Genomic DNA, 72,089 nt, shown 5'->3' with positions numbered 1-72,089 from the left:
CCCTGACAGATACAATAATATTTGCATCCGTCTCCCACACTACCCACTGCCCGATTTGAGAACAACGAGTGGACATCCCACACTCAAAAGTCCTTCGTTGTAGTTAGCGTGCGTGAAATGGCCTTCACACGTACTACCACCACAACCCTGCCCTGCACCCATTGCACACAGACCCGGCTCATTGCACCAAGCTGTGCCAGTTCATCCACAAGACTGGCACACCGCAAGACACTGCAGCTACAAGCAGAACCACTGACGCATAGCAGGGCATCCCGAACACATGGTTGACTGCATTCACGTCCACCTATACCTTGCACGTCTGCCTTTGCAAGTGCTGCAGATCACTTACCAGCACCATATACAAGTTACCGTGTTCCAAACAAAATGTCCTCCTACTACGTATAAAATATTGCTGACACTAGTTGGACAGGTATTGCACAGCACCCAGAGCACATGACTTCACAGCATAGGACACACAGTTTGGGCTCACGGTTTCATCCCCGAGTCCAGCAGCAGCTCAATTTAGCAGCATAACACTCTAGGCAATACCTTACTTAATTTCCGTACCCCGCACTTTCAGACCAGTAGGAGTCAGTAGTTCAGTGCCTTTATCTCCGAGTCCGGAAGCAGCTCAGCTTACGCCCCCAGCGCCATCAGACCCGTACAAGTGAGTAGTTTGTACTTTCCAAATAACAAATTGATTTGATACATGCGAATTTACCTTCGCACTCACTGTATAACACTCCCTAAACAACATACACAACGTACAATATTCGAAACAAATGTTCCTCCGAGTGGGTATAACTACATGCTGACACTACTTAAACAGATGTGGCACAGGGGCCAGAGCACATGACTTCACAGCATATGACACTCAGTTTGGACTCAGGCTTCCATCCCCGAGTCCGGCAGCAGCTCAGCTTAGCAGCATGAGACTCTAGACAATACCTCACATATTTTCCGTACCCCAGCATTTTCACACCAGTAGGGGTCAGTAGTTCGTCCTAGTAGGTAAAAACACATGCTGACACTACTTCCACAGGTGTGGTGCAACGGAGAGGGCACCTGACTTCACAACATAAGACACACAGTTTGGGCTCACGCTTTAATCCCCGAGTCCCGCAGCAGCTCACCTTAGCATCTTCAGACTCTAGGCAATACCTTCCTTAATTTCCATAGCCCAGCACTTTCAGCCCAGTAGGGATGAGCAGTTCGCTTTGCACCCCTGTATAGCACACCCTAAAACCGCACAGAGGTTACAGTGCTCCTACACTCCTCTTTCCTCCTTTTGTCGCCCTTTTTCCCCCTTACTCGCTTCAACAGAATCACAAAATGGCTGCCAAAACTTCCTACTTGCAATCGCTCGCACTGCTCACAGCCAATAAGCAGCAAGCTTGTGCTCGTAACGCCTCAGCCAATCAGATGGCAGAATTCCCAAATATCGATATCTGTAAATTTGGATATTTATCCAAAACTACTGAATGGATTTACATCAAATAAACAAAAGCTTGCTTTCTAGACGAAGACCCTTCTCCCTGCCAAATTTGGGGTAATTCCGTTCCCCCGTTCGACCTGTATCCTTGTCTAAAGTTTCCTATGGAAATTAGCATGAGAAAACACGTTTTGGGACCCCCTTTTTTTTCGGCCCCCTCTTGACGCATCACCCCCAAACTTTCAACATAGGAGCTGATATAAACACTGAAAAAAACATAGGTTTTAGGGAAAGTTATAGTTAGTTGGACATTTCACTCGTACGAAACCAGAGAAATTCCCCCTTATAGTTAGTTCAGTTAACTATAACTTGCGCCCCCGCAATGCACTGCTGATTACATCATATATTACATCACTCCTGACATGGTCAGTGACATCACTGATGACATCTCAAATGACATCACTGATGACATCATCCAGTGACTGTGTGTTTCTGTAAAGTTTAAATATGTTTAATATATATAGGGAAAGGCGTATTGAAGAATGATTGGGTGTATAAGTGTCTGAATGGATGATTTAGTAGGTTCATGACTGACTCTATAAGTGAGTGATTAAACATATCTTACTGAATGCATGGGTTAGTGACTAAACTGTGTGAATGTCTGTATCCATCTGTCTCTTGGTGTGTAAGTAAATGCATGGGTTTGTGAATAGCTACATGAGTGTCTATATGGGTTATTGATTGGTTGTCTGAGTATCTGTATGGGTGCCTGAGTGTTTATGTGGGTGGGGTGTGTGTGACTTGGTGCATAGATGTGTGAGTGGGTGATTCACTGGGTGCATGGTTTCAAGAGTGCATCTGTGATGGACTGTATGGGTGTATTAGTGAGTGAATGTATATCTCAGTGGTACATGTGTGAGTAACTACATATGTGAAAGGCAGTATATATGTGCGTTAAAGTATATAAATGGCTATAAGTGAGAGTGTGTGATTGTGAGAGCGGCTGTATGGATGAGTGTGTGCTTGTATCAGTGATTGTATAAGAGCATAAGAATGTGCTAGTATTTGTATGAGTAATTGAGCTTGTGTGTGTATAACTGTATAGGTGAGTAAATGGCAGTGTGATTAATTATTTGCATGACTGACAAGGTGTGTAAGTACCTCTATGGATGAGTGGTGGTGTGAGTGTCTATATAGGTGTATGAGTGCATATGATAGTCCTGTACTGAGTGACCATAAGTATGAGTGACTGTACTGGTGAGTGAGTGGATGTGTGCGTAAACCTAAGAATCAGTGAGTGTGTATGTAGTTATTGCTGTTGGAGTGTCTATGGTTTTGAGAATGGCAGTCAATCAATCAATCAGTAGTCTTTATTCGATAATTTACAACCATAAAAGACACTGTACAAACATAAAAGTGTCATAAAATATAATAAAAGAAGAACAATAGCACCCTAAAACTTAGGTTCCTTAAAAGAGAATTAAATAGAAGCTGTTACGAAATCCTGACATTAATAACGAGGTTAAAAATACAAATACATCCATAAAACGAATTCCTACACTTTATAACCGGGGGAGGCCTATATGCCAGTAAGACAATCAAATAGCTAGCACAGATACTACACCGGCCTCCAGATTTTTCCTTCTCAGTGCCCAAAGCCAGCTAAGAAATTTTGCCATCGCGATCACAATATCTGGTCTGGTATTTGTTGCCAGAATACGCAGAGCTGTCATACACAATCTGGTACCTAGGTTGGAGCACAGAGGCTTAAGCCACCTTCGGCGAGGGCCATCATAGGCCGGGCAGACAAACAATACGCGGGTTATCGACTCGACCTGGGATGGACACGAGGGGCATTTGGTATCATAGACCTTATTCCACTTTGCAGTGAATGATCTTATAGAAAGAGTGCCCACTCTGAATTGGTGATATAGTTTCCTATCACCTGATTTTGTGATCAAATTCCAGTAAGCTTCTACCTCCATTACAGGATTATGCTCCAAAAAGATACCTGTGAGTGAGCTGCTGCTCACCCCTAACAGTGTCTTTTTAGTAGTCATGGCCCAATAGAGTTATTTGTACTCGTTTTTATTGGGAAATGGATTCCCTATTGGGTCTTCCCACAAGTGGCGGAGCCCCATATCGAACAGATTATCCTTGAGTTTCTGAAGCCATGTGATTTTGGAGGACAGATCGGCGTTCCTAATATGCATTAGTGCATTGGCATAGGCAGACAGTTCAGGAGTGGTCCAAAGCCTCCTCCAATATGCTAGGGCTCTAAATCCTGCAACCTCATAGAGGAGGAACATCCCAGATCAGACAGCAGGGGCTTGATGGGAGTTGATTGGGGAAGGGCAGTCAATGTTCTCAGAAACTTATTTAGTGCAAGAACTAGGGGTGATAAATTTTCAAAACCCCAGAGTTCTGCTCCATATATTATAGAAGCTCTAATTTTTCCATTATAAATCGATAAAGCGGGCCCCACCGGTTTTGTGTTTGAGAGTCGGTGTTCTTGAAGTGGGGCACCTGCTAGCTAATTGTGCCTGAGGACTAGAACATCTAACTGAGGAGTCCAATTCATCTTCCTGCCCATAGTCACTCCTAAATAGGTAACCGTATTGGTTTGTTCCAATGGTGCTTGATTCATTTCAACTCTCCCTTTAATATGTTTATATTTATGCAGCATCATGAACTTGGTTTTATCAACATTTACTATAAGAACATGGTTGTTGCAAAACTCTATAAATCTGTCAAGGGCTCGTTGCAGACCACATTGAGTTTTTGATAAAATTAAAGTGTCATCTGCGAACATTAGAAGCAGGACCCTTGAGCCGGCAAGAGTTGGAGCATCAGTAGGAAAATTAGTATAGTACGTAATAACCTTGTTTATAAACAAGGAGAATAGGGTAGGAGCAAGGACACACCCTTGCCGCACTCCCAGTTGACTTGGAAGCGGTCAGTTAGCTCCCCCTGCTGTCCCCCCCTAACCTGTGCATAATTGGGCTCATGCAATTTAATGATAAAACCTAAAATTTCTAAGGGCATCCCGGCTTCCTTTAAGGTATCCCATAGCTTATAGCGGGGGACTAAATAAAACGCTGATTTTAAATCAACAAATGCTGCATATAAGGTTCCCCCTGCTAAAATCACTGTACTCCAATATGACATCATAAATCTAAAAACTTGATCAATAGTACTGACGTGGGAACGAAAACCCGCTTGGTAGGTAGATAGAACATTCTGATCTAATATCCATTCATTGACTCTTCCTAACACAAGTATGGCAACTATTTTCTGTAGGGTGTCAATTAGGCTTATCGGCCTATAATTCCCTGGTCTAGCACGGTCACCCTTTTTGTATATGGGAATGATTTCAGCCCCACGCCAGGTTTCTGGAATCGGCGCACCTTTAGCAATTGCATTTATGATGATAAAAATATATTCAATCCAGTCTTTCCTATCTTTTTTGTAAATATCTGCCGGGATAGAATCCGGTCCGGGTGCCCTCCCAGCTGGGACCCCATCCAGGACCCTTTCTATCTCCCCTTTATCAAAGGTTAAAACAACATTAGAATTCACCACAGGGTAGTCAATAACAATACTCGATGGGAAGGCAAATTGTGCTTCCACCCACAATTCTGGAGGTACGTTATTCATCGGTGTGGGCCCTGTCGCACCACTGCCCCTTTTGACTAGTTGCCAGAATTTTGACCAATTCTTCCTATTACAAGCATTAGTTAGGCTCGCCAATCTGTCCTCATCATAATCCTTCTTTGCCTTATTTTGTGCCTTTTTGTATTATACTCTAGCTAGCTTGACTTCTTGAGGAACCCCTTTCTTAATAGTTTCTGAGAGGTGCTTGAATGCAGCTCCACAAGCCTCATTATACCAGTTGGCTGATTTTTTTATTTAATGCCTAATAGGTTTCTTATTTTTTGTAACAGGGTCTTCAGTTTAGCGAATAGTTCCTCATGAGCCTCCTTAAAGTCTAGGAAGGGTTTTCCGGGAGAGTCTAGTGTGCGAAGCCTTAATAGGGTTCCTTACACCGCTGCCTTAATCTGCGTCAAGATACCTTCATCTTCTACAACCATGGCCCTTTTCAGCTGACGGAAGTCTAATGACATGATTACTTCACCTGTTACAGTTTCCATGCCTACCAGTGTGGGCTCCACCCCCATCCTAGCTAAAGTTAATACTAGTGGGTCGTGGTCGCTCTCTGGTCTATGGTGTACCAGCATATCCACAAGTCTAGGCCAGAGCTCTAGACTGATGAGAATATAATCTATTCTACTTCTTCTGGACCCAGTAGAGAACGTGTAGGCACCAGCTATATCCGAGGTGGATCTCCCGTTGACAGTCCTTAGCCCCCTCCCAAGGGAAAGACTTTTTAATTGTAACACCGCCTCTGTCCACTTGATTGGTGGCAATGATACTGACGGTATTCCCCAGTTCTGGTCTTCCTCCAAACTGAGGCTATGGTCATCTAGGCCCAGGGGCTCAAAGGTACAATTAAAGTCACCTGCAATCACCAGGGTATTGAGACCAGTTAAGTCATTAATGATTTCATCCAGGAGGGCAATAGTTGGTGACGCTTTTCCACCCGCAATCCCTCTTGCATATACATTAAATAAGATCAAATCTAGCTCGCCCTCAACACGGATCTTAATAGCAAGGATATCTGGGCTATCCCACTGATACTTCCACTATTTGAAACAATGTCTGTTGCTTTACCCATATAATCAATCCCCCGCTTGGTCTCCCCTTACTATTTGGGACGGCCGCTTTACCAAAAGCTAGATAGCCCGGACGGTAGATCTTGTCTACTGACCAAGTCTCTTGGAAGACAATAATATCGTATCCCTCAATAAAGCATGAGCAATCTGCTGACATTGTTTTGGATAGTAAACCGGCAATATTCCAGGATAGCAGGGAAATTGGGGAGGGAGTTGTAACGGCTGACTTTCCCCGGCATGGTGGCGATTCCGCACACACCTGGCTCTTTTCCTCTACTTTAGGGATTCCCTTTAGGGGAGACGATGGGAGGATAAGGGGGCTATCCTTGTGCTCTGCCTGAATCGGAGTTGATAGATGTAGTCAGTCAGTCACATAGGGCTAAATCAGATAGTGGAGCAAACCTATTAGTCAGTAATACCTCTGAAGGTCTATGAGCTACGCTAAGGGGTACCCAGAGTTGCTTATCCTTCCCATAGGAATTCAGCATGTTGGAAGAATATGGCACAGATTTATAAAAATACCCTAATGGTAAAATCCACACTTTATCCATTAGTCCTCCTGATAACCCTCCCAGTTTATCCAAAAGAAATCTAGTAATGTGGGCATTGTTAAAATTTATAACAGCACAGTCACCATTCCCTTCTTTCCTCAATGGGCCGATCCACGAATTTCGTCTAGCCATAATCATATACTTGTCGACTCCCTCCTCCCAAATCCCAGCATCCTTTAGGCGATTATTAAGCCAGTAACAACTGGTCAGTAGTTTCTGACTGTGCTTCCCGCAGTGGAGGAACGTTCATCAGAATGACCACTAAAGGAGCTGCTGCGGAAGGGAGGTTGTTAGAAGGCGACCTCAGAGGGGCCCGGAGGGGGCCCTGACTGGCCTGAGACCAACCCTCGAGGTATCGTAGCCGGGCACTGGCGGGAGACTCCTCAGGGGAGGAATCTCGTATCTAGGATCGTACACTCGGCACCACACGACAAAGAGACACAACACCGAGAGTTCTTAAGAGCAAATCTTTATCAGATCGGAGTGGTAAGATCTTTATGATCCGCCAGGCAATATATATACAAGTGGAGCGCGGGCTCACAAAGTCTTGGAGGAGGGTTAGGAGGTAGCGGGACAGTCTTTGGGGGGAATGGATCAAATGCAGGAGCGTATCCGGCGCACAGCTCACAATCCTCGAGCTGGGGGATACGCTTGTCGTCGTGGGGTCCGGCGGGACCAAGGGAGTCTGTGGGCACTGCGAGATACTCAGCAGGCTCGAGTACAAGTTCGGAGGTCTTACGATCTTCAGGGAGCCGCGAGTCACTCAGCAGGGCTCAAGCACAAGTTCGGAGGTCTTACGATCTTCAGGGAGCCGCGAGTCACTCAGCAGGGCTCAAGCACAAGTTCGGAGGTCTTACGATCTTCAGGGAGCCGCGAGTCACTCAGCAGGGCTCAGGTGGTTCCAAGGCGAATCTGCTGGACAGTCCCAGAGCACCCCTTGTTATAGGGCGACTCCTCTTTGATGTCCGGAGTCTGTGCAGGCAGGGGTCTTGTCACCTGGGGGTCGCTTGTTGGGGGTTTCCTGCCATTGTCCTTTGATCCTTTCAGGGTCGGGTCGGGAGGAGCCCCAGACACCCAGCAGGCGTGGAGCCAGCCCTCAGGGAGGCCGGCAGGTCGATCGAAACCCACCGTCTCAGGGAAGCGCAGAGGTGTGATGGAAACTGCTCCTTCCTCTCTCATCCCAAGGGGGGCGCGATGTCCTCCAGCCGGAGTGGCGCCTGTAGGCTAGGGTCGCGCTGGGGCCGGGCGGCCATCTTGGTGCATGCAGTGGGCACGCGGACCCGGGGTGGCCGAAGGAGGAAGGCCTATGGACGGGGGAAGTCTGGGTCGGGTGCGTGTGTTCTGGTGGGAAGGATCGGCTAGGCCAGGGGCTCGGGGCTGGTGTGAGGTGCAGGGGTCAGGTCTGACTATGTTACGAGGGCCGGGTCCAACACGCGTCCCCCCCAGCTGAAAGCCGGAGAGAACTACCCATCTTCTTGGGGGTTCTCTTCGCTGAGGCGGAAGAATCGGGAGAGGCCATCGGCATTGGCGTGGTCCGTACCAGGGCGATGTTCCACGGTGAAATCCATCCCCTGGAGGGAGATTGACCACCGCAGAAGTTTGGGGTTTTCTCCTCGCATCTGCATGAGCCATCGCAAGGGGCGAGGGTCGGTCTGGACCCTGAAATGGGTGCCGAACAGGTAAGGGCGTAGCTTCTTGAGGGCCCAGACTTCTGCGAATGCCTCGCGCTCGATGGTACTCCATCTCTGTTCCTGGGGCAACAGCCTTCGGCTGAGGAAGGCCACGGGCTGGTCCAGACCCTGGTCATTTACTTGGGAGAGGACGGCCCCGATGCCATGCTCGGAGGCATCAGTTTGTACCACAAACTCTTTGGAGTAGTCGGGGGCCTGGAGGACGGGGGCCGTACACATGGCCGTTTTCAGGGCATTGAACGCCTCTTGGCAGGCAGGGGACCACTGTATCTTCTTGGGCTGCTTCTTGGACATGAGTCCCGTGAGGGGACCGACCAGGCTGCCGTAATTCCGGATGAATCTCCGATAGTAGCCCGTGAGGCCCAGAAAGGCTCGGACCTCTGTTTGGGTGGTGGAGGGCTCCCAGGCTAGGATGGCGTCGATTTTGGGCTGTAGAGGGGCGACCTGCCCGCTTCCGACCTGGTGCCCCAGGTAGGTTACCGAACCTTGCCCAATCTGGCATTTGCTGGCTTTCACGGTGAGGCCCGCCTGGCGTAGGGCGGTTAGCACCCTCTGGAGGTGTTGGAGGTGCTCACTCCATTCGGAACTAAAAACTGCGATATCGTCGAGATATGCAGCGCTGAATTTTTCCAGCCCGGCCAGGACTCTATTTACCAGTCGCTGGAAGGTGGCCGGGGCATTTTTCATCCCGAAGGGCATTACACGAAAGCGATAGTGCCCATCCGGGGTGGAGAAGGCGGACCACTCCTTGGCTCCCTCTGTGAGCGCAATTTGCCAGTAGCCGCAGGTGAGATCGAAGGTACTGAGGAACCGTGCAGCTCCGAGCCGGTCAATTAGCTCGTCGGCTCGGGGAAAGGGTTGGGCATCGGCTCGGGTGACCTCATTGAGTCCCCAGTAGTCCACGCAAAAGCGGAGTTCCGGGGCGACCCCGGGGGCGGCTGCTTTTGGGACCAGGACCACGGGGCTGGCCCAGGGGCTGTCTGAGGGTTCGATCACGCCTAGGGTCAACATTTTCGAGACTTCGGCTTGGATACAGGACCGGACCCGATCGGGGACTCGGTAGGCTTGGTGTCTCACTGGTGGGCTGTCTCCGGTATCCACGTCATGGACACACCAGTGGGTGACCTTGGGGACCAGGGAGAAAAGGTCCGGAAACTGCCCTAGGAGCTGGCGGCAATCCTCACGTTGCTGGGGCGTGAGAGACGGGGAGAGGTTCACTCCTTCTACGGAGCCGTCCCTCTCCTTGGTGCATAGAAGATCCGGGAGAGGATCCGACTCTTCTTCGGACCCGTCGTCAGTGGCCAGTAGGAGGCTCAGCTCTGTCCGCACAAAGTGGGGCTTGAGGCGGTTCACGTGGAGGACCCGGAGGGGGTCCCGGGGTGACTGGACGTCTACCAAGTACGTGACCGGGCTCTTTCGCTCAACTACTTTGAAGGGCCTGGTCCATTTATCCTGGAGAGCGCAGGGTTTCACGGGGGCCATGACCCACACCAGCTGGCCCGGCTGAAACTCTACTAGTGCGGCGTTCTGGCCGTACCAGCGCTTCATCTCCTCCTGACTCGCCTCCAGATTGGCCTCTGCCAACTCCTGGAACCTCCTAGTCTGATTGCGGAGGGTCAGGACGTAACGGAACATGTCTCGGGGGTGCCTCGGGGCGCCGCCTCCCACTCTTCTTTGACCAGGCTGAGGGGCCCCCTGACGGGGTGCCCGTAGAGTAACTCGAAGGGGCTGAAACCCAAGGATTTCTGGGGAACTTCTCGGTATGCGAATAGGAGGCAGGGGAGCAGGAGGTCCCACTTACGCCGGAGGGGCTCTTCCAGGCCCGCGATCATTCCCTTCAGAGTCCGGTTAAACCGCTCTACCAGGCCGTTTCCTTGGGGGTGGTACGGGGTGGTGAACTTGTAGGACACCCCGCACTGTTGCCATAAGGACCTCATGTATCGGGAGATAAAGTTGGTCCCGCGATCGCTCACGACCTCGCGGGGAAAACCCATGCGGGAGAAGATCCCCATCAGCGCCCGGCCCACCACGGGGGCCGTGACGGTGCGCAGGGGAATGGCCTCAGGGTAACGAGTGGCATGGTCCACCAGGACGAGGATGAACCGGTGCCCCTGGGAAGTTGGGGGGTCCAGAGGTCCCACAATGTCGATCCCGACCCGCTCAAAAGGGGTACTGACGACAGGGAAGGGATGGAGGGGAGCCTTGTGCTTCCCTCCACTCTTCCCACTGGCCTGGCACGTGGGACAGGACTTGCAGCGGGCTTCTACATCTGCTTTCATTCTAGGCCAGTAGAAGTGAGTCACGAGGCGACTGTATGTTTTGTCCTGACCCGAGTGGCCTGCGAGGGGGACGTCGTGGGCCAAGCACAGGAGGAGGTTTCGGAAGCGTAGTGGTACCACCAGCACCCGGCCGGACCCTAGCTCCACCGACTTCTGTTCGCTGTACAGAAGGTCATTCTCCCAATAGACCCGGTGCGTCCCCGTCTGGTCGCCTGCGGCCTGGGCCTCTGCCTGTCGCCGGGGCCCGACCAGGGAGGGACAGGTAGCCTGCTCTCGTCAGAACTCCTCTCGGGAGGGGCCCCCTTCGTGGTGCCACTGTGCTAATTCAGGCAGATCGCCTAACTCGGTGTCTGAGGTGGAGTCGGAAGGCGGCGGGTCGTTACTGGCGAGAGACTCTTCCGGTGGGGGGATGTGGGGGCCCTCGGCTGGGACCATCCCATCTTCAGGGGTCGGGGCGTCCTCGACGTCCCTCAGGGGGGTCAGTCGAGCCGCCATGGATCGAGTGGTGGCGCACACCCACTCAGGGAGGCCCATCATCCCTAGGTGGGTCTTGCGCTCAACTTGCCCCCAGGGGGAACTTTCCAGGTCGTTCCCCAGGAGACAGTCAACGGGCTGGGATGTTCTCACTGTGACCTTCAGTTTACCGACCACCCCTCCCCACTCGAAGGGCACCAGGGCTACCTTACATAGGCTTTCTGTGTTGTCGGCTGAAATGACAGGGCAAAATACGTTGGGGAGGACCTGGTCCTCGTGGACTAAATGGCTGAGGACACCAGTGATGCTGGCCCCGGTGTCGCGGAGGGCTTCTAATTAGTGGCCATTGATCGTGACGAGCTGGCCATATTTCTTTGTGTTAGAGGGCAGGAGGCTCCCAGGGACCATCTCCATATCCCCTAAGGACACTAGGGCCATAGCGGCTGGTTCCCACTCCTCGGCCTCCTCAACCTCCTCCCCCAGGGCTACATTGGCTATCTGTCTAGCGGGGGGTGCTGCCTGGTTGGTGCATGGGGCCATGGGGCATTCAGGGTCGTTGGCGTAATGCCCGGGCTTCTGGCAACGGAAACAAGTGATGGTTACCCGGTGCCCCTGTCTCAGGGGGGGGCCGGATACAGCTGGTGGGGGTGCCGGGAAAGGCGGAGGTTGTGACTTCGGGGGACTAGTCTGGGGCTCTCTCTGCCCTCCCTGGCTTCCCCCCCCTCTCTGGCGGGGTGGTCCCTGACTGGCTCGGGGGTACTCTCCTACAGGGCCCCGGGAGACCCGGGTGTTGGTCCAGCGATCCGCCTCGACAGCCAGCTTTCTCGGGTCCGTAAGCTTGCTGTCGAGCAGATGCTGGCGTAGTTCCACAAAGCAGTTGGCAGCCAGGTGTTCCCATAACATAAGGTCAGTTAGTTCTTCCAGGGTGGTTACCTTGCTGCCCTTGATCCACCCATCGAAGGCACGGCTGAAGAAATTCACATATTCCACCCAGGTGGTACCCGGGATCTTCCTGCAGTCCCGGAACCGCTGGCGGTACATCTCCGGGGTGAGGCCGTACCTTGTGAGGAGGGCCGCTTTCATGTGTTCATAGGAGGTCTGCATGGAGGTGGGTAGGTCGAGCAGGGTGTCTCTCCCTTCGCTCAGGAACCGTCCCCATAGCCCAGCCCCCCAATCCTTCTGCGGGACCCGATGGGAGGTCATGGCGACCTCGTAGGCCCGAAACCACTGCTGAATGTCATCATTCTTGTAATATTCCTTGACCACATCTTTGGGGATGTGGACCTTCTGTTCCGTCGGGGCGGCCGCCTCCCGGTTCCCCGGGGGCCGCGCTTCTTCGCTCATGGCTTTCAGTTCTATCTCCTTCAAGCTGCGTTCATGTTCTAGTTGAAGTCTCCTTCCCTTGTGTTCTCGTTGGAGTTTCTTCTCCTCCAGTTCTCCTTGCACTCGCAACTGTTCTACTGCTAGTTTTTTCTCGGCTAATTTCAATCGCCCTCAATTTTGAGTTTGGCTAATTCGAGCTCGTGATGGCGACTTTTTTCTCTGTCTGCGAGTTCCTCCGGGGATAGGCCCCCGTCTGGTACGAAGCCTCGCACCTGGTTGCTGCTGCGTTCTCCTTGGGAGGGTCCTGCTTCGTCGTGGGTCTCCACCGCTCCTTCTGGGCGGGAGGCTCCAGAATCCACCCAAGCTTTCAGTGCCTTTTGCATATCTTCTTTGGTGTTGAGACCAGTGGTAGCGATTCTGAGTTCCTTACAGAATTGCTTTAGTTCTCTGTGAGTGTACTCTTCCAGCTGTTCCACCTGGAACACGGTGCTGGCGTCGTCTTCTACGAGAACCACGGCGCTTCCTTCTGCCATCTTTGTCGGTAGTGCGTCAGCCGTTCACGGTACGATCTCTAGATTATGGGCCCGAATCCCGTCGCTTGCCACCAATGTTAAAAGGCGACCTCAGAGGGGCCCGGAGGGGGCCCTGACTGGCCTGAGACCAACCCTCGAGGTATCGTAGCCGGGCACTGGCGGGAAACTCCTCAGGGGAGGAATCTCGTATCTTGGATCGTACACTCGGCACCACACGACAAAGAGACACAACACCGAGAGTTCTTAAGAGCAAATCTTTATCAGATCAGAGTGGTAAGATCTTTATGATCCGCAAGGCAATATATATACAAGTGGAGCGTGGGCTCACAAAGTCTTGGAGGGGGGTTAGGAGGTAGCGGGACAGTCTTTGGGGGGAATGGATCAAATGCAGGAGCGTATCCGGCGCACAGCTCACAATCCTTGAGCTGGGGGATACGCTTGTCGTCGTGGGGTCCGGCGGGACCAAGGGAGTCTGTGGGCACTGCGAGATACTCAGCAGGCTCGAGTACAAGTTCGGAGGTCTTACGATCTTCAGGGAGCCGCTAGTCACTCAGCAGGGCTCAAGCACAAGTTCAGAGGTCTTACGATCTTCAGGGAGCCGCGAGTCACTCAGCAGGGCTCAAGCACAAGTTCGGAGGTCTTACGATCTTCAGGGAGCCGCAAGTCACTCAGCAGGGCTCAAGCTCAAGTTCGGAGGTCTTACGATCTTCAGGGAGCCGCGAGTCACTCAGCAGGGCTCAGGTGGTTCCAAGGCGAATCTGCCGGACAGTCCCACAGCACCCCTTGTTATAGGGCGACTCCTCTTTGATGTCCGGAGTCTGTGCAGACAGGGGTCTTGTCACCTGGGGGTCGCTTGTTGGGGGTTTCCTGCCATTGTCCTTTGATCCTTTCAGGGCCGGGTTGGGAGGAGCCCCAGACACCCAGCAGGCGTGGAGCCAGCCCTCAGGGAGGCCGGCAGGTCGATCGAAACCCACCGTCCCAGGGAAGCGCAGAGGTGTGATGGAAACTGCTCCTCCCTCTCTCATCCCAAGGGGGGCGTGATGTCCTCCAGCCGGAGTGGCGCCTGTAGGCTAGGGTCGCGCTGGGGCCGGGCGGCAATCTTGGTGCATGCAGTGGGCACGCGGGCCCGGGGTGGCCGAAGGAGGAAGGCCTATGGACGGGGGAAGTCCGGGTCGGGTGCGTGTGTTCTGGTGGGAAGGATCGGCTAGGCCAGGGGCTCGGGGCTGGTGTGAGGTGCAGGGGTCAGGTCTGACTATGTTACAAGGGCCGGGTCCAACAGAGGTGAAGAGCAAAGGGAGCATTAGCTTGCACAACGTTCTGGCCCAAGCCTCTAGATCCTTGGTGATGAATAGATTTGCTAACTTGACTGGCTAAAGGACAGTTTTCACTGTTTTCCACTCTATCCACTCTATCAAGATCCGGGGAACTCAAAATCGATTGTGCAAACTCACTGGACATATTCACTAGATCGGCATCAACCTTATGCGAGGGCACTGATTTTGAGTGTGTTGCTGCAGCTACATTCTTGTGTGACCCAGGAATATGTGACTTATTTGCATGCAGACTTGTAGGCTTACGTTTAGCTGAAACCTTTTCTGGCCCCAAGAGCCCCGTATGACTATTGGGGACCACAGGAGTAAAATTAGATTTGGCGGATATATCCTCAGGCGTGGAAGAGCCAGACTTAGCCAGGGTTTCAAAGATAGTTAATCGCTCTTCTATCTGGCTCAGTCTATATGTAATAGGAGATAGAAGAGTTGATAGTAAATTTTCCAACCTTCTCCACATTTCCTCATTAGAATTCTGGCCAGGGCCACCCAGAGCCGAAAAGTTAAAGTCCTGAGTAACTGGGACATTGTTGCTAGGAATACTACGTTCAGCTGCTAGATCACAACCACCATTGTTGATAATCCTCGGTACTTTTGCACTTGACGCCCTTTGAGGCCCGCCTCCCCCCTTCCTTTTAACTGCCGAATCTGGGGTGGTTTTATTATTTTTGGATATGTTTTTTTTGGTAGATCTGGCTGAGGTTCATAGGGGCATGCTAGCAATGGTGTTGTTTGCGGCTACCGGTACTTGTACAAAGCTCTCCGAGGACAATCCTGCTTGGATGAGCGCTGAGCCGCTAGGTCCCTTGTCAATCACGGGTGTTGGAAAATGTACCGCCAACTGCACCGGAGAGAGAGCAGAAGCGAGTAAACCCAAGGAAGATCTTTTATTTAATTGCGGGTCCAGAGATAATCTTCGCTCGGTAATCGCTATCTCTTTTTCGACCACTGAGGCTGCCCTTGTGATGAACTGGTCTAATGTCCACGCTACCCTGCCGCCATTGGCAGCCCCCGACAACTTCCCGTCTCGCTTACTCATTATGAGAGGTTAAGCCAAGGCAGACTGCAAGCGTTAGTGAAAGGCAGATACTAAGTTTATCGGGACTAACCTGCGGTATATGCGTTATTAGGGGGGGCCCAGCCACGTCCGATCTCAGACTGGCTCAGATGGGCACGTCGCACTCTCCTCTCGGCAGCGCCAGTCACCCCTCGGTTCTTAGCATTCAAATTCCACCGCGCCCCTCAGTGCCAAGTTTGCTGTCCCTTTTCTCCGGGCAAGGAAAGCACGGCCAGATACGGCCCGACACTCACTGCATGCGGTACACGATACACTCACCCCAAGTGCAGCTCCGTGGTACAGATCTCAGCCGCCTCCAGTATGCAGCCCTACCGCCACATGAGCGCCTCGGGGCTCGATTAGTTTTTCAAATTCAGCAGGAGTTCCAGGTAACTAGGGGCTCAATTCGTTTTTTCAAGTTCAGCAGGAGTTCCAGGTAACTAGGGGCTCCCCAGCGGTGCGGTTTGCCCGAGGTATCGCCGCTGTGTAGTTCGGCAACACACCAGCAGTCTCAAAGTTTCACCTCTGATGCTGTATGGTCAAGGCTTCTAGCGCCCACTACTGCCCCCCCTATTCACTTCCTGCTACCACCACTCCATATCATTCTGCTCGGGGCGGGCTTCCATCCATCCATCGAGTTCACCTCTGCTTGGGAGGGGGAGGAAGTGCCATCCGGTGCACCGCTTTCACCACGGCGTTATCGATAGGAGGTAGCACGGTCGGGGAGGCTAGCACGCACCAGCGGGATTCAGCTGCCTCTGGTCCTCTCCTATACCGCCACCGCCACCTCCTCACAACCCGCGCGGAAGCCGCTGCCAGGCTCCGTGGGATCGAGTCTCTGCCGCAAGTGCCCCCACGCCGCCCCTGACTCACGGCAACCACAACTTCTGGCAGTCTGTAATTTAGAGTGGGTGTATCAAAGGTTGTATTAGGGTGTGAGAAGATGCATCAAATAATCACATGGATGATGTCATCAGTGATGTCATCAGTGATGTCATTTGAGATGTCATCAGTGATGTCACTGACCATGTCATGAGTGATGTAATATGTGACTTCATCAGCAGTGCATTGCGGGGGCGTGCGTTATAGTTAGCTGAACTAATTATAACAGGGGAATTTCTCTGGTTTTGTACGAGTGAAATGCCCAACTAACTATAACTTTCCCTTAAACCTATGTTTTTTTCAGTGATTTTCTAAGGTTTTTTAAATGCTAATTTCTAACTATACCATGCCTGAAGCCTATGTTTTTTTCAGTGAATTTCAAATGTTTTTTAAATGCTAATTTCTAACTATAACGTGCCTGAAACTTATGGTTTTTTCAGTGAATTTCAAAGGTTTTTCAAATGCTAGTTTCTAACTATACCTACAGAGGTAGGACATGTGAAGAAAGAAGAAAAAACGCACAGAAAGAAGCAAAAGAAATGCAGAAAGAAGCAACAGAAGTCCACACAGACGAAGAAAAGGGCAGGAAGAAGCAAGACATGTGCAGAAAGAACCAATAGAGGAGCAGAAAGAGGCATTGTTGAAAAATCATCCTGGGCCCACAACTTTTTCAGACGGGTACTGGTGGTAACGGACTCTGACTAATCATGCCTAGAGCCAGTGCTATGCTAAAAGACACTTAGAATACAGTGAAAACACCTACATACACTAGGGAACACTATGCGTTGGGGTGCCCCTGTGATTAGCATGACCTCCTCTGTAAGGTCCTAGTACATAATAGGGCAGGGGGATTAAAACTACCTCTTAAAATGCGCTACGGGGCGCGTTTGCACAGTGGTGATGGGGGGGCTGAGGTGACATGCGTGCAGACACGCTCTGTGGCAGTTTCAAGTTGGGAGATTAAGTCCCCTTGAATCCTGGCGGTTCCTGGGGTCCAACTAGCCAACCAGATACCTCCAGTAAGCGCCACAGAGCTGCGTTGCAGAGAGGTGTAAAAAGGGGCGTGGTCTGGCCCACCTCTGCAATGAAGCGCAGTGGCGCTTACTGGAGGTAACTTGTGGGGTTCATGGCCCCCAGGGACCCTCTGGATTGAAGAGGAATTAATTCCCCAACTTAAAACGCACCACAGTGCGTGTTTGCACACGTCACCTCAGGCCCCACCCCCTCCCTTCACCACTGTGCAAACGCACCTGTGGCGCATTTTAGGTTGGGGGATTAAGTCCCCTTGACTCCTGAGGGTCCATGGGGTGCAACTAGCCCACCAGGTACCTCCAGTAAGCGTCACAGAGCTGCGTTGCAGAGAGGCGTATAAAGGGCCATGACCTGGAACACCTCTCTGCAACGCAGTGCAGTGGCGCTTACTGGAAACACCTGGTGGGCTATTTGCCCCCCAGGGGCCCTCAGGATTGAAAGGGAATTAATTCCCCAACTTTAAACGCGCCACAGGGCGTGTTTGCACACATGACACCTCGGGGCCCGCCCCCTCGCTTCATCACTGTGCAAATGCGCTCTGTGGTGCGTTTTAAGTTGGGAGATTAAGTCCCCTTAAATCCTGAGGGTCCCTGGGGTCCAATTATCCCACAAGGTACCTCCAGTATGCACCACAGCGCTGCGTTGCAGAGAGGTGTAAAAAGGGGCGTGGCCTGAACCACCTCTCTGCAACACAACCCTGTGGCGCTTACTGGAGGTACCTGGTGGGCTAGTTGTCCCCCAGGGACCCCCAGTATTGAAGGGGAATTAATTCCCCAATGTAAAACGCTCCACAGGGCGCGTTTGCAGAGTAATGCTGGGAGGGGGCAGGGCCTCCAGCACGATCGCGGTGTTTAGTATTGTTATGTATATTTAGGAGGGGGCTGTGTGGCCCCCCTTCTTATTATTTTTTGGGTCATGGTTTTTCCCATCCCCCAGGGCCTTACCCCCATTTAAAAAAAAAAATTAAAAGAGAAGGGGCCCGCGTGGCCCCCCCTCCCATGGCCAATTCCAGCCCCGGGGACCCCATCCCCCGGGGCATGGCCACATAAATATATTTTTTTTTGGAGGGGGGCTACGGTGCCCCCCTCTCGAGGCCTCTATTGGCCCCGGGGACCCCATCCCCCGGGGCCGTCCTTTATTTTTTATTTTATTTTTGGGGGGAGAGGGGCTGTGTGGCCCCCCCTCCTGGGCCACTTGTGGCCCCGGGGACCCCATCCCGTGGGGCCTGGCCATTGGTTTTTTATTTATTTTGAGGGGGCCGTGTGGCCCCCCTCCTCTGGTCAAATATGGTCCCGGGGACCCCATCCCCCGGGGCCAGCCTGCCATTTTTAAAAAAATTTGTAGGGGAGGGGGGCTGCGTGGGTCGCCTTCCAGGCCACTTCTAGCCCCGGGTCTGGCCCTCTCCGTTGGGGACCGTGGGGGGAGCCCCAATGCCCCCACGGTCCCTGCCAGCTCCCCGCCTCCTGCGGGAGCCGGCATTGCTTTTCCACATGGGGAACCGGTAAGATGCAGCTCCCCGTGTGGAAAAGCAATCTGGTTTGGTTTTTGGAAGAGAGAGCAGGTTCCCTGCTCTCTCGTCCAAAAACCAAACCACAGTTTGCTGTGACAGGGCGGGAGCCGCAAGGCTCCCGCCCTGCCATAGCAAACAGCAGTGTCCCAGGGTAGGAACCCCAGGACACTGCAGGAGCCGGCCCTGGGGGGGTGGCAGTCCCCAGGGCCATCACTGGCTCCAGGAGGGGGGCTGCGTGGCCCCCCTCTTATCCAAACCACAGCTCCGGGGGGTGGTGGTCCCCGGGGCTCGGGTGTCCGTAACGGACCCCCAAATTAGCATTTTAGTGCCCCAGGGAGGTGGTGGTCCCCGGTGTGTGTGGGGGGGCTTAAGCCCCCACACAGGTTTAATAAAAAAAATCAAAAGCTCTGGGGGTGGCAGTCCCTGGGGCAGTAGGGGAGCCCGTTTGCCCCCCACAAATAAATAAAAGCCCCGGGGTGGGGGTGGCGGTCCCCAGGGCAGTGTGGGGGGGGATTGGGGCCCCCCACACATTTTGTTCACGGCCCCGGGACCTGGCGGATCCACCGCCGCCATAGATATCAAAACTTGTATTTTTTGATTTTCTCAGCAACTATTGAACGGATTTACACCATTTAAGAAAAAGAGTGCTTTCTGAACCAAGCACTCCATTTTTGCCAAATTTGGTATAATTCCGCTCAGCAGTTTTTTATTCCGTTCAGCAGTTTGAGCGGTAGCCGTGTCTAAAGTTTCCTATGGGAAATTGATTTTTTCACCTTTTTTCTTGAATTTCTCAGGAACTACTGAACGGATTGACACCATTTAAAAAAAAGAGTTTTTTTCTGAACCAAGGGCTACCTTTTTGCCAAATTTGGTGTAATTCGGTTCAGCAGTTCTGGCTGTAGCCTTGTCTAAAGTTTTCATTAGAAATGCTTTTTTGGGCCCTGGGGGCCCTTGTGGGACCCCCTGAGCAGGCCTAGGGGGTGTTTATACTCTGCCCCCTTTTCCTGTTGTACTGAGGCACAAGATGGCTTCCAACACTTCCTGGTTTGAAGTGTTGACAGCCAATTAGAATGCAGCTCGTGATCGTCAGGGTGAGCGGATCCACCGCGGCCATAGATATCGAAACTTTTATTTTTTGATTTTCTCAGCAACTACTGAATGGATTTACACCATTTGAGAAAAATAGTGCTTTCTGAACCAAGCACTACCTTTTTGCCAAATTTGGTATAATTCCGTTCAGCAGTTTGAGCGGTAGCCGTGTCTAAAGTTTCCTATGGGAAATTGATTTTTTCACCTTTTTTTCTTGAATTTCTCAGGAACTACTGAACGGATTTACACCATTTAACAAAAGGAGTTCTTTCTGAACCAAAGGCTATCTTTTTGCCAAATTTGGTGTAATTCTGTTCAGCAGTTCAGGGAAATAACATGGAGAAAACACGTTTTTGGACCCCCCTTTTTTCTCGGCCCCCGCTTGGCAAATCACCCCGAAACCTTCACGATAGGAGCTGACCACAACGGGCCATAAGTTTTGAAAATTTCGCAAAGTTATTGGGAAAACAAAAAACGAGTTTCCTATGGAAAATAGGTCCTAACTATAACTATCTCCTGACGACCGTTTTCTTCCACGGTTCATTACCTCCAGAACCAGAAACAGGAACGGACTCCAGTTATTTTGTACTGAATCTTTTATTATTTCATTTGCTTTATGCGCTGTGCCGCCATGACACGTTTTGGCCTGTATATAGGAGCTATTCATGGCACCTGAGTGCATGTTTCTGAGCACAGAAGCGATCAGCATGGTGGCGATCAGAGGAGGATCATGTATGAATTGGGCCCGCACCCTAACAAGCACCACTCCCATCAGGGTCACGGTGATGAGGATTAGGGAGGCTGAATCTTTTATTATTTTATTTGCTTTGTGCACTGTGCCGCCATGACGCGTTTCAGCCTGTGCAGGCCTTGATCACATGATATAGATATATGTGAACTCACAATCCTCATAGATGCCGGGATCAAGCAGCCATAGTGCACACCAGCGTATGAGGAAACCCTAAGGGGCATATTCTCAAGGACACATCGCCGATTTAGCGGCACTTTTCCGTCACGAAAGTGGCGATAGACTTATTGCCCCATTCATAAGCTAGCGCTAACACCCGACATTGTCAGTTTACCTGTGATAGCTGACGCTAAAAACATTGCCAAGGCTGACAGCGACAACTAACGTGAATTATATGCAGAGAATGCGTTCCCATACAAAAACACACGATAACACCACTTCGTGATATTCTCAACAACCAGCCAGATTGGCGATGTGGGCTAAAAACAGGTGTTAAGGCACGTTAGCAACAGGGACTTAAGACCTGCTTTTTTCTGAAGACCAACAGATGCCATGGAGCTACTAATCATGCAGCACGGAGACCCAAGAGGGCCACAACAACCACCGCCACCACCCCCAGGACCACCGCCCCGGACTACCACCAAGGTAGTGCAGAACAAGACAGCGGACCTTCTGAAAACGCACCAGCCTCAGAGACTTAACGCCAGAGGATGTCATTGCCCACTAAAGGCTCAAAAGGACAACCATCCTCCGCATCCTGACCCACATTTCCCACAGGCTGAGAGTAGCAACACAGCGGACAACCAACATCCCTTCGCAGACAAAGCTGTGGGCTGTGATGCACTTGTTGACCTCTGATACCTTCCAACCAACAACTGACACAGTCGGAGGAGTCTCACAGCCAGCCCTATCAAAGTTCCTCACACCTGTCTTGGATGCCATCATCAGCTAGATACCCCAGCACCTTCACTTCCCCCACACTGCGCAGGAACAGCTGGAGACCAAGCAAGGCTTCTACGCCATAGCTGGCTTCCTGCACTTGTTGGGGGCAATGCATACATGTCGTACTTGGGCCCCATGCCGACACTGCACACAATTACCGCAACAGAAAGCCCACAAATTCCATCAATGTGCAGGCAATAGTGGACCACCTGGGACTGTTCACCAATGTCGTCGCCAACTTCCCAGGCAGTGTGCATGATTCCTACATCTTCTGACAGTCCATCATCAACCAGTGCTTTCGGGATGGCACCTATGGAAATGGACTGCCCGTTGGTAAGTACCAATGGAGCACACCACACACCTCAACTCCACAATCATACAACTCACAACTGTGGGAATGCACATTTAACAAAATTACATACAACATGCCAAACAGCATGCCCACCTACCAGTTATGACAACACAAGTAACTGTGGTAACAGGGGCCAGACATGTAGACAAACCCTCCACAAAGGCATAGCCCTTCTGCCACAGAATTGCAGAATGTGGGGAGAGGTAGGAACCAAGTATGTGCGAAGGAGGCAAGTGACCCATGAATGAGAATGTACACAATGCCGAGTGTGGAGGTGATATGCTGGACAGTCTTGAGTATGCAGAGCACAGACATGTCCATGTGGAGATATAATGCTCGTGTTTGTAGTGTTGTGGACAGTGGATGCAACCATTGGATCTCAGGCAGTGGGGAAGACCTTGGACATGTAGCCATGTCCCCGCCTGTAAGCGTAAGTGTAGTGGGCTGGGCCGGCATACACCAGTCCAGCGTTGGAGTGTGAATAAATAGCCCGGGGCTCTGGGCGTGGGTCACTTCCGGGACGGCCACCAAAGTAACTACTGCGTGTGTCTGTGTCCACCATATCCTGACCATAGGCCTACACACACGTGGCCGACCAGCTCCAACGGACAAATCTACATCGTGATGAGGTGGCTATGTCACATGCCACCCGGTGCACATTTCGTTATCGCCTGCAGGGGTGTGTCTGACATGGCATCGTCCATCACCCTGCCACGAGGCCGCCGCCATGACCGGTGGTGCCTGCTTGATCCTGTGTGCCTGCTGCACCCCAGCCCGCTGGTCCTCAGACCCATCCGGTGCCCAGGGGTGATTGCCCGCCCCTGCACACCCAGACCTCACTGCTCACCTGCCAACACTGGCATGTCTCCAAGAGGGCCCAACATATGCAGGTGCAATCTTCGAGCCCGAGGCCGTGAGCTTGACAGCCTCCTCTGCCAATCGCTGCCTTCCGCGCACCAGGCCCCCAGCGCACCCAGCAGCACCGCACTGCAGAGTTCTGTGTGTGCTGACTGCTCACTTCGGCCTACACTGTGGTCCAGCAGGTCTCAGACAAATCCATTCCAGTCCGCCCCAACAGGCCTACTGCGTCATCGCAGGCTGCACACCCGCTCAGTTCTTCAGGTGGGCCTGGCTCAGTGCACTACAAGTCTTCGTCCAGCCTCCAGGCCACGGCATCATCATAGGCTGCACACCCACTCAGCTCTTCCGGTGGGACTAACTCAGTGCACCACAAGTCATCGCCACGTGGCGGTAGGCCCGTGCCAGATGCACTGCCTCAGGTGCCACTACCTCAGTGCAACAGCATGTCCTCGGTAATGCCACTGCAGCCCTTCACAGTCACGGGGCAACCCCCATCCAAGGCAGGCCGCCGGAAAGCCTGGGTGGAACGTCTGGAGACGTACTCCAAAGCGCTTGACATCCCAGCGCCGCCGCAGCTGACTAAGCGTATGCGTGTGAGGAGTGTGACGAAATGGCCCGAGGCTCTGGGCGTGGTTCAGTTCTGGGCTCAGGGTGTGGTTCAGTTCTGGGCTCTAGCCGTGTTTCAGTTCTGGGCTCAGGGCGTGGTTCAGTTCCGGGCTGGCCACAAACGTGAATATGGCATGTGTCTCTGTTGTAGTGTCAGCGCCACCCGGCCCTTAATCAACAATGTTGCATTGTAGCATGCACCCAGTGGGCGGGCTCGCCCGAATGGACAAATAAAAGAGCGCAAGAGCGCAAGACCGCTCGGGGTCTTGACTCATTCATGCCAACTGTTGTGTGTGTATCTTCATTGCTGCAGCATAAGCCAAAGGCCTAGCCTCAATCGCAGCATGAGTTAAGCCAGGCCTGAACTCTACATCTGTGTCTGCCCTATCCTTACCATAGGCCTTCACACACGTGGCGGCCCACCTTCAACGGCCCACATCACAGTGTTGCTGTCAGGCTGGCGGACATGCGCAGACAGGCATGACAATGGTGTGCCGTAGGAGTGCAAGTGATGCAACCGCGCAGCGCACACAAGTAAATAGGCTCGGGGGAAGGGAGGAGCAGCTGTGAGGCCACGTAATTCCCATTGATCCCGCACATTTGCCAGAAGCAATACATGGCAAACATGAATACCAAAGTCGCACAAATCACATGCTACACAACTTGCGAGTCTGCCAACACAGCATGCAGAATCACCAATTTACACTAATCTCACTTACCTTTCACAGGTGATCAAGGATATGCACTCTGCCCGTGGATGATGACACCCCTCCGAGCCCCGAACACCCCGGTTCAGAGGCAGTACAATGTGGCTCACAAAGCACCAGGGGCATTGTTGAGTGCATATTTGGCGAGTTAAAGTCACGTTTCAGGTGCCTGGACATCACAGGTGGAAGACTCATGTATGGCCCAGGTATAGTGTGCAAGATGATCATTGCATGTTGTGTATTGCACACCATATGTGCACCCACCAATGCCCCATGGATCCAAGTGCTAGATGCACCAGACAATGATGAGGAAGATGAGGCAGGTGGACCACACCCCACTGCAGCTGCAGCAGGAATAGCCTGAAGGAACACAATCATTAACGATTTCTTCGCATGAGCACGTCACATTGTGACTGTCCTTAGCAATCATGAAAAAGTACAAAATGATCACATGGACAGCATGTGTAAATAGATTCATTGCAACACACATTCCCTGTGTGCATGTCAGTCCTCTGCATTAGCACATCACTCTGACAAGTGTAAGTGTAACATTAAGTGCTAACAATCTCACAAATGGCAAAATGATGGTGTCTATGTCACCTATGTGCAGAGAGGCTGTTTAGGGTATCACGTATTCGAAATTCCATTTCAGGGTGTCAAATGTAGTATGTAATCCCACTCATCAGCGTATCACATGTGTACAAAAACATGACATGGAGGCTGTAATTGGTGCTCAAAAAAAGACAACAGGGTGTCATTTGGGTTCATAAATGAGATTTCGGGTCTCATTTGGGGTCAAATATGAACCACCCTGATGTAGAGATGCACCCTGTGACTCAAGTCCCACAACATGAGCAACATGGACGTAAGGGGGATGACGTCAGGGGTTGTTTGTGCACGTGGATGTGTCAGAGTGTGACTTGCTCCTTTACGGATGTGGTCCACAGTCAGCCACCTCAGTGTCATGGCGTGCACCATGTCATGATAATTGGACTGCAGCCATGCTCATCATCATGCAGTGTCACTTGCATTGTCTGTGTGGCTCATGGCCCCACAGCTTTGCTGGGTTCAGCACATGTGCATGGGTTTGAAGTGAGATTAGTGATGTGTGGGGAGGGCCCCCTTTGGGCACATTGTAGACTGGGACTACTTGCTGTTTCTATGTGTTCTGCAGTATGCCAAGGAGATCAGGGACATGATCCAGAGTCATTGTAGGTGAGCACTGTGCTATACTTAAATGTGCATGTGTGCCATTGTGCCCATCTCCCCCCGTACCCCAGTTCCTGGTCATTACTCACTCTGTTGCTGTTGGGTCAGGTCATGTTGAGCAGTTTTCGGTTCCCCAACTCCTGCCACCATCCCCCCACTGATGACTGTGGACACCATTTCCTCCATCTCATTCAGCTCCTGATGTGGCGCTGGACTCCCACCTCCAGTCTGCAGTGCTGCTTTCCAGTTGTTAGCGGGTTTCAGCTTGGTTTTGCGCTTCACATCATTCCAGTGCTTCTTGCACTTCACTCTGACTACATTCACCTTGGCCAAGATGGACTGCCATATTGCATTTTTAGTTGCCAATGACACAGTGCAGGTGCTGAACAGTTGTTGGTGGTGTTCTATCACCTCCGTAATCAGGTTTGCGTTTTCCTGCGGACTGAATCGCGGGTTCCTCTACTTCTTCTCCTTGCCCTTCTCTTTCCCCGAGGTCCCTGACTGGTCCTCCGGGGTGTTTGTGGGGTTCTGGTTGGCCTCTGTAGTTGCTCCAGCTTCCTCCATGGTGCTTATCAGTTGGTTTTTTTTGGTTGGCAGCTGTTATGGTGAATTTTTCCACCGGACGTGGGAATAGCAAGCCTGGCGCTGCTTATTGCTGATATTTTTATCACTGTTGGGCCGATCGCTACTTTTTTTACGTTTGGGTTTACTTTTTTATCGGTGTCCCGGTAATTTTAACACGGACATTTGACACGTTATCGGGGAACTATCTCCTGTTGCCGGCGTGTTGAGAATACGCCCTTAACACAGCATTAGTTTCCTGCGATAGACGGCGTTATGTAAAGTTGCATTAACCTAGGTGTTGGACAGGCCACACGAAGGGCTTGCTCCCTCCCCGCACGACAGGGCCCGAGCTCCGGCCCACCAGGCATAACCCACGAAAAGCACCTGTACCCCGTCTCCCGACGGATCTTCTGCCCTCGGACCTCTACTCATCACGGGGCCCAGCCCCACCGGCTCCCCCGGCCGGTTCAAGCCGCCATCTTGGGCCCTGCACCACGAGGCCGCGTGGCCTCGCCCCGACCCTAACCCCGGGCCTGGCCGGCCCCGACATCCCGGCACCACCATCCACCCAGGAGGTGAGCGGACCACTTGGCAGGTCAATGGGAGAGCGAAGTGTCAAGAGCTCTTCCCCCGCCAGGTGCCGATCGCCTCCAGCTCCCCCAGGCGCTGGCTCCACCCCCTGCTGGGTGTCTGGACACCTTCATCCCGGGCCCTCCGACCTCCAAGTGCGAGGGTCCGGACATCAAAGGGCGCCTGCCCTATAACTGGGGCAACTCCGGAGCAGGAAGGCAGTTGTATCCTGGAGTCGAGAGACACCGAGAGAACTCAGCCTTGACGGACTACTGGCGCTGCCGTAGCCCGCTCTTGTGAACCATCGTCCTGCCTGCTGGCGCTGCCGCGGCCTTCTGCAACATCCATCCTCGTCGGGACCTGCTGGCGCTGCCGCAGCCCGTTGTAACGACCATCCTCACCGGGACCTGCTGGCGCTGCCGCGGACCGTACATCGACCATCTTTCCGGGACCTGCTGGCGCTGCCGCGGACCGTGTACCGACCATCTCGACCGGGACCTGCTGGCGCTGCCGCGGCCCGTACCAACTAAACCACCAAGCTCGAGGATTGTGAGCTAGTCATCATCTCATCCGAACTACCTGACTGGTAAACAGACTGTCCCGCTACCCCTTACCCTGCTTTGAGAGACTTGAATCAAGGGGACCCCTGAGTCCAGACCTCCTTGTACCGTTCAACCGTACCTTAAGAAGTGCTTATAAAGAACACTGAACCTTATCCGTGTGTGGTATCTGTCTCTGGGGGGGGGAAGTTACTTGTCTGTACGATCGCTGGAGACGGCTCTCCCCGGAGACCTCTCCTCCTGACCCCGGCCGACCCTCCCGGTCCGTCTACCCTTTCTAACATTGGTGGCAGCGGTGGGATCCGAATCAACGCGTAATCGTACAGAGAGTAGCTCACCCCACGACAAAAACACGATGTCAGCCAAAGATAGCAGCTCCACCGAGAAATTCCAAATGGATAAGTTAGAAGAATACAACCACCGCGAACTGAGACAATTCTGCATAGAACTTGGCATTGCTACCACCGGCCTGAGTACCAAGGATGATCTAAAGCACGCCCTAGAGTCGTGGACAGAAACTGGGGTCGCCGGACCCTCCGACCAAAGCAGCATCACACCAGAGGGGAACGCCACGGCTCCCGAGGAGCGGGGAACGGGCCTCTCGCAGGAGGAGATCCGAGAAAGAGAAAGAACCAGATTGCACGAGTTGGAAATGGCACGACTCAAGATGGATGGGGAACTCAAGTTAGCTGAACAGAAACTCAACCTCGAGCATATGCGGCTCCGAGAAGAACGAGAAGAGAAGCAGAGACAGAGAGAGCTGGAGGAGAAAAAAATAACGCTCGAGCACGAGCGCCAACTAGCGGAAATAGAACTTCGGAAACAGAATAAAGAACTGGGGGTGCCTGAGCGACCACACACCCCGGGGCCAATCGAGAAAAAAGTCCACATCCCCAAGGATGTTGTCCGCGAGTATGTCCGAGAAGACGACATACAACAGTGGTTTAAAGCCTACGAGATCGCCATGACCTCCCACCGGATCGACCGGAGTGATTGGGGAGCCGGACTTTGGGGAAGGTTTATCAACGAGGGTCGCGATGCCCTACTGCAGCTCCCAGATCACCAAATGTCGTCCTACGACCACATGAAGGCTGCCCTCCTCACCCGCTACGGCCTCACACCCGAGATGTACCGCCAGAGGTTCAGAGATTGCACCCGGATCCCAGGTACAACTTGGGTAGAATACGTGAACTATTTCAGCCGTGCCTTCGAGGGTTGGATCAAGGGGAGCCATGTCAACACCTACGAACAACTCTTTAACCTTATGGTATGGGAGCACCTGTCGAACAACTGTTTCGTCGAGCTCAGGCAGCACCTCCTCGACAGTAAGCTGACTGACCCCCGGCAGCTCGCCGCCGAAGCTGACCGATGGGAAAGCACCCGAGTGGGCCGGAGGGGGCCACACGAACAGAACAGAAGCAACCAAGGCCAGCACCGTCCTCGGGGAGGAGGAGGGGGCCAGGGGCGAGGGAGAGACGCCTTGCCAGCAACACCCGTGGCCAGCACCCCGCCTCCGGCCGGCCGGGGCAACCCCCCGTGGCGTCCTGGGTTCCGAGCCAACGTCACGTGCCACCGATGCCAGCGAGTCGGCCACTACGCCAATGACCCGAGCTGCCCGCAGAACCAAACACCCAAGCCCCGCCAGGTAGCTGCCGCCGCCCTGGGGGAAGAGCGATTATCGGAGGAACCAGAAGAGTATGAGCCGGCCCAGCAAGAGTGGGAACCGGCCGCCATGGTCCTGGCGTGCTTAGGGGGAAGAGACATGGTCCCGCGGGCTCCCCTACCCGCTAACTCCAGGAAATACGGTCAGTGGGTGACCATTAATGGACAGCGAGCCGAGGCCTTGCGTGACACAGGCGCCAGTGTGACGGCCGTCCGCTGTCACCTGGTGAAGCCCAGCAGATCCTGCCGAACATTCTCTGCCCCGTCCGCTCGGCAGACAACTCTGAGAGTATGTGTCAAATGGCCTGCGTCCCATTCGAATGGGGAGGGGTCTCCGGCCTGTTGAAGGTGACGGTCCGGGACGATGCCCCCGTGGACTGCCTCCTGGGGAATGACCTCGAGAGTTCCCCGTGGGCCACCGTTGAGAGAAGAGAGCACCTGGGGATGCTGGGCCTCCCGGACTGGGCCTGCATAACCACCCGGTCCATGGCCGCCCGTGCCGTCCCCCGATCAGAAGAACCGGAATGGCCAGCACCTCCGCCCCCGGTCGCCCCAGTAGAAGACAACGACGAGGCCAGCCTCCCAGACCCGACGACCGAAGGGGACGCGCAACCCCAGGACCTTCCTGACCTGGCTCAGTGGCGTCAAGAAGGGGGGCCCACCCAAGAACAGTTCCGCCAGGAACAAAAGACCTGTCCCTCCCTCGAGGGACTCCGCCAACAAGCCAGCGCCCAGAACGCAGGGGACTCCACCGGAACTCACCGGGTCTACTGGGATAACGACCTGCTATACAGCGAGCAAAGAATCGCCGAGCTGGGGGCCGGTCGAGTACTGGTGGTACCTCTCCGCTTCAGAGACTTTCTGCTCAACCTGGCCCACGATGTCCCCCTGGCTGGACACCTGGGCCAGGACAAAACGTACAGCCGCCTAGTGACCCACTTTTTCTGGCCGAAAATGAGGAACGACGTCCTGAACCACTGCCGATCTTGCCCCACATGCCAAGCCAGCGGGAAGAGTGGTCGGAAGCTGAAAGCCCCTCTGCAACCCTTCCCTGTGGTCACCACCCCGTTCGAGAGGGTGGGGATAGACATTGTGGGGCCTCTGGACCCCCGCACGGCACAAGGACACAGGTTCATCTTAGTACTGGTGGACCATGCCACCCGCTACCCCGAGGCGGTGCCCCTACGGACCGTGACAGCTCCGGTGGTTGGCCGGGCCCTAATGGGGATCTTCTCCCGGGTAGGCTTCCCCCGAGAAGTCGTCAGCGACCGAGGCACGAACTTTATATCCAAATACATGAAGTCCCTCTGGCAACAATGCGGGGTCACCTACAGATTCACGACCCCCTATCACCCCCAAGGGAACGGACTAGTGGAGCGTTTTAACCGCACTCTCAAGGGGATGATTGGGGGATTGGAAGAGCCCCTCCGTCGCCAGTGGGATGTACTACTCCCGTGCCTCCTCTTCGCCTACCGAGAAGTTCCCCAGAAGTCCCTCGGTTTTAGCCCTTTCGAACTCCTGTACGGGCACCCTGTGCGAGGGCCCCTCAGCCTAGTAAAAGAAGGTTGGGAGATGGCCCCCCTAAAGACCCCTCCAGACGTCTTCAAATACATCCTGGCCCTACGCAATCAGACCCGGCGCTTCAGAGAGATGGCCAAGGCGAACCTCGAGGCCAGCCAGGAGGACATGAAGAGGTGGTATGATCACAATGCCTCCTCCGTTGAGTTCGAGCCTGGACAACAAGTATGGGTGATGTCCCCCACCGAACCATGTGCCTTGCAAGATAAGTGGACGGGGCCCTTCAAAGTGGTCGAGCGCAAAAGCCCCGTCACTTACCTCATCGACCTGGGGACCTCCCGGAACCCCCTTCGGGTCCTCCACACCAACCGACTCAAACCACACTTTGTGCGCTCAGAACTCAGCCTCCTGATGGCTACGGACAGTGGGGCAGAGGAAGACTCCGAACCCCTCCCGGATCTTCTGAAGACTCAGGAGAATGACGGCTCCGTGGACGGGGTCCGGCTCTCTGACGCCCTCACTTCGGAGCAACGCCAGGGCTGCCGGAACCTCCTGCTGCAGTTCGCTACCCTGTTCTCCCTCACCCCCGGGGTCACCCCTTGGTGTTTGCACGACGTGGACACCGGGGACAGTCCCCCTGTCCGACACCGGGCCTACCGCGTACCAGATCGGGTACGGGCCTGCATACAGGAGGAAGTGGCCAAGATGCTCACAATCGGGGTCATCGAGCCCTCGGACAGTCCCTGGGCCAGTCCGGTTGTATTGGTTCCCAAAGCCGCTGCCCCCGGCACCGCACCTGAACTGAGATTCTGCGTCGACTACCGGGGCTTGAACGCTGTCACCCGGACCGACGCTCATCCGATCCCCCGAGCAGACGAGCTGATCGACCGGCTGGGGGCCGCCCGCTACCTTAGTATCTTCGACCTAACAGCGGGCTACTGGCAGATCGGCCTCACACCCAGGGCTCAGGAACGGTCAGCCTTCTCTACCCCCGATGGCCACTACCAATTCAAGGTCATGCCCTTCGGCATGAAGAATGCCCCCGCCACGTTTCAACGCCTCGTGAACCAGGTCTTGGCGGGGCTCGAAGAGTTCAGCGCTGCCTACCTGGACGATATCGCTGTATACAGCCGCCACTGGCCCGACCACCTCCGTCACCTCCAAGAGGTCCTACAGGCCCTCCAGCGGGCCGGCCTCACAATTAAGGCCGGCAAGTGCCAAATTGGCCAAGGGTCTGTGACCTACCTTGGGCACCAAGTGGGAAGCAGGCTGGTGGCCCCGCTACAACTTAAGATTGCTGCCATCCAGTCCTGGCAGCCCCCCGTCACCCAGACCGAGGTCCGAGCCTTCTTGGGGCTCACCGGCTACTACCGGCGGTTCGTGAAGGACTACGGCAGCATCGTGGGGCCCCTCACGGGTCTCACGTCCAAGAACCAACCGAAGCGGATTAACTGGACCCCCGATTGTCAAGCGGCCTTCGAGAAGCTGAAGGCCGCCCTGTGCACCGCCCCTGTGCGCCAGGCCCCCGATTACAGTCGGGAATTCGTGGTACAGACCGACGCCTCCGACCACGGCATCGGAGCCGTCCTTTCTCAGTTAAACCCCGAAGGTCATGACCAGCCGGTGGCCTTCATCAGTCGACGTCTCCTGGCCCGAGAACAGCGCTGGAGCACCATCGAGAGGGAGGCCTTCGCAGTGGTGTGGGCCCTCAAAAAGCTCCGGCCCTATCTCTTCGGTACCCACTTCCGGGTACAAACCGACCATCGACCCCTGCAGTGGCTGATGCAGATGCGGGGGGAGAACCCAAAACTCTTGCGCTGGTCCATTTCCCTGCAGGGAATGGACTTCACTGTGGAGCACCGACCAGGCCAAGACCACGCCAACGCGGATGGCCTGTCCCGCTTTTTCCGCCTCGACGAAGAGAGTCCCCAAGGAGATGGGTGACTCTCCCCGCCTTCAGCTGGGGGGGACGCATGTTGGACAGGCCACACGAAGGGCTTGCTCCCTCCCCGCACGACAGGGCCCGAGCTCCGGCCCACCAGGCATAACCCACAAAAAGCACCTGTACCCCGTCTCCCGACGGATCTTCTGCCCTCGGACCTCTACTCATCACGGGGCCCAGCCCCACCGGCTCCCCCGGCCGGTTCAAGCCGCCATCTTGGGCCCTGCACCACGAGGCCGCGTGGCCTCGCCCCGACCCTAACCCCGGGCCTGGCCGGCCCCGACATCCCGGCACCACCATCCACCCAGGAGGTGAGCGGACCACTTGGCAGGTCAATGGGAGAGCGAAGTGTCAAGAGCTCTTCCCCCGCCAGGTGCCGATCGCCTCCAGCTCCCCCAGGCACTGGCTCCACCCCCTGCTGGGTGTCTGGACACCTTCATCCCGGGCCCTCCGACCTCCAAGTGCGAGGGTCCGGACATCAAAGGGCGCCTGCCCTATAACTGGGGCAACTCCGGAGCAGGAAGGCAGTTGTATCCTGGAGTCGAGAGACACCGAGAGAACTCAGCCTTGACGGACTACTGGCGCTGCCGTAGCCCGCTCTTGTGAACCATCGTCCTGCCTGCTGGCGCTGCCGCGGCCTTCTGCAACATCCATCCTCGTCGAGACCTGCTGGCGCTGCCGCGGCCCGTTGTAACGACCATCCTCACCGGGACCTGCTGGCGCTGCCGCGGACCGTACATCGACCATCTTTCCGGGACCTGCTGGCGCTGCCGCGGACCGTGTACCGACCATCTCGACCGGGACCTGCTGGCGCTGCCGCGGCCCGTACCAACTAAACCACCAAGCTCGAGGATTGTGAGCTAGTCATCATCTCATCCGAACTACCTGACTGGTAAACAGACTGTCCCGCTACCCCTTACCCTGCTTTGAGAGACTTGAATCGAGGGGACCCCTGAGTCCAGACCTCCTTGTACCGTTCAACCGTACCTTAAGAAGTGCTTATAAAGAACACTGAACCTTATCCGTGTGTGGTATCTGTCTGTGGGGGGGGAAGTTACTTGTCTGTACGATCGCTGGAGACGGCTCTCCCCGGAGACCTCTCCTCCTGACCCCGGCCGACCCTCCCGGTCCGTCTACCCTTTCTAACACTAGGTTGGTGATAATTATCACCCGTTCTTGAGAATATTCCCCTATGTATTTACTTTTTCACCAACAAGCACGCAGTGCCTCAAAGCGCACACTCTCCATGACAAATTTCAAAGCCAAGTCGGGTACAAGTTCAAGAGTGATTTATTTTAATAGCCAGGAAAAAAAAACGCATTTTCACATCTACACGCCTTGGTCACGGGTGAAAAAGACATATTCTCGGCACAATTTCAACACATAATGTGACACACAAAACATAGAAAGTGGACTTAAGCATTGTTATACAAACTGATTTTTCTGTCGGCCATTTTGTAATATGCAAACAATAGCAATTTCACGAGACTGCCAATTAGTAACACCATAACAACTGTAATTCATTATATAGAGCAATATAACTTTTAAAAACAACTATGGGCCAGATGTAGGTGGCTAAATACCGGCCGGTAACGTCGAAATTTGGTAAATTTCAGCGTTACCGACCGGTATTTAGCCATTCCTAATGTAGGTAAATAACGATTCCTTATTGCTCTTGCATTTAAGGAATCGGTAATACTGATTCCTTAAATGCAATGTAGGCAGCACATTAAAGAGTGCTTTTGAGCCTTAAGAATTCGGTAATTACCACCAACTTCAAGTTGGTGGTAATTACCAATTTCCTTTAAAAAATAGCTTTTTTGCTTTTTGTTAAGTGCCATGTGGCACACATTCATGCCCTTAGGGTATGTAAGTGCGCCACATGTGCACACATGCACATTTCAGGGGTTCAACAGGGTGTCCTTTTGACATCCTGGCACCCTTCAAGGTGCACCCGCTATTAGCGATTCGGTAATACCGAATCGCTAATAGTGAATGTCTTCACATTCATTCCTATGGGCCTCCAAGCCCATAGAAATTAATGGGTAGGTATTCCTTATTACCGAATCTCAATTACCGATTCGGTAATAAGGAATATTAAGGATTCTGTATTTTTTACCGAATCTTTACCTACATAGGAAATACCGATTTCTTAATAGCGAAATGGTAAAATTCGCTATTAAGAAATCGGTATTTCAGATTTACCTGAATCGGGCCCCTGATGCCAAATAGGCATAGATTCCAGACCGAACAATCAGACTTTAAATATATATTTAAATATCCCACCAAATCGGTAATGATATTGTATAATTCAGCCCTAGTGGGCAAATTGTTATACACAGCAAATTGCCATGTGAGTCTTTTTATAATTTGCAATATTTATAGTTTCACAATGAATACTAAAATAAACTGTGAAAAACTGTTTAGCCTTTTAATAAAGGGATGACAAAATTATATAATACTAAAAAGTCTAGGACTAGTAATTAAATCATGAAATTCCAAGTGCATAATTAATATTTAATCCCCTTTGTCATTGATTCTATGTTCAATTCAGTCCCAGTGAGCAAGTTGTAGTGCAAGGCTAATTATCATATCATCCATTTTATAATGTGCAAAAATGAATGGTTATCTGATGAGTACTAGTATTATCGACTGTAATTGATGTAATGGAACAAATTGACCTTATAATACAGTCGAGTCTGGTTATAATAACAAAATATATAATACCAAATGGTCACACAAATCATGAGTCTCAATAACAATAACTTTTTCATATTCAATGAGATATTTTTTAGACAAACGCAGAGTGCTGCGATGGGCACCTGCTTTGCTCTCAGTTATGCCAACCTTATGATGGGGTTGTGGGAGCAGCAGAACTTATGAACAGTATAACAACCATGTTAAATTGTGGGTGTATTATAGAGACAATATTTTCATTATCTGGAGAGGCAGTCAAGATCAGGCCACTAATTCCATTTCTTTGCTCAATGAGTATAATTTGAAATAAACATGAGAAATGCACTTTTTTTAACCCCATTTACTTGGCCCCCCGCTTGATGAATCACCCCGAAGCTTTCCATGTACAACAGGACATGACTTCACAGATATAGGCAAGTCAAAAAACAATTTTTTTCTGGAAGCATGTTACTAACTATAACTACCTACTGGCAACATACCCCTAGTGAAAAGGGCTTCATTTCGATATGCTAAGTTTCATGCCAATTGTTCCAGGAGTAAAATTTTAATATGACGTTGAGAATAGATGGCTTTTTCATTTTGGCTCTCAAAAAACACCGAATGGATTAACACCAAACTTGACATAAAAGTAGAACTTCACTAGGAAAGTGGTATTTTGGTTGGTGCAAATAAGTACAGTCGTTTTTGAGATATCAGCATTTGAAAAATGTATTGGTGGGTATTGAAGAGTGAAATAGTAGAGATATTGTGGCTGTTACATTTGCAACATGGAAAAGTACAAGGTTGATAAATTACATTGGAATTTTCCATGAAATGTTTTTGGCTTAAGCATTATTTCTTTAATGTTAGAATTTGCCAGTTCATCCAAGCTTGCACGTTTTGCATTCACACTCATAGAGAAAATGGGACACATGATAATCAGTTCTAGGCCACAAAGCGGATAGATAAGTGTCACCTGACATGTAACACACTTCACACTTTTGAAGCTGGTTGGTAGCAGCTTTGTATTTTTATTTCGGTACTTAGGTCTGAAGGTTCACAACGTGAGTTCAATTATGCAATTTCATCGATATGATTAGGTCCTTCTTCTTCTCTTCTCCCAGGTTGGACTAGAGCTCCACCTCCGGCACCCCCGAGAAAAGGAGAAAGCAGCGGTAAGTGCCACTACTTTGGTTTGCCCCTCTGTCCTGTCTACTGCTTATAGAGCTATATTTTCTTTTGTACCTGTCCTCTATCATGACTTTGAGCGCATTAATGTTCTTGTCCTCTTTCGTGGGGTTTCTTCCTGTTTTCCCCACTAACAGGGTATTCATGAAGGGGATTGAAAAGTAAAGAATTACCCTTTTTAGGGCTAAATTCATAAATAAACAAAAGTAACCTCCTCCAGCTACCAAAGGTTAAATTGAAGCGGGCTTCAAATATGGAGCATCTTTTTAAAGTCCGTTCCTAATACGCAGAAAACACTACAAGCTATTTGCTAACATTGTTCCCAGCATAGACCATCCGGTATGCCCTCCCGCCTCCCTTGCCAGAATTGTATCCCATTGCACACCTGTGTCAGCAACTCTCCTCCGGGAACGTGGCGAGGCAAAACATATTGCCAGTGGCCCTTTTTGTCCGTGGAGGTAGTTAAGACCTCCTCTTTTCTATCCTGCAGTCAGGGTCTCACCACAGGCTCTTATCGATTTCTTGTCTCGCAGTGGGGGCCTACCCGGATTGCCATTTCTCCCTCAGCGTTCTCCATCCACCGTCTGTGGTTCGTGCCGGTGACATCTCCTCCTCCTTTCTGTCAACAACATTGAGTCTGTCCTCGCTTTCATTTATTTCCCCCTCCCGTGCCTGTCCTTGTCCTTCCATTGTGTTTGCTTCATGTGACATTACTTTCTTAACTTATATTAAACAGCAGGTTCAAAGTTCAATGGTAAAATATCACTACACAAGCACTACAACTCCCATGAACCACAGGGAGTAACCATGGTGACCATAAGCCAATCATGTAAGAGTCTGTGAGTCCATATAACATAAACCATGTCATAGCCCTTTCTCTTCTTCACTGTACGAAGTGAAGCACACTGGACCTCAATCCGCCTTTGAATCTGGACATAAAAGAATGTGAAGATCATTAAAACACTTCCAACTCAACATATTATTCCCAGTTAAAGACCTTTAAGGTCATAACTTCAACCTTCAATAAATCTAATGAAGGACATTACCATCCATTAACTCTAGTCTCTATCATTCTGAACAAAACATTACTTAGGCAGTATGAGAGCACATCACAATATATACATACCTTGTAATATCATGAAAACAGCATCTTAACAAACAATACAGAATTACAGTTCGTCTCTGAGTAAAGTCAGCAGTAACCCTGGGCGTAGTTCACGTATAGCGCTACGCGTAGCTGCACAAAGTGCAATTCGTACTACGCGAGATACACGTTGCACTACGCGAACTGCGTAGTGCGCTGTTCGCGATGATTGGACAGTGCCGGATGCTTGTCCGCACTGTGCAATCATTGAAACCGGCATCTTTCACAGTGCGAGCTGTCGTTTTCTGCTGCTCGAGTAGATTTTTACTCGAGCGGCAGCTTTCTCAACGCAGACTGGTAGTTTCTCATCGCGACTACTCGCAATGAGAAACCTGACCTCCTCGCATTGAGAATCTCGCCAGGAGGTTTATTTTCCATGCTCGCGATCGGCAACTTGATGTTGCTGATCACAAGCGAGGAAAAAGTCTCGCTGGGATGTCATTTTGCTCGATCGGGGTCGCCAACTTGAAGTTGAGGACCGCGAGCGAGCAAAAAATACCAACTACGCTACGCTATGCGTTTTTGCACTGTGCTACGTGCAATTTGCGTAGCGCGAAGTAGAACAAACTACGCAAACTACAGAAGCGTAGCATAGTTGTCCGCCCAGGGTTAGTCAGCAGTACTTTCCTGTTATTCTCGGTATCCATCTCATCGTCTCAAGTTAATAATATAGCTATCCCTGTTACTCCTCCAGGGTGGGATAGCAGAGAGATAACATGCTAGGGGGTTATAAATCTCACCTCTGCTTCATTAATAGAATTGAAATTTACCTTCATGTTATCTAGAACATTTTTCATTCTATGTCAGGACCGGAAGCGAGGATTATGCATGTTTAAAGCTTACTTACCACCAATGTAGCAGCATCATCAATCAGTTTGAAACAAAATGTTTTGAAGATCTAGTCCAAGGACCAATCTGCCACATGCATGATATCCTTAAGCCTGCCACCTACCTGGACAGCTTTGAAAGCCATAGCTCCCTTAGTTGAGTGAGCCCCGAAAGCAGGGGTGTCAATGCCGGCCTCCGCCATGACCCATCTTACCCACCTGGTACTGGTTGGAGAGGACACCAATTTGAATGGTTTCTTGATGACAAGCAACAGTTGCCGTTCCCCTGGAGGGCAAACCTCTATTGTCATCCTCATAGGCCTTCAGGCACCTCACCACACACAACTTGGGGGCCTCTGGAAAAGTTGTATAAAATACCAACCTGGTACTTGTTTTGTCCTCCTGGAGATAGTGAAATTAACCCCCTTCGTGGTGAAGATTCTAGCTGACAGATCGAAGGCTCGCACGTCCGACGCTTTCTTACAAGATATAAGACAGAGCAGCATAGCCAGCTTCGCTGAGATCTCCTTCCTAGAAAGGTACTGGTTGTCTTGTCAGGAGTATAACAGGTGTAAGATCAAATTGTCGTCCCAGAGGCTCGAATATTGATACTCAGGGAGTCAAGATATCCTGATGACTTTGAGGAGCTTACTCACCCAATGATGTTCACCCACCGGAATATTGTTCACTGGCATATGGCTCGCCTAAATAGCTGATCTGAATGACTTAATGGTATAATATGGTAGTCCCTCCTGGAAGAGTTCCACCAGGAAATTCAATATGTCAGTAACACCTGTCTCCGCATGATCCAGGTGTCTCTCCACACACCCATGAGCCTATCTCCTCCACGCTGATCTGTACCTCTTGGTAATTCCTGGAGCCTACGCCTGCTGGATGAGGAACTCATCTCCCTGTGAAAGCCTGACGTCCTTCCAACATTGCCTGAAATCCTCCATGTCTTGAGAGGAAGATGGCCCTGAAGAACCAAAGAATGTGGATGGCCCAAGGGATCCATCAGAACTTTGGTAAACAATGGCAGGAGCACCGCAGCAGCCCACGCCAGCTCCAGGAGAGAAGGGAACAATGCTTGCAATGTCCATACTGGTGTGATCAGTAGGAGAGACGCCCTCTGAGGCCTTACTTGAGCTGCCACTCTCTGAATTAAGAAAAAGGGTGGAAAGACGTAAGCTTGATCCATAGACCACTCCTGGAGGAAGACATCTTCCTCCCCCAGCTCTGGTCTCCAGCTAACATAGCGGGGAAGCTGGATGTTCCATCTGAAAGCTAACAAGTCCACCTGGCAAGGGCCACATCATGCCAACAGAGCTAAAAGACCCTTGGGTTGAGCCTCCAATCGCTGGCATCCTTAAGGTACCTGGAGTACCAGCCGGACACCAAGTTCAAAGCCCCCGGAAGGTACTACATTGTCACAGAAATTTGCCGTTGGAGGAAGTAGTGCAAGAAATCCTTGGCTTGTTCCACCAGAGCTCGTGAGTGGGTCCCGCTCAGTCGGTTGATATATTGGGGTGCCGTCGTGTTGTCCATTCTCAGGAGGACACAGCATGATATCTTGTCCCTCGTGAGGGACTTAATAGCGAACAATCCCACTAGTAGTTCTAGACAATTGATGTGTAAGCTCATTTTTTCCTCTGTCCATCTGCCCCCATGGAGATTGAGCCGCATCTGGTGCCCCATTCGAGGCAACTGGCATCCGATTCTACCATTGAAAGTGAACTGAAAAATGCCCGCCCATTCCATGCCTCCATGTTGTCTATCCACCAATTCCGAATAGGTAAGACCCCTCCGAAAATGAGACGCCTTCAGTCTTTGAGGGCCCTGTAATGGAGTGGCCCCAGGAAAATGGCCTTTATCAAGGAAGATAACAACCCAACAACCCTGGCCAACTGCTGCAGGGAGATCCTGTCCCTCCTGAGAACTTTCATCAGCTCCTTTTTGATCTTGATTATTTTCTGGTCTGGCAAGCTCAGGGTCGCTGCCAGGGAGTCTATGCAAAAGCCCAGAAATGTCATGCTCGACTGGGGAACCAAATCTGACTTCTGTTGGTTGATGACAAAACCCAAGTTCTGGAACAAAGGTGGTGTCCAGGTGAGACACCAGAAGATTGCGTTATTGTTACATCAGGAGGATATCGTAGTGGTAGATTATCAACCAGATGCCCAATGTTCTGAGATGTTCCACCACAGGTTTAAGAAGTTTTATAATAAACGGGAGGGTCCAAAACTTGAAGATTTGCCATCTCAATTCAAATTGGAGAAACCTGCAATGTGGAGGAAAAATAAGGACCATTAGGTAGTCGTTCTTGAGGTCCAGACACGCTAATCTATCGTCTTGAAGCAGTAGGTCTCTGAAGAGATGGATCCCCTCCATCTTGAAATAGCGGTAAACCAGCCATTCATTGAAGGATCTGAGGTTGAGTACGGGAGGGAAGCCCTTGTCTTTTTCTCCACCAGAAACAGATTGCTGAGGAAACCTTTGGGTGCAAAGAGAGGATGCACGTATTGTGCCCTTGGTCAGTAGGTCCTATACCTCTTGATCGATCAGAAATGAATCCTACTTGGAGAAATACAGTGGACGGGGCTTTACTGACTGGACAGGAGTTCTGTAAAACTCTATGTGGTACCCCTGCACAGTCCCCAGCACTCAATGGTCTGATGTAATTTCCACCCCCTTGTGTGTGAACAAACACAGCCTCCCCCCAGCCAGACGGGCAAAGAAAGGATGGGGCTTACCGTTGCAACTGCTGCTGTTGATAACCCCTCTACGGACCCGGTTGTTCTTCCCTCTACCACCACCTTGGGTGGGGTAGAATGTCCCCTGATGGCCATTGTGCCAACCGTTGCTTCTCCTGGCCTAGGCTCTGTTACAGCCTTAAAAGGACTGGCGGCTGGAGGAGCGACCCCTCCAAAAACCTTCCCTGGGAAGATCTAATTCATGGATGATTGGTCTTTGTCAAGGGCCAAAAAGGTTGAGACAAACTTCCCCAACTCCTTGAGGAATGGCTTGTCAAACAAGTTGTCCTACGCTAGAGGTCCGCCTCCGATGATGATAGCTCTTCCAGCTTGGGGTCTATTTTCATCAGAAGGGAGTGGCGTTGTTCCGCAGAGAGGGCACAGTTGGCATTGCCTTTAAGTCATCTGTGTAGAGGGGTCTCCATGTCTGCTTTGCCTGCTCTACCAGTTCAATAATCTTTATTATGGGCTCCACCACATCAAGAAGCTTATCCTGACACACGTTCTAGGAGCAGTCAGTCCACTGCTTAGGGTCCTTCATGTTTTTGATTAAAAAGGCACATAGCTTGAGGTTGATGTCAGGGGTAGTTGTGACCTCATCCCCTAAGGATGGTCTGGGACACTCCGACCAGAGATGGACTTGCACCTCCTCGTTAAGGGGCTGGTGGATCTTACTTACCATGCATGCTGCCACCTTTCTGTCAGGGACCCACTCTGTGAAGAGTTGCAAGCGCATAACGGTTGCAAGAGCGCTGGCAGAGCTGCTCTGCAGCATGTTAGAAGGTGTAATTGGGAGCGCAAAATAGCAACAACTAGCATATCCACGCAGTACAAAAAAGACAAACTCAGGCGGTAGCCTACAGCACGTGGAGTAATACCTGCTCTATGCGGTACTAAAATGGTCATAAACAACCACAAAACACAGCATCAATAAGCCCAAATCTCCCCCTGTACTACTTTAGTCAGGATAAGGAAAATATGTGGAATAACTGACATGAAGCAGTGCAGAAAGAGAAAGGACAACAACGTGGTTTATGTTATATGGACTCACAGACTGTTACATGACTGGCTGATGGTTGCCATGGTTACTCCCTGTGTTTCATGGCAGTTGTAGTGCTGTGTAGTGATGTTTTACTTTTGAACTTTGAACCTACTGTTTAATAAAAGTGAAGAAAGTAATAAATAATTCTTGCCTAGTACTGACATAAAATTGTCTGTTTCAGGTACAATGATAGGACCGGACCAGCGGCAGAGTTTAGGTGGGTCCTCCCCTGCCTCCCTCTCTCAGACCTTGTTATGACAATAAGTTACTAGTGGAATGGAAAGCAGCTTAAAAAATGAAAAAAAAACATATTCAGTGGATGCTAACCCTGCAAAATAGCCATGCATCTGGATGCAGGCCCTCACAGGATGCAGGGGCTGGTGGGCACACAGCTGGTATGTAAGGATGGGCCCTACATGAAAATGCTGAGATGTTCAGGTGGTTAAGTTCACACAGCCACTGCATGCAAAAGGACTGTTCGTATGTGGTGCTTGAATGCATGGGCGGTTGAGTGAGGGCATGGTGAAAGGTTTAGCTCTGTATTCAACTTTTAAAACATATATAGCTTTATTCGGAGTCATAACTAACGACCATAAAAGCATTTACATAGATAAAAAAAGCAGCATATGTCAATTTCATTTCAATACATCTAAAAAAGGATACGATCATAAAAACAACGATCATCATCTCAATCTACCATTGGGCATGATCAATTTCATTGGATAGACATTATAAACATTTCAGCACTTTCCTAAAAATTACCTTTCTCCCAAAACCTGTATATTACATGTGTACTAATATGTTCCTAAAATACTTAAAGTGCCTTAGTGCCATATTTTCCATATGAGCTTCCAGGGTCAGTACTTCCCCACGCCAATTATTTCAATGCCACCTTAAGCCTGTATTCCCTGTGTCATGTCCTCAGAGGCATCTAAAGCCATCCTCTTTAGCGCATAAAAAACAGCCCATAAGAAGGATGACATTCTGCAGCAAATTTATAGCAATGGCAGCCGTGAATTTAAAACAGATATCAAGCAGGGCTGCATGTTAAAAGTGGTTAATATCAGTTGATTATGTAAAACAGTAGGTTTTGGGAGTTCGGTTATCAAATTAAGGTCTTCCAAATGAATCCTTGACTCCCTTTTCGAATCTTGTATGCTGATGGTAAATAACGTATCGGGTTTCTCAAAACAATCAGAGTGAGCCATGTCAGCGAAAAAACGCTGTACATACGCAAGTCATGGAATGCTCAAATATGCAGTTGATTTAAGACAGTCGGCTACTATTGCTCGATTAAGATCTGTGCATTCTGAGGTCCAGATCTTGTGCCACAACAGATTAAATTTGTGAGGAGAGGTGCACTGAGTTCAGAGTGAAGTACATATACTGATGTACTTTTGGGGACTGCTAAAAGTTTTCTGAAAAAATCATTCTCTATTACTTGCCTCTCTGCGCATTTCTTATGTCCCCATATGCCCGCCCCGTAAAGTGCTATGCTAGTGAATTTCGCTTTGTATATCTGCATCATAATATCTGGGGGGCTAGTGCCCAATCATCTTGCAAAGCCTTTGAGGGCCCAACAGGCCTTACTGAAAATGATTTTTCTATTCTCAGTCGCCCTATTCCATGACCCATCTTTGTCGAATAGGACTCCCAGATAAGAAAAAGTGTTGGTGGAACTGATCTTTAGTCCATCTATTGTTATGTTTCTACATTTCGCACTGTTCTTACCACACTTCATTATGAAGGTTTTTGATTTATTCACTTGGAGACCCAGTTTATTCATGTAATCGACAAAGTTAGTCAGGAGCGTCTGTAAGGCCATTGGGGTGCGGGCCATGAGTACTGTGTCTTCGGCGTAGAGGAGGGCCCGGACAGGGCACAAGCCTATTTAGGTAAGGTCTTTACTGACAGCCATGAGTTCCTCCCCTACACTGTTTATGTATAGGGAGACCAGGAAGGGGCAAACACGCATCCCTGTCTCACCCCTCTCTCCACGCCGAAATATCCAGTACATTCTCCCCCGACACCATATCTAACCTTATCTCTGCACCCCGTGTATAGATCCCTGAAAAAAGCTGATAATTGGACTTTCCACCCCCATGTCTTTCAATGTTAGCCACAGATTTGTGTGTATTACACAATAAAACGCCCATGTCAGATCGACGAAGGCTTAGTATATTTTCCCCTTTTTATTGCTGATGTATTTACCAATGAGAATATTTAGGTTGAGGCTTTGCTCTTTTGTCCCAACCCCGGGTCGAAAGCCATATTGCAGGTCAGACAATTTAACATGGGTATCTGCCCACAGTTGTAGTCTCTTCAGGATAATACGCCCCTCTATTTTGCTAGGGAGTCAATCAGGGAGATTGGTCTGTAACATGCTGGGTTTAAGCGATCTCCCTTTTTATAAATAGGTACAATGATTGATTCTCCCCACAAGGGTATAAAACCTGATGTACAGCACGCCCTCAATACTTGTGTCAACAGTGGTCCCCAAAGGCAGATGTTATCCTTATATAAATCCACTGGGACTGCGTCTGGCACTGGTGCTTTCCTATTTTTACCGGCTTGAATCGCTTTATTAACTTCCTCCAAGGAGAACTGAGGAATAGAGGGGTTTGGGAGATAGGTGCATTCTCAGTGCCCGTTTGTCCCTGATCTTGTTGGTTTATTGTAACGAGTGCAGAGTAAATACCGGCAAAGTGCTTCATCCATTCCTCCTCCAGGATAGCGTTCTCGATTTTAGGGGACACCTCTATATTCCATGGGGAGGAGTTGATTATCTTCCAGAATGCTCTCTCATTTTTGCTTGCACCAGCCTCCTGTAGGGTCTCCCAGGCAATCTCGCTTAAGTGCATTTTCCTTTTCTTTACTGCCTGTTTATATTTGACTCTAGCTTGATGAACCTCGCTATTACATCTTGGTGTTTTATGTAGTGCCTCCTTCAGTCGTTTACGGGCTTTACTGCAGAGAGAGTCAAACCACTCTTTTTCACCATTTTTTGTTTTCCCTCTGGTGGCAGAGAGATTCTCTTTTACACTCTTTGAAATAGCCAGAAAGGCCCCGATGATTTCATTTGGGGCTGTTTCTTCATTTAGACACAAGTCAAAAGCACCCTTGTTTTTAGAAATTATCTGTTTTAAGAGATCCTTTGGGTTGATCTTTGACCAGCTCAAAGTATATTCATTGCGTTGTGCTAGTTTGATGCCCTCTACCTGTGGTATGACATTATTGTGTCTTTGTTTAGAAAAGGGTACAGACAATAGTTAAAAATTCAATGGAAAATGGTCACTTAATGATATCGAATTTGTGCAAAAATTTTAAATTGAGCCAGCACAGTGATTTGACATTAAAATATGATCTATGATACTATTGTCAGTCGACCCATTAAATGGTTCCTCCCGGTACGCATATGGTGTTGGAATTTTATTTGCGAATGACAGGTCGTATTTATATATTAGTTCAATTAGCTTATTGCCATATATACTATGTACAAAGTTTGGTTGATATATATTGTCTATGTTTATCACTACGCACATTTTTCCCGACTGGTCGTGACACTGTCTTTTTTTTAAAAAAAAAACATAAGCTTGTTTTATACTTTTTGCTGCCTGCACTAATACACTCTAGGTCATTGTTTATTTCCTACAGGGCCTCAGTTATTACTCTCATGGTGGCATTGTTATAAAAGTTAATAATTACTAGACTGGCATGTCCTTTTGAGTTACATACCAGTACTTGATAATATGGATTATCAGTCATAAAATTGATATTAATAAATTGTAGAGTGTTAGCTACATAAGTACCCAGAATCCTTTGCCCTACCATGGGTTAATGGAATTGCCCGAGAAAAATATATCCTGTGCCCATTTATATGATTGGCTTCTGTGAGCCATGTCTCTTGGATACAAATAATTTGATATATTCGTATAAAGCCTAACCATTCGGTGGTCTGTATTTTACTACGTAGACCCGCCACGTTCCAAAACAAACATCCAAACAATCAGTTTTGCCTTGAACTACACTCTGTAAATGAGTATCTGTTGTGGGGGTTTGCATGGTAATGTTAACGAAACGGTGAGCTGTTTGTTTTCTCTCCACATTCTCTTCACTAAATGTTGGTAGCGTGGTGATAGTAGTAATGCCAGCTACAGTTTTAGTGTCAGGGGTTTTCTGTAACTTCTCTTCCTCGCTTATTTGCCGCCCCTCTTTCAGTCAATCAGGGCCATCCAGTGAAGATAGACATTGAAATCTGTTATGGATTGGGATTGTAAAATTTTGGGGCTTTAGTATCTGATCATAACGGACATGTGAGAAAGAATTGTTTCTTAGATATAAGGGGTGATAAGAGTAACCCAGCGGGCGAGAAAGAATGCAATTTCCATGAATGCCGGCGGTCTCAGTCCTAGCCAGGACAGAGTGGACTAACTGGGGCAGTCTGAACGCCAGTACCACACAGTCGCCACCCTGGGATTTATTACCGTTCCCAAACCACTTGACTCTCCTTACCATCTTGGATTCATTAAATAGGTGGTCGATTAAACCAGTTAAGGGACTTGTTTCTCAGGGAGATCAAACTCTTGTTCTAATTAATGAGTAGAGGAGGCACATTGGTCAAAACTACCACATATGGGGCAGCTGCTGGTGGAAGGTCCAAATGATCCAATGTGTATTCAGACAGCTCTTTATCTTGGTTGCTAACCTCTGGAATGGGTGGAGCTATTCTATTTTCGTTGCTATTCCTGTCCCTGTCTCCTGGCCTTGTTCTATTCCCAGGGCTGGCTTTAGGGCGGTGCGACCGGTGCCACCGCACCGGGTGCTGGCTTCCTGGGGGCGCCGCATTTGAAAGTTTATTATGTTTTTGAAGCACCTGCTGCAGCGTTTTTTTCCCCCGGCAATTATCAGGCCTCACATAAATGTCAAGATAACACGTGTGATTAATTATCTTCCTGGAGAGAGATCAGCATTTTGCATAGTTGAGGTTTTGTCTTAAGTGAAGTTAGTGCAGAGGGTTAATATGCCTGCTGCAAAGAACGTGTACCAAGTAGATTACAGAGTGTGTATGATGTAAACAGATCAGCAGGTTACTGCTTTCAAAAGAGGCATCCTTTTGTTATTTGCAATTTATAACTTAAAGTCCTAATATAGAATAGTGAGCTATTAACTTTCATCCTAGAACTACATACACACTGCAAAGTATACATTATTAGAACATTGATTAATGTTGCAAAAAGGGTTAATTTGGCTAGAAATCGATTATTATTAAAGAAAACTCCCAACTATGCTGTTTCTTTTTCGACTCTGAGTTTGTGCGTCTCCACACCAAGCACTCTTAAACTATACTGCCTACCAGTATGGATGACATGTGACTCCTACACTTTTAGTCCTTTGGCTTATGTAACATTTCCTATACACTGATTTACACACGTATGATTGATTGTCTTTGTGTAATGGGCATGTGATGCAAAGTGCTCGGACACCCTACAATGGTATGAGTGGCGGCACGCCTGAGTGGCGCTATATAACTAATTCAATGCATCTGAGAGTGTGGTTATGGAGACTTGGTCACTGTTAAAGGGTGCTAGTGAGAGAATCCGTGGTGGAGGTGGTCATTGGGGGGGGGGGGCGCCAACAAACATTGTCGCACCGGGCGCCACCAGCACTAAAGCCGGCCCTGTCTATCCCCCCCACTGCCGTACTGTATTTATAACGCCTGTATTAATAGTATGTGTAGTTGTTTCTGTTACTGTGGTTTTATCAATTGTACGCTCAGTTGAATGTTCAGTTGATACTTCTGATTTTGGGAGGGGATCTACACAATGAGGTACTATAATATTTTGACCTGTAGAAATAATCAGCAAAAGTTCCAAACATTTATTAGTTCTTACTTCAACTTTCGTTAATCTAGCTAGTATTATGCCCATCGTATCTTTCACATACTGGTCAAGAGTTTGTACGGCCTCAGTCAAGGCATCTAATTTTCCAGTGATTATGTTAAAGTTAGGGTCTGCGATGGTGGCTGCTGGTCTTGTTTCTATTTGGATCAGATCATGCTTATGGGAGCTACCCTTCTTATTCCTGGTCAGGTCTCTACTAAGGAGAGTGCCTGCACAATGGACTCAGGTTTTTTTTTTAACCTGTTTAAGTGGTGGAAAGTTAGATTTGGTTGGGGAAATACTATCATTAATGTGTTGTATACACCCATTTGTCTTGTTGACCCCTTTCCCTTCCATTCTCTCTTCTAATTTCCGTTTCTGCTGTTATATCTTCCATAGTGGTGATAACGTCGGTATGTTTCGCTTCTGCTATGCTAGTAGTCCTTGTGGACATTTCTCCCTCAGTCTCCTTGCTAGGGCCCCTCCCAGGTCTCAGGGTCAATCGTAAGTGTCTGAGCTCTTATTGCTTTGGCCATTCCGCTTCTCCCCCCCCCCCCCCCATAATAGAGATTCCTCGACAGTAGAGATCTGTTTCTCTATAGCTCCCATTGCACCAGTGATATATTTTAATAAGGATGTTTGTGATTTGTCCGTGGGAGAAGTTTTCCCAGCTGTGACTAAGTGCTTTCTTTTGCCCATGTTGTCATTAAATATCTCAAATCTCTCCGGAGTACCACTGTCTCAAGGGCAATCTAAAAAGACAATACACCAATAATAATTAGTACTTTTAGTGAGGAAGGCTATAATTATGGGATTATCACAGTGTGGCTCCGATGGGTTGCCAGCCACCCAATATCCAGCTGCTGGCATATAAATTGCTTGCCTAAACATTGTTGCCCTCACCCCCACTTCCTAAGCAGTTTCTTTAAGCACACACTATATTCTCTGTGAAGACAGTCCTATCAGAGTCAATGTCTCAGAAGAAAAGACAACATTGCAAGTACCTTACTATAAGTAGTCCTGATGTCACAGTTTGCTTAAATACTGTGAGGGAGGTTTTGCTGCTCAATGTCAGGGTACACCTCTCGCCTACTATGTCCTCCTGTAATTAGCTTTTCACCGTGCCAGTAAATCTGTTCGCTCTAGATTTTAGGAGACAGAAGGTACGGGCATACTTAGAGTGATCGCAGGATGTCATGTGAGGAACTGCCACAAACCAGCGACAGGGCGGCGGCCCAGCCCCGCCTCCAACTGTCACTGACGGGCACAGGACGGGCTCACCCATGGCTCGGGCTTCACCCGGGCGCGTCCCTTGCCGCGGGAGCGGCCGAAGGAAATTTATGCTCCTCTGGGTGCAGTGTTGGTGACGGTGGCTCCAAGGCTGCTGGGATTTGGAGTCCTCGCTCCTCTCCCAGTGGCACTCGCGCTGTAGTTCCCTGGTGCTGGCAGGCAAGTAAACGTTTGGGTAGCTCAGGGACGGTCGAGTTTCTTGGCTGAAGGCTACACACCGTAGGGTCAAGATGCACAGGTGTTTAGGCACAGGGCTTGGACTTGGGCCAGGCCCGCATCCAACCTTCTTCACAGCGTTATGCCACTCGTCCTGGTGCTTCATCCTACTGCTAATGCTACTGCTAATGTTTCACATCTCAGAGGGGTACCAAAAATCCTTCAAATAAAGGTATAGATCAGATACTGAAAACCCTGAAAAAGTGGGAAGATAGCGCCAGATTGAAGTGGGTGCTACTTTTTTGACACAAAACCCTGTCAATTGTTTTAGTAAATAGGGTGTTGAATCAGACGCAATTTTCTGGTCGGAAAACCCTTCGGTAACATTTGTAAGACTTCAGCTGGCCTGGTTCCTCCACCCCATTTAAAATCTTTTTCTGGGAAGGTGGGTAGTATACAGTGCTCCTCTTTGCCAGGAAACTTCTTCCACTTCCCTCCACTACCATACTGTCTACATATCCCCCAAACCTCACCCAGCACGGACCCACTTCTCTCAGTTACCACCTGCTCTGAATATACTTATTAATTTATTTATTTATTTATGTATATGTTTTGTAGAGTGCCTGAATCGCCCCCAAAGGGGTATCTCTGCGCTGTGGACATGCAACAGTAGGCCGAAGGAGGAAATAAATTAGAACAGAACAGTTATGAGGAGCCTTCTAAATTGAAGGTGGTCAGGGCATTGTCTCAGATGCGTGGGGAGCTGGTTCCAATAGAGAGGGGCAAGGTGAGAGAAAGCTTTCCCACTCATCCTTGATTTCTTAACCCAAGGAACAAGGAGAAGAGATTTAGTTCCTGAGCGAAGGGACCTTGTGGGAATACAGTGATTGAGTTTCCTTGCAAGGTAAGTGGGGCCCTTGCCATACAAGGCCTCGTGGATGGTGCAACAGATTTGAAACTTAATTTGCTTGCGTACCGGGAGCCAGTGAATCTATTGAAGAAGAGGAAGGGAAGCCGTTCTGGGTGGGGCATTCAAGAAAAGGCGCGCCACGGTGTTTTGGACTACCTGCAGTCTGCACAATGAGGACACATTGGCTGAGACCAGGAGAGCGTTACAGTAATCTAGGCAGCTTAGTACCAGTGACTAAATGAGAGTTTTGCATGTGGACTCCGGGAGGAAAGGGAAGACTCGCCGTAACAGGCCACGCACGTGAAAACAGTAACCAGCACTATAGGCCCTATGTTCTTTCATGCTCAGTGCCTGGTCTAGGCGTATGCCAAGATTCTTGACAGCAGTCTTAGGTACAGGGGAGTCGCCAAGATCCACCGGCCACCATTCAGGTGACCACAGCAGTGGTGTATCTCCGAAGAGCATGATCTCGGTCTTCCCTGTGTTAAGCTGAAGGAAATTGCTCCTCATCCAGCTAGAAATGGCTATCATACCTGCGGAGAAAGAGGACTGGGCTGCATGAGTGGATTTATTAAATGAAAATAGAAGCTGAGTATCGTCAGCATATGAAATGGGAATGAAACCTAATGTCCTAAGTGGAGAGGTGTGGCTCACTGGTTAGAGGCGGCAGATCCGCAAGCAGAGAATCGGCCAGGGACCAGGGTTCAATTCCCGACGCGGCAGGGTCGTGGACCAAGGTCAAAACGGACTCGATAATTCTCGCCACGGTACCTACTCTAACCAGGAACACACTCGGCAACTCTGGGCATTAGCTTGCCTCATCTCCACAACGGCCCCCCACATTTGCCGGGGATGCCTGGTTTCACCTTGGAGATACCCAGGAGGGACCATCTCACAGGGATAGCCAGGACGGGTTCCCCAGCGGTCTACAGCGCCACGACACCTCAGGGCAGCAGTGCGCTTTACAAGACACATACATACATTTCAGTGGGTCAGACAGGGGAGCAGCGTATATATTAAACAAGATTGGGCTCAGACAAGAGCCCTGAGGCACTCCCTTAGTCAGCCCCATAATCTTTGACCGAAAAGGACCTAGGTTAACTTGCATGCAGTTTTACACATTTCTGCACAGTTATTCTCCATCCTGTGTGGTTTAACTTATAATTGCATGGTACCAGTAACTACGTGTGAAGAGTTTAGACCTCATCAGTGCACTGCAACTCATAATGAAAGCCAAAATATAGAATCTCACAGCATTTCAAAACTGTTAAAAATGGGGTCTCCAGTTGGCAAAGGTATGCACCTTGCCCAAGTAGGGACTCTTGCTTCTATTCAGGGTAAGGGGATCACACACTCTAGATAACCCATGCTTACCCCATTGGTAGCTTGGCACGAGCAGACAGGTGTGTCCCAAAGACAATGTGTAAAGTACTTGCACCCAATGCACAGTAATACCATGAAATCACCACAGAAGAGACACCACAACAGTTTAAAAAAAGAAGTAATATTTATATGAGTTGAGACAACACCTAAAATGGCAGAAATTTAGCATACATAATATCAACAAAAACAATGTTAATTGCCCAAGAGTACACCTGGTAGAACTGGCAGAGATCTGCCCTTATGAGAGGGAGCGCGGGGTTACTAACTACTGATGGTTGCCAGGTGATCTCCGGGCCATTCACAATGGCCCCACAACTCCCAGGTTGCTCTACAAGAGCTCCTCTGGTTTCACTGGTGCTGGGCCCGGGGCAGGATTAATGGAGCAGAGCTGTGTCTCCAGCCTCCCACTCCGCTCAAACCCCCATTGGCATGGCTGCTGCCCCTCACGCCGGCCATGATGATGACTCTGCCCTTCGCTTCCAGCAATGGGCAGGCAGGGGGGACCGGGCTCCACCCTCAGCCTGCACAGTGGTTGCCCCAGCAACAGAGGGACGCCCTCCAGATCTGTCGGGCCCTGAGCCGTGTGGCTTATCGGTCCTCTGCCTTCTGTCTCGGACCACATTTGCGGCAGTTACTGGGCAATGCAGGGAAAACCTGTTTCAAGTTTATTTATCTTGGTCACGGCCCATGCCTACGCAGCCCGTTCAATATGACACATGCTGGTGCTCACCTGCCAACACTGCACATGCTGGTGCCGTGGCTCAACTTCCAACACTGCACACACTGGTGCTGCAGCTCCGTTTCCAACATGGCACACACTTCCTCAGTGCCCTGGGTGCTGCAGTTGGAGGGGGGAAGAGCAGACTTGGTAAATCCGCAAGATGAGCGTAGGGAAGTCTTTGATGTCCCTGAGTCTTCTACAGCAGGAGGCCAGCACACACGAGCCCTTGTAGATCTTCTCAAGCAGGATACCGCAGCAGGATAAAAAGAGTCAGTCTTTTTCCTCTGCTCACAGATAGAAATAGCAACTGCAGGCCAACCCACCCCTCATTCAACAGAAAGGGTAGCGCTCCTCACACAGCTTTTCAACTCTTCTTGGCAGGGTCCTCTTGTTTCCAAAAGTGATCTAAAGTTCTGGAGTTTTAGGTCTAATATTTATACCCTATTTCCGCTTTGTTGTCTTTGTTTCAAGAGTCTCTGAGCTCAGTAAAGCCAGTTCTGTCCTCCCTGGTCCAGCTTCACTACATGAGGTGGATACAGCATTGTGTAGAGCAGTCACAGCCTATTAAGATGTTAGTGAAAACTCCTCCCACCACTCTAAATACATAAAGGTCTATTCAGCCTGGCTATGAGTCACCCAGGAAAGGCAGGGCACACCTCAACCTCGCTTGTGACTGTCTAGCGTGAATGCACGTCCCCAGCTCCTGTCACTCCAAAAGCAGACAGTGAATACACAAACAGGCCGAGGCACACTGGATGGTAATACAAGAAAATAGCAAACACAACAAGATGATGGACGGAGTGAAGAAACTTTTCAACCACTCTCCCCCCAGTTAAGAGATCTGGCTTTAATCCATTGTTATTTTGCTCACCATGCCACCCCAGTTTGGACCCAGCCAAATGCAAATCCGTCTTGACCCTGCTCCTTATGGGAACAGTCCAGCCCGAACTGCCAGGTCAGGTCCTTCCTGGACCGGGAACAAGAATCCTAGGACTGGTTGATGGTATCACCCCTCATCAGCCAGGCTAGCTGGAATCCAGTGGCACAGTGAGAAAGAAGATGCCCTCTTTCTAAAAGTGGCAATTTCAACACACATGATTTAAAAACCACCTTTTCAGAGAACCTTAACTCCATTTCTCTATCTTGTCCCAATGGAAAGTTAGACTTGTAGGATGTTATAAGGCACCCTTCATGTTAATCTTTGGGACATAGAGCCTATAAATAGTTAAAAATAAAACACACAATACTATCAGGACATGTAAAACACACCAGCACATGTCCTACCTTCCACATACACAGCACGCTGCCCATGGGGGTACCTTGGGCCTATCTTAGTGTTGCCCTGCACGTAAGAAAAGGAAAGGTAAGAGCCTGGCAAGTGAGTGCACATGCCAGATCGACACAGCAGTTTACAACTGCATTTGCAGACACTGCAGTGGCAGATCTGAGACACATTTACAGGGCTACTCATGCGGGTGGCACAACCAGTCCTGTAAGCCCACTAGTAGCAATTGATTTACAGGCCTTGGCACACTCAGTGCATTGGGGACTTACCAGTAAATCAAATATGTGAATCATGGATAACCAATAACAGGGAGCACTTGTATTTTGACACCGATCAGCAGTGGCAAAGTGCCCAAAGCATCCAAGGCAGCAAAAACGACATCCAGCACACAGTCAAAAACACAGGAGGTAGAGGCAAAAGAGTCAGGTGGAACCAACCCAAGGATGCCAAGTATAACAAAAACCAAAATATAAAACAAGGTGATATGTTGCCAGCACAGAGGAGGACGTGATATCAGCAGTCACAGAAGGAATAAAGGTGCAGGGTAGCTATACAGAAAATATCCAGAATGCAATAATGAAAATAAAAACATTGAGATGACATCTGTCTGGCTAAGCTGAAACGAGTTTCCCACCCTGTAAATCTCTGTTCATTAAACTTAATAAATATATGCATGAATTTCAGAAAGACGCAAAGGGGAAGGCACTTTTTCTCTCCTGTTGAATTTTCCATTACTTTATTCATTAACCTTTCCTTGAGCATTAAAGTATTCATTAACCTTTCCTAGCAACATTTTCAAGCTGCATTACTTGTCTACAACATATAAAAATAAGCATTAAAGTTTGAGGGTTGGGATGCGGCTTCTCAATATAAAGCAGATTAAAGAGCTGAAAGGAAGCAACTGTTGTTCATGGAAACCTATATTCATATATTTACAAGTCCCGATACCTATAAAATATACTTTAAGAAAGGCCAGTTCTATTCTTATTTACTAGTGTATCCTCTTTTTTCGGTGATTGTCCGGTCTCCCCACGTCTCTCCATGTCTCCAAATGTTTTTGGGCAACCAATCACTTCAAATATTTTCTATGGGGCATACCGTTTGTGCTCATAACGGATCACAAACCTTTGGTGTCATTATTCTCTTCCAAGGACATTGAAAAAACCACACCTCGTATTGGTAAATGGCTGGTGTCTCTACAAAATTTCAATTTTAAAGTTGAGTATGTTTCTGGCAACAAAAATCAAGTTGCTGACTGTCTTTCTCGTTTACCGCTCGATAAACATATGGAGGAAAGTACAGAAGAGTTTGAAGTCTTGAAGTAAATGTCCCGGCCATTTTTCAGAAGAAGAATGGAATATCCACATGCCTAAGGATGTCACCCTTAGAAAAAATAGTGAATACATTGCTAAGGGTTGGCCCAAAAAATTTTGTGATCTTCCCCCTGAGTTACAATCCTTTTGTAACGTCAGAGATGAACTGTCGACTGCAGGGACCAATGTATTCAAGGCAGACAAAGTAATTCCACCCGAAAATCTTAGAAAACGCATCACTGAATTAGCACATGAGGGCCATCTAGGAAGAAGCCTTACTAAGAGCAAACTTCGATCAGGATATTGTTTTCCTGGCATGGACCCTCTTATAGAAGATTTGGTTAAAGGGTGCCATGCTTGTGGTCTCAGCGACAAAATTAGGAGTACACAGAAAACACAGCTGGAACCGGTTCATGTTCCAATTAAGGTGTGGGAAAAATTAGGGTTCGACATTATTGGCCCCCTGCAAATCTCGGGTTTACAAGAAAAGTTCATTATAGTCCTAGTAGACTATTTTTCCAAATGGATCACAATAAAATTTGTCAATAAGGTGGATACCAAATCCATCATACTTTTTCTAGCCAATGCTTTCGCCAATGAAGGCATTCCCCATACACTCATCACCGACAATGGGGTGCAATTGATTTCTGAGGAAATGAAAGAATTTCTAAAAAATTTGGCCATAAAACACATTTGCACCCCACTATATTGAACCCGTGCAAATGGATTGGTGGAACGTTGCAACAGAATGATTAAAGAGTCTTTACAATTGGCGATGATTGCTCACAAACCCATCATTCAGTCCCTTACAGACACTATCTGGTCATATCATATCACACCCAACAGTGTTAGAGGTTACTCACCTTTTTTTCTTCTAAGTGGGCGAAAACCAGGTTCCAAACTCACACCTAACTGTTTATTTGTAGACAATTCAGTTGTAAGGGATGACAAAGTGACCAAAGAAAAAATTGTGTGCCACCAGGATAAATACAAACAGGCATATGACCGCAAATGGGGAGCTAAGGCTCATAAATGGGAAGCAGGCCAAATGGTTCTTGTAAAAAAAAAAACACAATAGCTCAAACAGGTTCAATAAATACTATGGTCCTGCAAGAATAAAGGATGTTAAGGAAAATATGGTTATATTGTCTGATGGCAGAATGTGGAGCATGGACAGATTAACACCATATTTAGAGCAGAGTAGTGGTAACATGTGGGATGAAAGGTCAAAAAGGCAAAATAATATGCAAGAAATCAAACGCAATGACAGAAATGTGAGATCACCCAGGTGGCACAAGGACTATGTTATGAACTAATCTGTGTTTAGTTCTAGCAAGTTTTCTGTTTGTGTGATCTTCCATGCCTATGGGGATCATCTTATGAAATGGTCAGGGTATTTTTATCTGTATCTCTCCCTTCTTTTCTTTCACCCTCCCCCTGTCCTCCCTCCTCTCTCTTTCCTTTCTCCCTTGAGGATGGAGGTGTGTTATAATCTTCCTCCTATTTTCCATTTTCCTCACAGTCTCTCTTTTCCTCTCCCTCTCTTGGTACAATCCTCCCCAATCTTTCATTTGTACATTGGATTGTCTCAGAATCTTGAACAGGAGTGCACCTTAGAATGTTGGGCACTGCAGTCTGAGGAGAGTTTCGTGCTGGTTCGAGGGATTATGCCAATAAAGAAATTTACAGCATATTATTCACTTGCCTTGTGGATTATTTCAACATTCTCCTTCGTCTCATCTTTTCCTTCCCCATTGCTCTCCCTTATCTCCTTCTCTCTATCCATTGTTTTCTTTCTCCTTCACTATTTTCTGCTTCGATCACCCTACCATCTCACCGTTCATGTTCCGTTGATTCCGCTCCTTTTAACTTGACTTTCTCATTCATTACTTCTCTTATAATTCTCATAATCCCCCTAGCTTTCTCATCATCCCCTATTATCCTCACAGTTTTTTGCTCTTTACAATCTCCTTTTTTCATGATACTTGTCATTCCTTCTCAGTGAATTAGATAGTTCTTTACTACTGGTAACTATTTTCTCACTTCCTCCTTCTTCTTCACGAATTCGACCCCCAGCTTCTCATTCATCAGACTGAACATCTGTTGTATTTCAATAAATGAGCTTTACTTAGTTAACTGATATTTACCCAGCTTCCCTTGAAGAGTCTTTTCTTTTTCTTTCGAAATGTCTTTTTTTCTGTATGTTTTTCTTATCCCCCAACCACTAAATGCATTGATCTCTCAAGTCACAGTATATTTTGTCGTGAATATTCCTAAATCTAAGGTAGCTCCCTATTCACGGACGTTAAGTCATCAAAATGGCACGTGTGGTGGAGGTGAGATACGCCCTATCAGCCAGGATAATATCAAACGGTTGGCCCCATGTACAAGCCTTACCTCTTCAGCAGCCTCAAAGTCTCTAATAAAAGTATAAAGAAATGCTAAGAAAGGAAAACCACAGACACTGAACAGGGCTTCGAAAGCACTACTTATTTTCTATTCCTACCACTGTCTTCATGACCCTTCCAAAAATGGGTAGTAAAGCCCATCTTAGATTCAAGCCCCATCCTCGACCCCAGCCAATAATTCTGCGCCACGGGCGAGGTAAAACAGTGGTCCATATGTCAAAAGTCCACCTAAGGAAATACAAATCTCCTCACACATATTACGGTGCACTTGCTGCTGTATTTTGATTCTGGGTTAGCTGAGAACCAGAGAACCCTACAAACTCAGGCTATTGCTAAAAACTACAGGCCTAAGGGAATCCAGGCTGGAGTGGCTTGCATGGGTTACAACACATTCCTTATGTAGAATGCTCTGTAAATGTGAAACTATGTGGGATCAAGGCAAGCCAAAGTTCACTGGAGTATTTAGAGAAATCTATGGTCTGTAGCGTTACCTACATGCCTGACGCCCTCGGTACCAAATATGAAGCTTCCAACACCCCTGGAATTATTTTAATTAAAGCTTAATGTCTTAATGTTGTATCTGGGGCCTTTTCTGCAGCATATGATAGTCCCACCCACGCAGAGTAGTTTTTATTTGGAAACTAAGACTTTTCTTGATCTCTGCAGATTCCCGAATTATTCCTCTGACAAATATGACGAAATTCTGTATTTTTAGTCAAAGTTTGAGGTTTGCACGGTATCTGGGTAAGAAACAGTAGTGAGGTTTAAGGAAGCCACAACACTCCAGAATGTTTTGGGTTAGCAGATTTCCTTGGATGCCAGCTGACCTTGGGGCCAACAAGTAGCCTAGAGTGATCAAAATTCAAAGGAAAACTCTTTGGGGGATTCTCAAGAACGTGTGATAATTATCCCAAATTAGCTTAATGCAACTGTGCATATCGCAGTCTATCGCGGGAAAAAGCCTTGTCAACGTAGTATTCTCAAACTGGTGGCACCATGCGATAGTCTCACGATAACGTGTCAAATGACCGCATTAAAATCAACGCGAGCCCGAAAAAATGCGAAACACTAACGCGAAAAAAACGGCGATGTGGACAACCACGATAAAAAATTCAGCAATAAGCAGCGACAAGCCTGCAATTCCCTGCGTCATGCGGGAAAATGCACCATAAAAGCAGAGTAAAAAAACAGTGAGATGACAATGTACGAGTACAATCCCACATCCGTGACGTAGAACAAATTATCATTGTCCCGCATCAAATAGGCATCTCCTCACAAACAGTCACAATGTACATTGGCATGCAGTCTGCATGTAAACTGCGCCAATGCAGAAACATACACGGAACACACTGTGAAACCGCATCTCCCCTTCACATTGCAGAGGGACAATCAGCACCTCCTGCACACAGATGTGTCATGTCCATGATCAATCAATTATGAAAGCATGGACGAATGTAGGGGTAGTGACTCCCCCTTACGTACATGTTGCACATGTTGTGGGACTTGAGTCACAGGGTGCATCCCTTCATCATGGTGGTACATATTTGACCCCAAAAGAAGCCCTGTTGTCACTTGCAGGTTAAAAATGACAGCCAATATGTAATGATTTGGGACACAGGTGAAACGCCGAAGAGTGGGATTCCGTACTATCTGTGACACACAGAACTGGCAGTTCGAATACGTGACACCCTAAACAGCTTGTCTGTACAGAGGTGACACACCCACCATCTACTAACAAATCATAAACCTGTTAGCACTACATGTCGCACTCACACTTGTCTGAGTGATGTGCTTGTACAGATGAGTGACATGCACTCAGGAAATGTGTCTTGGAATGCATTTATTTATACATGCTGTGCCTGTGGTAATTTTGTACTGTCCTATGATTGCTAAGGACTGTCACAATGTGACGTGCTCATGTGAAGAAATTGTCAATGATGGTGTTCCTAAGGGCTATTCCTGCTGCGGCTGTAGTGGGGTGTTGTCCCCTTGCCTCATCTTACTCATCATCGTTCGGTGCATATGGCACTTGTATCCATGGGGCATTGGTGCACACACATAAGTTGTGCAACAAACAACATGCAACGATCATCTTGCACACAATGTCTGGGCTGTACCGAAGCCTTTCACCTGTGATGTCCAGGCACCTGAAACGTGACTTGAACACGCCAAATGTGCGTTCCACGATGCCCCTGGTGCATTTGTGGGCCGCATTTTACTGCCTCTGGGCCTGTGTGTTTGGGGCTCGGAGGGGTGTCATCATCCAAGCGCAGAGTGCATATCCTTGATCACCTGTAACAGTGCAGAGAGACATGAGTCAATACTTCGTTCTGCATGATGTGTTGGCAGGCTCACTGGTTCATTTGTGTGTGATATGTATGACTTAGTGATTCCTGTTTGACATGTACTGGCTGTTGCAAATGAGCGGCATCAATGTGTATTAAGTAGCCTGACTGTTGCTTCTCCCTCCCCCTGAGCCTATTCACTAGTGTGCGCAGCGCGGTTGCATCACTTGCACACCTACGGCACACCATTGTGATGCCTGTCTGCGCATGTCCACAAGCCTGACAACGACACAGTGATGTTGTGCGCTGAAGGTGGGCAGCCTCGTGTGTGTAGGCCTATGGTAAAGACAGGGCGGACACAGATGTAGAGTTCATGGCTGGCTGAACTCGCCATGCGTTTGAGGGTAGACCTTTGGTTTATGCTGTGGTAATAGCGCCACACGCAACAGTTGTCATGTCTGATCCCTGACCCAGAGCGGGCTTGCGCTTCCTCATTTACCCCTTCTCCCCAGCCCACACTCAGGGGGCATGCTAAATAGCAACATTGTCCATTTCGGGACGGGTGGCGCAGACACTGCAACAGAGACACACGCATTAGTTACTTCCTTGGCAAGGCCTAAACTTAACCATGCCAAGAGCCACTTGTTGATTAACCACACCCCTACTGTCGTATGCCGGTACAGTCCGCTTACGCTCACAGGGGGGTACGACACAGCTACATGTCCCAGGTCTAACCCATTGACTGAGGTGACAAGGTTGCGTCCACTGTACACAGCACAATTTAATGTGGTAGGGCCCAGGGCACTCATGCATACATAATGACCACACGGACACACTGAGATAGTTTGTGGAACTGGCTACGGGCACATGCGCCCTGCACTTTTTATTGCCAGGGTCATATGTCCAGTGACGCCTGTGCTGGATGGGTGTGGGGTAGTGCAAGCCACCCCTCAGGGGTTGGTTGGTGCTAGCAACAACTACAACAGTGATTAGACAATCAGAAGTTCAAAGTTCAAATAGCAAGGGTTCATGACTTGAGCTGCACAGAGTTAGTGGCCCTGGATGCACTGCGGCTGGCACAGGCACACGGCCATGGGACGGTGACTTGTGGTGCACTGAGGTAGGGCCACGCGACCTGAGCAGGTCCTCCTTGATGTCCAAGGAGAATGTTGCAGTGTGTTACGGGGGACAGTGGAAGGTGTCCTTCCAGGGCATGATGCAGAGGGCAGAAGCAAGCAGAAACAGGCAAATGGAGGAGTAGAATGCTACAGACTCCTTTTTACCACCAAGTCAGTATTAGCTACATGATGATGAAGACAACCCCCAGGCAATAGAAAGTTCAACTAGAGAGTGTCCATGACTTTCGGGGCACAGAGTCAGTGGCACCAGAGCTGGAAGGGGATGCAGTCTGTGATGATGCCTGTACAATGATATAAACTCTGCCATGAAGAAATCAAGACTCAGTTCACATTGTGTGACCTACTCGACCGCAGTGTGTGCCGGAGGCAGCGGTCATCAGGGGCCCACAGCCACGTGTCATCGGCTTGCGATGCAGTTAGTGGCACCAGGGCAGTTGTTGGTAGTGTTTGATCACCTCTGTAATGAAGATCCTTTTTTCCTCCGGACTGACTCCTCTCCTTGCGTACAGTGATATGAACTCTGCCATGAAGAAATCAAGACTGAGATCCAAATATGTGACCTACTTGACCACAGTGTAGGCCAGAGGCAGTAGTCAGTGCGGGTCAACGGCTGTTCAGCCAGCTCGTCCTAGAACTCTAACACAAGACATTGAGATGACATGTGGAGATGATTTGTGGTTGATGGAGGTATAGGCACCAGAGCTGAGCGGGTGTGCAGCCTGATACGATGCCGTGTCCTGCCTGGTACGGACTGGATTGGATTGGTGTGAGGCCTGCTGGACTGCAGTGTAGGCTGAAGGCAGGAGTCAGCAAGGGCCCACAGACATGTGTGGATGGAATGCTATGCACAGAGATGGTGGCACCACATCGAAGGGAGTATAGTGATATGCACTCTGCCATAAAATATATACTCTGCCATTGTGTAATCAAGACTCAGTGTCAAATGTATGACCTACTTGACTGCTGTGTATGCCGGTGGACTACGTCACCGAGAAAGGAGTACTGCGGGCCTTGGTCACGTGGCCTTGAAGGTCTGAGGAGGCTGACAAGGTTGCCAGCCTCGGGCTTGGAGCTTGCATCGGCATGTGGTGGGCCCTTTGTGACACACACCGGTGTCTGCAGGTGAGCATTGAGGCCTGGGTGCCCAGGGGCGGGAAAGACAGGTCTGGGGACCAGCGGCCCAGGGTGCAGCAGGCGCACAGGAGCATAGACAACACTGCTCAGGGCGTCGGCCTCGTGGTGGGGTGAGAGGCGCCACCCTGGCAGACACGTTGGCCATTTCGGAAGAGAACCACGCCCAGAGCTACTTGCTTTTTATTCACACCCCTATGCTAGCCTGGCATACGCCGGGCCAGCCCACTCCGCACACGCTTACAGGGGGGACGTAACAAGCTACATTTCTGCGATCTTCCCCACTGGCTCAGGGGTAACATGGTTGCGTCCACCGTCCACTACACTCCAACCACCAGCAGTGTATGTCAACATTGATATGTCTGTGGTCTGCATACAGCAGTCTGGCCAGCACATCCACGCCACTCTTGGCATTGTGTACATTCTCATTCATGGGTCACTTGCCTCCTTCGCACATGCCTGGTTCCCACCTCTCCCCACATTCTGCTATTGTGTGGCTGAGGTGTCATGCCATTTATGGCTCATGTACATGGCTAGCCCAGGTTACCAGAGTACGTTGTGCTGTCGTGTATGGTAGGTGGGCATGTTGTTTGGCATGTTGTATGTGAGTTTGTGATGTGTGCATTCCCAGTGTAGTAAGGTCCATGATTGTGGAGTTGAGGTGTGTGGTGTGTTCATTTGGTACTTACCAACGAGCAATGCATTTGCGTAGGTGCCAGCCTCAAAGCGTTGGTTGATGACGGACTGTGGAAAGATGAAGGAATCGTGCACACTGCCTGGGTAGTTGGCGACAACGTTGGTGAAGAGTCCCCAGTGGTCCACTATTACCTGCACATTGATGGAATGCGTGTGCTTTCTGTTGCGATAATTGTGTGCAGTGTCGGAGGGGGAACAAGTAGGACATGTGTGCAGTCAATTGCCCCCAACACCTGCAGGAAGTCAGCTATGATGTAGAAGCCTTGTACTACAAAGTCTTTCATCATAGGGTTAGCTAGTGCCATCCATGCCGATCTGAAAAATTGGCAAATGGTTATCTATCTATCTATCTATCTATCTATCTATCTATCTATCTATCTATCTATCTATCTATCTATCTATCTATCTATCTATCTATCTATCTATCTATCTATCTATCTATCTATCTATCTATCTATCTATCTATCTATCTATCTATCTATCTATCTATCTATCTGTCTATCTGTCTGTCTGTCTGTCTTTCTGTCTGTCTATCTGTCTGTCTATCTATCTATTCAGTGAAAAAGCAAAAGTTTAATGTGACATTTTAGATAGGTATGGTTTTAACATCTTACATTAACAACACCTTAGAAATGTACTGAAAAAAACAAAGGTTAAAGGGTCTTTATAGAAAGTAAAAAAAAGTCAGTTAAAACAGAATGTAAAATAACTAAACAACTGAAATTCACCATTTAGAGTTTAGAGTTAACTGAAGTAACTATCACTCACCCCATCAAGTAACTATAACCCGTGCCCTCGCCATGCACAGTGTTGTCATATATGATCTCATCTCACATGCCATTAGCGATGTTATGAATGCTGCCATTTAACATTCCATGAGTGATGTAAAGTTTGAGGATATAAGCAGCGCCTGGAGAGGGCCAGTTATAGTTCAGTGAGCTAACTATAACTGATGACAACTGGAAATAAATCATTGATGACTTTACTGATGACCTCACTGATGATATCATCCAACAGATATGGCAGTTTTCTTCATACTTTTCACATTGAAGGTTTTCTGTAAACTACACCTAGACCCAAAGTTGTATTACATCTCAATGGCTAATGTGCCTAACCCTTCACAACGTGTTTGACATGAAGCATATCTGACATGGGAGGAGAGCAAGCTATAGCTAGCTCACTGAACTGCCACCTAACTATAACATCATTATAACCTTCAGTTTAGTCAGTGAATTTCAGAGTTTTTTTTGTTGTTTTTTTTTTTACATAAAGCAGGGTCTTTTTTCACACATATTAATAACATTACTTTCACCTTTGTTTTTTTTCAGTACATTTCCTTTTTTTTAAATTAATAATACATAGCCAATTCAATGCTATGCACAGCTATAGTATATGTGCGGAAAAGGGATGTTAGTAGCACGCTTGTTGTCCAAACATGCAGCCAACACTCTTATTGCCTTTTAATTAAACCAGTCCCAGATTACACCTAATATGTGAATGTGTGTAGAAGAAAGTTGATACTATGTTTTTGGGGGACGGAATTTGTGTTGTTTTTGTTTTTCTTATTTTTTTTATTTCCAACTACTACTTTTGTACATTTTGCTGATATGGTTTTACAGTCTTTTGTATTGTATTTGTTTTGTATTTCTTTTTTACATTTATCTACTGGTTTTGTAAAATGTTTTGATGTTGTTTTAAAAACAATCAACCAATTTTATTAATTCTTTTATTAACTGCATAAGTCTTCCATTTGGAAATTCTTTTCAATGGACCTGTTATATCTTATTTTATTAAATTCACCACTGGCCAAAACTGTATCACAGTGTCTGCAGTACAAGGAACACGTCAAGACACCACAGACAAAGAAATCTACTGATGAGCAGGCACAGAACACCAAGCACGCAGCTCTTGCAGATCACATCAGTGCTGGCACCAACATTAGCAACAAAATCTTAGCCATCATCAAAGATTCCACTGCGCCTCCTGCTGCTCCAGCAACATCACCTCCTCACAATACCTTTGCAACAATCGCTAAGAATTCTTATGTAACAGAATCACCTCCATATGCAGCATCTTTGACCCTCAACCAGATCTTGTCACTGTTGCAACTCAACTTCCCATTAAGGCTGAAGAATGAACCCTGACCTTGTGGCACACCCCCACCTTCACTGAAATTACTGCTACAATGAAGACCATCTATTTGGGAGCCCCATCCATCACTTGCCCTCACCACACCTTCATCAAGGGGCTCTTACTGATTAGTGAAGTACTAACACCCATCCTCAATGACTCCATCTACGCATCCCCTTTCCTGGAAACATGCCACCATCATGTCCCTGCTTCAGAAATCATCCACTGACCCATTCACACTTTTCATCTACAGGCCCATCTTCCTCCTACCATACTCTACAAAGGACTTAGAGAAAATAATCAGCTGATGCCTCGCCTATCACCTCAGTTACCACGAGCTCCTCAATGCCACGCAGTCCAGATTCAGGCCTAACCACAGTACAGAAACAGCACTCATCCTCACCACAGATGTCATCTGCATGATCCTTAATATAGGATGCAAAGTAGCTTTTGTTCTCCTTGACTGCTCTGCAGTATTTGATACGGTCTCAGGCCCCATCCTCATCAGGTGCCTGCATAAAACTGGCATCCAATGACCCGTTCTCTGCTGGACCTGCTCCTTCTTAATGAATAGAACACAATCTGTCAGCCTGCCACCTTATTCCTTGGAAGACCACAAACTCATCAATAGAGTGCCTCAAGGTTCATCGCTCAGTCCCACCATCTTCAATGCACACAGGATCTGCCTGGCCAATGTCTTCCACGCACTTTACATCAACATCCTCTCTTACAACTGGATGAAAGACAACTGTCAAGCTCAATACTGCTAAGACAGAGGGAGTGATATTCGGCAAGAACAAATCACCATGGGACTCCAACTAGTGGCTAGCTGAACTCAGGCCCACACCCATCACCCACACCAGGAACCTCAGAATAATCATTGACAATAGCTGGGCATGACTGTCTAAGCCAATGCTGTAACTGCATCCTGCTTCCACACCCTGAAGATCCTGAGGAGCATCTTCCACTCCTCCACACCCTGAAGATCCTGAGGAGCATCTTCCACTCCACATCAGAGCCTCCTCCTCTCTACTTGAATTCCGAAAGAAGCTGAAGATCTGTCTTTTCATTACACCAACCTACTATAGGCAGGGCTAGGCACTCACACCTGCTAGGCACCAGGATACCCACGTAGGTGACAGTTCCTTTTTTGAAATACACATAATAGTATCGGTTAAAAACATGCATATTATCAATTTTGTCTTGCTCTTCTTGGTCCAGCACTTCCTGTGGAGCAGTTGATTACTTTTCTACCACTCACTTCTTCACATTTCTGCACACACTATGCTGCTTAGGTGCACAGCCGCCAAGAGCTTTCACATTTGAGTGGTTCCAATTGAATACTGTCCAATTTTCCCTCTATGCAGCACGTTATATTATGTTATGTTATGTTATTCTATGTTATGTTATGCCATATAATGTTATGTTATGCAGAGATGTAAGTGCACTCTCCTGTAATACAAGTGGTCTTCCATTTAATTAAGCCGTCCAGCTTAGTTGGTCTGACTATTATGTTGTTACTTTTAACGTGACCTTTCCTTCCTTGATGCCGAAGGTAAGGGGCTCGGCACTCTAAGGTCCTAGGGTGAAATGTGGGAGGAAGTGGAATAAAGTCACCTCTTATGGTTTGGAACAGACACTTAATAAGATTTGTATGAACCCAGACAACGCACCTGTTCTCTTAGCTGAAGGATTTAAATTGGATAGGGGCTGCTCTGGATGTTTTTGCTCCAATGAGCACCAAATGCAGTATCAGGTCCAAATCCTTGAAACCTTGGTTAACTGATTAATTGAAAGAATTGCAGTAATCTTGTTGCAAACAAGAACAGAAATGGCACCTGAATAGGGATCCTATAGATAAAGAAGGGCGTAAAATGCTCCTTCACCAATATAAACTTGCCATTCATCAGGCTAAATCTACTTTTTATTCAGAAAAAAATAGAGGAGCAGGTAACTCCTCTAAGAAGCTTTTTAGATTAGTTAGAGAGTGTTGGCAAACATCTAGTCCTGGCCTCACCAATTCTACACAAGAATTTAGCGATAGATTAGCCATTAATTTTAGAAATAAAATCTTGAATATTTACACTGATTTCTCATGTCCTTCTGAGTGTAGTTTTTCACAGGAGTCCCCCTCAACTGGGTCCTCAACAGGGTCCTCTAGGTTGATAGTCTTTGCGTCAATTTCTGTATGAAACACCAAAGAGCTCTTAATAAACCTCAAGTCAGGGTCTCCCTCGGATCCTTGTTCTCCTAAAATATCACTGTAGGCCACTGACTGAATTTCGAGGACTCTGCAGAGAGTACTCAATCATGTTATTTATTCAGGGAGGGGCCGATTCACAGAACTAACTTAAGACAAAATCCTAAACTTACTACTTTTGGTATCCACAGAAGTTAGGATTTTGTCTTAAGTTTTTCTTAAGACAAACTTAAGACAGACTTAAGACAAACTTCAGACAAACTTAAGACAGACTTAAGACAGACTTAAGACAAACCTAAGACAAAATCCTAACTTAAGTCTGTCTTAAGTCTGTCTTAAGTCTGTCTTAAGTCTGTCTTAAGTTTGTCTTAAGTCTGTCTTAAGTCTGTCTTAAGTCTGTCTTAAGTCTGTCTTAAGTTTGCCTTAAAACACATTTATGACAAAATCCTAACGTCTGTGAATACCAAAAGTAGTAAGTTTAGGATTTTGTCTTAAGTTAGTTCTGTGAATCTGGCCCGGAGTGTCCAACATCTGTGAAAGTAAGATGCTATTATTCCGCTTCAAAGAAAGCCCAATTCCTGTCCTGAAGGTATGAAAAACATCCAACCTATTTCTCTGCTGTTCACCCCCAACAAAAGATATTGGAGAAACATCTTACTCAAGAACTGGTGAAGTTCATTAACAATAGCGACATTCTTGACCCTTAACAGAATGGCTTTAGAAGTGGTCACTGCACTGAGACTGCTCTTATTGCCACCACCGATAGCATCAGACACCTGGTAGACCGGTGCGTGTCGGCTGTTCTCATGCTGCTTTACTTATGCAGCGTCTCCATCAGGTGGGTGTTAGTGGGAAGGCCCTGGACCTGCTCCAATCTTTCCTTACTAATGGGATAAAAGTTGTGAGTTGTAGTGGATTCAGAGCCAAGGCTTGCAGTCTCTCTTGCAGGGGACCTCAGGGGTCATCACTTAGCCCTACTATGTTAAATGTGTATGTTGCTTCACTTGCAGAATTAATACACTATTTTGGCTTTCAAATATTGTCATACACTGATGACACACAGATTATCGTTTCCATCTCTGATAATATTGACTCTATAGCTCACAACTTCAATCTCTGTATGACCAGGATAAACACTTGGATGGAAGAATCTTTTTTGAAGCTCAACACACATAATACTTAGGTCATGGTTTTAGGCACTCAAGACTCGATTTGGACAAGTAGTTGATTGCCTGAAGACAGTGGCTCTGTGCCTATTCTGAGAAAAGTGGCAAAAAACCTTGGGTTTATTTCTGATTCTTCTTCGACTTTTGAGGCACAGGTTAATCGTACTGAAAGGACTTGCTTTCATTTAGTCAGGACACTCAGGAATTTTTTTCTTTTTATCCTCATTGAAATGCTTTACTCTGTGGTCATTGCTTTAATTTCATCCAGGTTGGATTATTACAATGCCCTGTACCTGAAAATTAATGATTCCCAGCTGAATAGACTGCAAGTGGTGCAGAATGTGGCTGCTCACCTCATTCTTAACATACCTAAACGTGCCTCTCTTAGAGTGTGTATTTTGTTCAGTACGCTGGATCCCTCTCAGAAGAAGGTTGTGTTTGAGGCTTTTTGCCTGGACTTTCGAGACCTTCACTATGAAGTTTCCAAACATTTCTCTGCACTTTTTAATTGATTTGTTCCTTGCAGATCGCTCAGATTCTCTTCAGCCAAGAAAGTCATAATTCCTAGGTTTCGCAAGGTCAGATCAGGTGGCCATTCTTTATAGAGGGCCAGGGCAAGGATATGGTACACCTTACCTGCCAACATTAGTAAGCTTGATGCTTTTGTTGTGTTTAATATATCCATGAAAACATGGCTTTTTTCATCACAAGCTGTGTTGCCGGGTCTGTATTATCGAGTCCTGCTTGGCTTATCGCTTAGTTACCGTCTGTTTTTATGCACTTTATAAATTATTTCACTCTCACCTAGAAGGGCATACTAGCACTTAGCATGTGTAAATCTAGTCAAGCCTAAGGTCTAGTTTGATTCTTGAAAAAACAGGTCTTCAGCTTCTTGCAGAATTCAAGAAGTATCGGGGAGGCTCAGATGTGTAGCGATAGGTAATTCCATGCGAGTGATGTAGGAGAAGGTTTGACTGACAAACCTAGTATAGTGAACGCTTGATATGTGTGCAAGTAGGAGCCGGGGTGAGTGGAAGTGTCTGGAGGGTTTGTGAAAGCAGATGTGATTGTTGAGGTATGCTGGACCAGAGTTATGTAGTGCTTTGAAAGTGTGGTTAAGGGGTTTGAATGGTGCTTTTGTGTGTATGGGTAGTCGGTGTAGCACATTGAGGTGAAGTGAGATGTATGTGCAGCATGAGAGGTTGAGAGTGATTCTAGCCACGAAGTTCTGAATGTTCTGTAGCCTTTTGGTGAGTTGTTTTGTGTTCCCTATGTAGAGGGTGCTCCCTTAGTCCAGCTTGCTAGTGATGAGGGAATGAGGGGGGTTTTCGGTAAGTTGGTTTGGAGCCATTTGAATTCTTCCTTAGACTGTTCAGGGTGTGAAAGCATGAAGCAGTGACGGCATTGACTTCGGGGGTCATGTCGAGCTTACAGTTGATGAAGATCCCAAGGTTGCTGGGGATGAGTGTGAGTCCTGGTTCTGTCAGCTACCAAGGGTAGTCCAGTGTTAAGGTGCTCTTCCTGTGAACCACAACTTTGGTCTTGTTGGTGTAGACAGTTGGACTTCATTCAGTTGGCGATTTTAGTCAGGCATGCCGTGACCTTGTTCCAGGTGCTGGAAATCTTGTCCATGAGGAACAAAGTGCACATAACCTCCTGCACACTTATTTGTTTTCAATCCAAGGGAAGTTTTAAAAAACTGTCATACAAGTGATTTCTTCAATGTCCTTGCTTGTTGTGGTGTTGTGGAAGTGCTTTGTAGAACACCTTGCAGAGGCATGGTGGATGAGGCACTTGATGCTTGCTGGTCTCCAGTTTTGTCTAAGGCCAAGATGGTTTTGTATTGCACTTATGGTAACCCTGTCTCTGTTAAACACCAGTCCAGTAATCATTAGTTATCAAACTCATCTGAGATTGTTTAAAAGAGTGTGGACTTTTTTTGAGTAATGTTTTCAGAGCGATTTGTTTATTGATCTCGCCATAGAGGGTGCTCTCATAGTCCAGCTTGCCAGTGACAAAGACTTGGGCAACAGTTTTCCGGGTGTTGGTTGGAAGTCATTCAAAAATCTTTCTTGCCATTTTCGGGCTGTCAAAGCATGAAGCAGTTACACATCAATCAAGTTATCATAGCTATCAAAATCATTTGAGGTATTTTAAAAAGTATGACCCTTTGTTGAGTATTGTTTCCTGAGTGAGTTGTTTATTAAACTCGCCATAGAGGGTGCTCCTATAGTGCAGCTTGCTGGTGACAAGGACATGGGTGACGGCCTTGTGTGTTTGTTGGGAGCCATTTGAAAATCTTCCTTAGCATTTTCAGGATGTGAAAGCATGAAACAGTAATGAAGTTGCCCTTAAAACATGTGTCAGGCCAATTTTGTAGTTGTTAAAGATCCTGAGGTTCTTGGCATTGGCGGTGGGGATTGGTGTCGATCCTAGCTAAGTTGGCCACCGGGGAAGTTCCAAAGAAAGAACACTTCCTGAAAATAACAACTTCAGTCTTGTTGGTGTAGACAGTTGGACTTCATTCAGTCTGCGATTTTGGTCATGTGTGGAATGAACTTGTTCTAGGTGCAGGCCATCCTGTCCATGAAGGACACGTAACCTCCTTCTCCATTATTTCTTTTAACCAAGTGGAACTTTGAAAAACTGCCACAACAATGATTCCTTACCCTTCCTTGCTTGCTGTGGTTCTATAGAAAAACTTGGAAGAAACCGTGCATAAGCATGTGGAATGATGCACTTGGTGTTTGCTAGTCTCCTGAGCATCCAATGAAATCGCTGTTGTTACTTTTCATTTACTTTTTAATATCACATAAGGTGCTGTGGTACTCCTTTGGGACCCTCTTTACTCCCATAGGACCCATAGAACCTATGAGAGGGTCCCACAGGAATTCTGTGTAGATTTAACTTTCTGTTCCGGGTCCTGCTTGAGTACCAGCAACAAAAGGAAATAACGAAGATGTCTAGAGGTGTTTTGTGGAATGTATACATTTTTCAGTGTCACAGTGGAGCGGTACCTGAAAATGGTACCATGGTATCTGTAAAAGACAGTGAAACACCTCCTAATTGGCTAATGTCATTAGATTGACATATTATGATATTAGCCACCCTCTTACTAACATTAGTGAGTGTAGTTCAATTTTGACACCCTGTCCAGTGTTTGCTTCATGTTTTTCCATTTTGGAAAATGTTTGGACTTCCAAGAAAAAACAGAGAATAATATCTGGAGGGTATTGCACAGCACCCCCTCAGAAGATGAAGAGGAGCAGCAATATGACAAATGCAGCCACTCACAATCCATCATCTGAGAGTTTTTCATCATACCAGAAAGTGAAAAGAAAGTGACCACGAAAGTGGTGACCTCAAGCCTCCCTGACTTTCTGGAAAGAAGCATTATTTTGGTGCCTCTGGGATGTTGAAACACTTGAAGGTGTGGCAGACCAGGTGGCTTAATGCTGGAAAGAGCCAGAATGATGAAGGAGCCTTAACAACAAGTGTACAGTGTTCAAGTGGATGACGGTGCTCCTCCTGATGTTGCAGCCAAGCTCGTAAGCAATTGGAACTGCCTGAACTCCTGCATCACCCGCTTCTATATGGATTGGTGGACATTTATTCAATATGGGTGCAAAGTACTTTAACCAGGGACCAGCTCTTGACTGCTCAAGAGCAGGTGTGCCAAACAAAGTAGTATTTTTTTTCTTTGTTGCATCCAAGTTTTGATGTCCCTTTTTCATGCTTTTACATGAATCCCAAAAAAAGAGTTTTGTTAGAATCATCTTATGGTTTAAAGATAGAAAAATAATGTATGTTGTTTTGTTATATTCCATATTGGTACCCCAATATAGGCTCAGGTAACCACCTATATTCTCCCCTACATTACACATATAACTGCTCTTGGGGACTGACCTTTTACCTAGATACGACACTGCAAACAGAACGCAGAATTTCCCTAGTAGCAGCCTAATACATTATGCATGAGGATTCTTGGAAACTCAGCAGGGCTCGTCTCCTGCATAATAACTATGTATAAAGTTCATTTCTGAGTCATCCTAAGTTCAACACTGACACAGCAAGGTTAAACTCCCGGGGAGAACTTTGGGATTAAAAACATCACATCTTGCTGAAACAAGCAGAGGAGATCAGGACATCCATGCTGACACACTGTCGCGAGACGGTGACGCACCGTGCATGCAGATACTACAGCTCGCAGTGGTC

This window comes from Triturus cristatus, chromosome 3_1 (genome assembly GCF_964204655.1).
Source record: "Triturus cristatus chromosome 3_1, aTriCri1.1, whole genome shotgun sequence".
NCBI lineage: Eukaryota > Metazoa > Chordata > Amphibia > Caudata > Salamandridae > Triturus > Triturus cristatus.
The sequence above is the reverse complement of the archived record's forward strand: the minus strand, read 5'-3'. Positions refer to the sequence as shown.